This window comes from Sebastes umbrosus, chromosome 15, assembly GCF_015220745.1.
Source record: "Sebastes umbrosus isolate fSebUmb1 chromosome 15, fSebUmb1.pri, whole genome shotgun sequence".
Taxonomy (NCBI): Eukaryota; Metazoa; Chordata; class Actinopteri; order Perciformes; family Sebastidae; genus Sebastes; species Sebastes umbrosus.
This window is the reverse complement of record NC_051283.1, coordinates 31,095,337-31,165,464: the sequence shown is the minus strand read 5'-3', so window position 1 is coordinate 31,165,464 and position 70,128 is coordinate 31,095,337. Positions and strand designations below refer to the sequence as shown.

Here is a 70,128-nt window from a genome sequence, read left to right as displayed (position 1 = left end):
AACTAAAAATCCTCATGAATCCGTCGGTCCCAACCATGCCAGGCTAGCTTCTCAGGAAGGAGGTTAAATAACACTTCAAAGTTACTCTAAATTTTGGCGTGGAAAAACTGTCATGGCCATTTTCAAAGTGGTCCCTTGACCTCTGACCTCTAGATATGTGAATGTGTGAGGGTTTTTTACGAAAAAATGTCCGAAAAATGTCCGAAAAAAAAGTCTGAAAAAAGTTTAAAAAAAAGTTTAAAAAATGTCCAAAAAAAAAAAAAGTCTGAAAAATGTCTGAAAAATGTCCGAAATAATTTGAAATAAAAAATCACAAAACGTAAAAAAAAAAAAAAAAAAAAGTCGGAAAACAGTTTAAAGTAAAAGTCTGAAAAATGTCCGAAAAAAGGCGGAAAGATGTTTAAAAAAAAGTTTTAAAAAAGTTTAAAAAAAGTCCAAAAAAAGTCCCAAAAAATGTCTGAAAAATTTCTGAAAAATGTCCGAAAAAAAGTCGAAAAAAAGTTTAAAAAAAGTTTAAAAAAAGTCCAAAAAAAGTCCCAAAAAATGTCTGAAAAAAGTCTGAAAAATGTCTGAAAAAAAGTCGGATTTTTTTTTTAAAAAAGTTTTTAAAAAAGTCTAGAAAGATGTCCAAAAAATGTTAAAAAAAAATGTCTGAAAAATGTCCAAAATAATTTGAAATAAAAAATAAAAAAACATAAAGAAAAAAAGTCGGAAAAATGTTCAAAAGAAGTCGAAAAAAAAATCGAAAAATCGAAAAATGTCTGAAAAAAGTCGGAAAAATGTCCAAAAATAATTCAGAAAAAAACCTGATTAATCCATCGGTACCAACTAGGTCATACGAGCTGGTCATGAAGGAGGTTAAATAACGCTCCAAAGTTACTCTAAATATTGGCGAGGAAAAACTGTCATGTCCATTTTCAAAGGGGTCCCTTGACCTCTGACCTCCAGATATGTGAATGTAAATGGGTTCTATGGCTACCCACGAGTCTCCCCTTTACAGACATGTGTACGTTTTTTGAAACAAAAAAGTGATGTTGGAGACAAACCTGCTCCAGTGGAAGCTCCAAAGCGTGCGGTGAGGAAATATGACCCTGAATAGTTTGGATTCATAACGGCAGGCAGTGATGGGAGAGGGTAAACTGAATACACCTGACAGTGTCAGAACACATCTTTATCTATCTTTATCTATAGCCCAGTTTGTCATTTATTTGGGAGAATTATTTTAACAATCAGACGTGAAGTTACAAAAGGTTGAGAAGCCGACTGAAGCAACCCTCCGACTGTCGTCACATCATCAGTCACGTGTTGCTGAACTGGGCCTGAGCCACGCCGACATCACGCCAGCCAGAAGAGAAACCTCTCATATCAAATAAAAAACCCAAACTGTTGTATCTCAGTTCATCGCTCTAGAGGAGGAGGTTATTTAGAGCCTTTTCATCGCTCTGAGACGGATCACACTTTGATGACGTGTTATTCTTTCTCTCACCAACAGTATGAAACCACGGACAAGAATCTCTCTCCCGATGGACAGTACGTTCCCAGGATCATTTTTGTCGGTAAGAGCTTTCTCTTATAACACAACTCTCCCTGTTAGCCTTTCATCTGAGCTGTGTGAGCGAGACGTTGTGACCTTTGACCTCTGTTATCGGTTTAATTCAGTCTTACTTTCCAATGGAGGAAGAAATATTCACATCCTTTACTTAGTCCAGGGGTCAGAGGTCAGAGGTCAGAGGTCAGCAACCTGCGTCTCTTCAGCTCCTCTCCAGTGGCTCCCTGTGGATTATTAAACATGGAAATTAATAACTGTTTTTTGTTTACATTTTCATTTTTATTTATCATTGTATCACGGAGTATTAGGGCCACATTGAGGAAACAAAATAAATCTGAGATTTAGAGAATAAAGTCATAATATTAATATTATAAAGTAGTATTTTTACATGTTATTTTCTTTTTTTCTTGTAAAGTTATGACTTTATTCTCATAATATTACGACTTTATTGTGTAAATCTCAGATGTGTTTTCCCTCAATGTGGCCCTAATACTCCGTAGTACATTGTCTCTTTGGCCCTCACTGCATTAGACTTATATACTATATACTTAGACTATAAACTGAGTTACCTTCATCACAATGATCACATGTTTTGTGGCTCCAGACAGATTATTATTTTTTTCTTTGCCTAAAATGTCTCTTTTGATAGTAAAGGTTTCTGAGTCCTGACTTAAGTAAAGGTAGCAATTAAAGAATACTACATTACAAGTAAAAGTCCTGCTTACCCTGACCCGATGTGTCTTCACAGACCCCACGATGACGGTGAGAGCCGACATCATCGGTCGCTACTCGAACCGCATGTACGCCTACGAACCTGCTGACACCAAACTGTGTAAGTGCTCCAGCTGACCGACACGCTGAGGCGTGTTTGTGCCCGTTAACAACTCCGACTGACTCGGTGTGAATGTTTCTCTCTCACAGTGAAGAGCAACATGGAGAAGGCCAAGAAGCTCCTGAAGTCCGAGCTGTGAGCGCGAGGAACGAGACGCACGCTCCACATAGTGACCCCCGATGACCCCGATGACCTCCGAGACTCCACCGCCACCGCCGGAGGCCGATAACACGCCGTCACTACAGTTTATATGGAGAATTATACGCACTGGGAAGCTCCTCGTCTTCACCTTCATTCATTGTTATTATTACTGTACATCCAGAATGTCTTTTGAATAAATATGGAAGTGTTCATACATACCACATGGACAGTGTGCCTTTTCATTTATACGTGTAAAACTCTAAAGAACATGAATAATACACTACAATAAGTACTTCCTGTCGGTACTACAGCTACTAAATACTTCTACTAGCTAATCTGAATATTGAAGGACAGGTTTTAGCCTCCGTATAGTTTTATATATGTAGTATTATGTATAGTATAGTAGGCCTGTTTTACAGTAATCTGTGTTAGAGAGCTCAGAGTATAAACTACGGTTTGGGAGGATTACTGATAATGAACATACTTGTACATTGTAGTGTCAATGTCAGTGAACATGAGATATGATCTGGAACGTAGCCACTATCAGCTTCTAACTGCTTTAATACAAACGCCTTGATTAGTGCAGCTTTAGAGGCATTTCTAAATTATTACAATGACTTAAGCAAAGTCTGATTTTCCATCGGTGGCACAGTGAGCTCACCACTTAGTGACCTAGGGAGGTGTGCAGGTGAAACAGCGAAAAAGCCAGAAACCTGACAGACCACACTGAGGGCAGCAAAGTGCCAGATAGCAACAATCCGTCTCTTGTTCACCTGTCCTCCAGTCTGATCACCTCAGGTATGAATAGTCATAGTGTCATAACGATTCACAGCTCAGAGGCTGAGTTTCATTCAGATTCGGCAGGTATGTGCGTGTGTGTCTGTGTGTGTGTCTGTGTGTGTGTGTGTGTGTGTGTGTGTGTGTGTGTGTGTGTGTGTGTGTGTGTGTGTGTGAGTGTGTGTATGCGTGCGTGCGTGTGTGTGTGTGTGTGTGTGTGTTCAACATCCTGGATGGGCGGGATTACGCTGCCAGCACTGAAAGCTTTTTCCTGTTGCCAGGATACGGAGGCCCAGAGGAGACTATTGTTCCGTGTAATGAGCTCCACTCAGCAGAGAGAGAGCGTGGTGATGGTCGGTTGGCTGGTCAGAAACATCCTCCTCCCTGAGACCAACAGAGTGAGACTATAGAAAAGCATTCACCTTTAACCTGAAGGGAGGAGAACCAAAGACAAGTCAGCGTTTGTTGCTTGTAGCTGTACAGTAACGTGTAGAATAGTTTACAGTCTGGGTCTTTAAACTGTTCCAAAGACCAGGTTAAAGGGGCGATCGAGTTTCTTTATTTACCCATTCTATTGTTCTTTATTTCATTATTTATGTTTCATTGTATTCTGCTGTTTATGATGTGAATTTCCCCGGAAAGCACAACTCCAACAACACAAGGCTTCCATCCAGGAGACGTTCATGTTACCATTCTGTTAGTTTTGGTTTATTGGCTTTCTGTGTTTGCTCTCTCTCTCTCTCTCTCTCTCTCTCTCTCCCGTCTCTTTTTCTCCTGCAGGTCAGGTGTGTGGAGGAGGTGTGAATGGCTCCTCGCAGGGCAGCAACGAGGCTCACCAGGTTTTCATCAGATGATCAACCTCTCCATAGAAGCCTACTCCTACTCTGCCAGATAACTCCGTCTGGTTTGGTAGTGCTTCGCGTAGCTTCTCTAGTGTTTTTGCATCTTGCTATTTTCCTAGTGTTTCTCGTGACATCTTGACTTACCTGTTTTTTTTGCCTGTGCTCTGGTTTCCTGGTGGCTTGTTGCTGCTCAGCTTCCTTGTTCTCCGGTGGCTGAGATATTCCATGTGCTCAGTCCTCGTGTTCATTCTCTCCTCGCCACGAGCCGGCCAGCTTCCTGCTCTCCTGCCTGCCATTTTTCCCTCTCGGTTGGAAAATAAACTCTGTTTTAATTTCTGACTTACCTGAGTCTGTCTCTGCTTCAAACTAAACTAAAACCAGCAGTTCATGTCCCGTGTTTCACAACGTTCAGTAGTTTTCAGCCCGACCATGCAGTTCTTCCCTAAACCTAACTAAGTGGTTTTGTTGACTAAACCTTAGCAGGAGTTTTTGTTTAATTCACAACATTAATCACGTCTTTACTGCGATCATAAAGTGACGCTGAGGGGTCTGACAGAGCGTCAGTGAGTGACGTGTTGGGATGATGGACTCAAATCTATTTTTTGCAGTGTTGAATTTGAACATTTTACACTCCTAAAAAACAGAATGATTTTATGCAGGAATAGAAGACGTAAAGCCGGAGAAACATTTCTTCTTTTCTTCCTTCAGTGTTTTATTTATTGCGGTTTACAGTACAAAGACTCAGGCAGGTCAGACAGATCATCACTGCAGCTCTCATACAGCAGCTCATATTGGTAGAAGAGTCATGCAAAAGGCCAAATACACCACACGCAGCCAGGAGCAACACACACACACACACACACACACACACACACACAGTATTCATACTTTCACACATGGTCATAATAACGCGGTCATATATCACTATGCAGAGTAACATTATTGCGTTCATTGAGGCGGACGAACAGGCAACAACAGGAGGAGTGACGGTGTCGAGGGTCGACGTCAGGCAGGCTGCATAAATACTTGTGGGATACACAGCAGACTGCTGGAGACCACATCGCCTCTTCTCACAGCCACAGAGCGCTCAGTGAGCTGACGGTGCACGTTCAGACACCGAGCCGTCACACTGGAGGCAATGTGTGTGTGTGTGCCGTTCCACTCGTTTTCAGAACACACTTCACTCTTTAAAAACCAAACACATCACATGGTTATAACAGCAGTCGGTGGGGACACACAGGTCAGTGTTGTATTTACAGGTAAAGCCCAGAGAAGGTCCACGGAGGTGGTGAAGTGACGGTGCAGAGGGGGCCGGAGCTGGTGGTGCCGACTCACAGGAAAGCACTGGGGTTGGCTCGGGGGTCCTTCTGGTTCCTGTAGCGATACGTGAGCCACACGCCCAGAATCTGACAAGAGGACACACTGACGGTCAGACAGGGAGAGCAACACAATCAACAAATCCTACGAGAAGACCCAAACCCACTGTGTCACCGGCTGACAGCTTCCTTCATCACCATCAACACACACACACTGGAGTTTATTCTGACTGACGTCTTCTAACGTCTGATTAAAAACGACAGCGAGCAGCTGTTTGAGGAAATCACTGAGCCTTTCTTCAAAAATGAAACTAAACATTTGTGAGGTGTTTTTTTAAAGACGATGTCTTCAGTAGGACTCAGACGGACAGAGGAGGGACGTCTGGTGAGATGCACACTGAGTCCAAACATGGGACTCACTGACAAACAGACTATAGCTTCATGTTCCACGACTCAGCGTTCTCTAAGCCATTTGATCTCTGCTGAAGTCCTCATCATGTTTACTGGATAATGTTGTCTCAGCCAAATCAATTCAATACATCATACTGTAGATGTATGAGATCCTATCTATGTCTACGATGACCAGCTAATTATAAAATGGAAACATTTAGAAAGCCGACCCAATTTACAACGTTATATTAAACTAGAAAAGTGTGAATGCTAGATGCTGAAGAGCTTTAATCTGTATGAAGAAATCAGAATCAAAAGATTATGAATCAGTAAATAAAAGTTGTAATTGCATGAAAAGCAGCTGAAGCCTTGTAAATAGTTAGTTCTGAGTTCCCTGTTAAGAAAGTTACCTTCTGGGGCTTTTATTTTGAAAAACTAGGTGAATCCCTAGTTTCCTGTTAACATACAAAAAGGAGAATTTTACCAAGCTCCAAACAAAGTTAAATATTCCAAAAAGTACAATTGGGATGAATGAAAGTTGAATAATAGCCAGAATCTATGGAAGATGTGGAACATTTTACAGTTTGAATGGAGTTTCTAGGTGAAAGTATGAATGAGCAGTGAAGAGTTGAAAATGCTTGAAAATGTTTAAATTCTGAACATTTCTTCCATTTATTTCAATGGAGAATTTCTGATGAATTATGGTTAATAATTCTGAAAATATGAAAGTTATGTATGAGAAAAGTAATAGCCATCACGTCCTAATTGAGCTGCACGTTTTGATGTTTGAATGGAGTTTCTATGTTGAAACATGTGGGAGGAGTAGCAATGCAAAAAAAGTGGTCCGATGAAAAATAAAAATAAAGAATGTAGAAGAACATATGTTGTGCATCACCTCTTTCCTTTCACTTTTTGTTACTCACAATCTCTCAACGGTTCAGGTCAAAGTAGGACTGTGCAGCTTTTTTCGCATTGAGGGCGTTTTCCCACCTGTAGATCGTTTGCTTTGGTCTGAATCAGGGACCAGATTGTTACCGTGCTGCGTGTGGCCTCTAATTTGGTTTGTGCTCACACGGCAGAATTTACAAGAAACTGCTCTCTGATTGGTCAGAACTTCCATGCTGGAAAACTCCCGGAAGTAAACAAAGAAGAGCAGACTTCCAGAACGCAACAACGGAGGGACGACTACGCCGCTTCATTCACAATTTTTCACTCAAGGCAACGATCCAGTTTGAAAATGAGGCGACTGGAAAACAACGTGTTGATGCACTGAAGGAGCATAGCAAGACAGTTCAGGAGGAGGCGTGCATCAACCCTCCTAAACTGTGACAGGAACATACATCAGGTCTGCCCGTCTTCAACACAGCCTGACGTTACTCCTGTTTATTACTGATGTGAATAGCGAGGACGAGCGTAGGCTCTTTAGTACTATTGGTGTCTGGTGTCTGGTGTTGACGTGCACAGCGCAGCTCGCTACCGGAGCTTATTTAATCCAAAAAGGCTCAATGCTTCCTCCAGTTAGGCCGGATCGAGGTCGGATCACGTTCTCACCACAAACAAAGCGTACCAAGAGGGTAAACATTCCAGCGTTCGATTCAAACTAAACAAGACTGGTGTGAATACGCCCCTTACTCTCCTTCTGTAGAGTTGGTTGCGATGTAACCAGTGTGTGTGTGTGTGTGTGTGTACCAGTGCACAGCTCGGTCGGCTGAGCGAGGCTCAATGCTGTACTAAATAATAGATTGATTAGTTTCATAGTTAAACTGTGCACAGCATCTAGCAGCAGCAGCAGCAGTGTTGTAGTTGTGATGTCTCACTTCAGTGAAGCTGAAAAAAAGTCCGATCCCTCCGACGAAGCGCAGAACCTCTCCGGCGTGTTCCTGGATCTTATCAGCGCAGGGCAAACAGGAGTGGTTGGGGAAACAGGCCTGCGGGACGACAAGAGACACAACAAGAGACACAACACCTGTTTCAGACAAATGTAACGCAGACAGCAGAGGAACTATCAATCTATATCTATACTATATCTATATCTATATACCATCTATATCAACACGCTGAGACGTAACAGAGGCCAGGAAACATTTCATGAATCTGAACTCACAGCGTCACAGGGGAGGTCGGGGTCCACCTGCCTGAAGCCGCAGCAGTTGAGGCTCTTCTCCACGTCCCTCTGAGTGCTCTGAGAGTTGTTCCAGCCCACCTCCAGCAGCTGATCCTGCAGCACAGTTCATGTGTTATGTGAGCATGTAAACCCGACTTCAGAACCCCGGATAAGCCCTCATCCCGTTCATGAGGAACCCAGATATGCTAGCTGGAGTAATCCTAAAGAAACCAGGATACTGCTGCATGTTTACACCTTATCCCGGTTATTGGGCGCCACCGACTATCAGCCAAGTGAAACACAAACAACGGAGGTAGCGAGAGAGCGACTGACGTCTGGAGCGATGAATAAACAGAGGTACTTTACACACAGCCAGATCAGTTCTAGACATTACATACTGTATGTGTGATGCATCAGAGAGGTGTTGCTCTCTGGGTTTAACGGTGCCCACACATCACTTCCACTTCGTTGCTGCAGGTGAAGACGTTAGTCTCTCTAGTACAAACCGTTGTTCAAGTTGGCCAGCTATCAAAACACACAGGACAATAGGATGGATATTCATCTTACCTGTTGCTCTCTGTTGATGGCCAAACAGGCACTGGAAACAGAGAACTGCACGATAAACACCATGAACAGGACGATCATGTACTGAGCTTCACCGTCAAGGAACAACAACTAATACACAAATCATACGTAGTCCAAATAATCCTGCTCACAGCCGGTGTTACTCTATTTAAAGCTGACGCTGTACATCAGTAGACTAGTTAGTGAGGCTGGAGACGAAGCCGCCATCTGCAGGACCGACCACGGTGTGAAATACGATGCTCGGTGCTGAACATGCAAACATGAATGGACATGAATTTTCCAAAACACTGAGGTGAAGAGAGCAAACTGTGGCAGATTAAAACAACCTGAGGGTCATAAACATGACATGCAAACTCATTACCAAGACTGCTCACAGATCAATGTAATACATCTTTAGTGTTCATGAACATACTCGACACTCACAACTCCAGATATTCAAATATGTGTCTTAAAGCCGCTCTGTAGTGCTGCAAGGATACAAAGAAGAGCAGGACCTGGTGATGCTTCATGGCCCCGATGAGGCCGGCCAGCGCCACAAAGAAGAGGAAGACGCCCACACCGATGACGCCGCCCACCACCTGGAAACTGGAGACCAGACCGAACCACTTCCCCCACGCTGCGATGCCGATCATCAGCAGGCTCACCATCTGCAGGACGGACACACAGCCTGAGTCTCAATGATGTCATTAAATAACTAAATAACAGTTTGGTTGAATTATATCAAATGAAAGTATTTGCTGCAATTAAGAAAATGTAACCCGTCTGGAAGACAAGCGTCATGTCCTCTAGGAACTCTGTCCTGGGTTCAAAAGAAGCATACAGTATACAGTATATACATAATATACATAATTAAACATCAATAAGTTGCAAATCCAAAATTCTAAATCGAACTATAAAGGAAGGAAACTCTGTTTGTCCGTCCCTCTGCGGGTTATCTGCAGATCTCGAGAACTGTTCATCCGATCAACTTAAAAGGACTGTTTGTAACTTCTTCCACGTATAAATCCTTGCTGGTCGGTGTCTCATGGTCTCTCGTGTGTCTCCGCTGTTCAGACTCAGACTCCAACACAAACTCCAGTGAAGCACCAAAACCTCTTGGTTGTATCTAGTGAAGCTGTTAAACAGTGTTGGCCGCGGTCGGAGGACGCGGGGGAGACCGTAGCTTTGGTCTCCAGGACCGGAGTCTCTGCTCCTCTGCTCCTCTGCCTGCCTTCACTCACACACCACGCTCCTTCTCTCTCTCTCTCTCCACCTCTCACGTGCATGCTGCTCACTCCACACTGCAGAAGAGTTAGTTTAGCTCTGAGAATATCTAGTGAATGTTCAGTGGACGTTTGTGCAGAAATAACTGCTGCAGCTCCTCCAGACCAACAGAGGTTTCCCGTGTCTTGTGAAGTGACGGGGCTCCACAGAGAGAAACGTTATCGTCTCCGACCAAAACTCCGGCGTCTCCTGTTCCCTCCGGCCGCGGTCGGGAGGCTGAGGCAGGAAAAGCCAACACTAGGATCAGCATTGATTCATGGAGAGACCTTGGTCTGGTCAGCTAACATTACTGTATTTACACGTTAGGTGTATTTTTCCAACGTGAGTAAGACTGTAAGACTTACTATCTTAGAACACTAACTGTGATGATGACCAGAATGCATTGCACGGCTGCTCACATAGACAATGAATGGGAAGCGTGGAAAGGACGGAGCCTGTGGACACGTACCAATACAAGCATGATGTAACTATTGATTTAAGAAACACATTAACTTACCGTTTAGTATTGCTTTAGTATGAAACTTTCATGAAGTTGGTACAGATAGATTAAAAAAAGAAGGGTCATGACATCATTATGACATCATCACCAGGCTCAGTAGGCCTCTGGTGATTAACATCATATATTCTACTATATGAGATAAAGCCTGTAGGAACCTGTAGGGGTCATAGACACACACCTACAGGTCAGGTTGAGAACGCAGCGATGATGATCAGCGCTATCAGCAGAGACAGGACGTCCTGTGTAACGCCGTAAAATGAAATAACATTTAAAGACTTAAAACCTGAACTTTGTAAATATATAAAAAATAAACCAGGCTGCTTTTTTCTTTTTTTAAACGGGTTAAAATAGTTTTCTGTGCTGATCCAGTGAGCATCTGATCCTGGTAGTGAATAATTGATTAAACAGAGTCAGTGTGTTGATTACAGCAGGTCGGTGCCTCCATATTTACAGGATAAAACAACTCCGTCTATTATATTATATTATATAAAAACCGGCTCTACAATGATCCATATGGTAACCTCCATCCTGCTGCTCTATAATGATCCATATGGTAACCTCCATCCTGCTGCTCTATAATGATCCATATGGTAGCCTCCATCCTGTGATCCATATGGTAACCTCCATTCTGCTGAGGATGCTCTACAATGATCCATATGGTAACCTCCATCCTGTGATCCATATGGTAACCTCCATTCTGCTGAGGATGCTCTACAATGATCCATATGGTAGCCTCCATCCTGCTCTATAATGATCCATATGGTAACCTCCATCCTGCTGAGGATGCTCTATATTGATCCATATGGTAACCTCCATCCTGCTCTATAATGATCCATATGGTAACCTCCATCCTGCTGAGGATGCTCTATATTGATCCATATGGTAACCTCCATCCTGCTCTATAATGATCCATATGGTAGCCTCCATCCTGCTCTATAATGATCCATATGGTAGCCTCCATCCTGCTCTATAATGATCCATATGGTAGCCTCCATCCTGCTCTATAATGATCCATATGGTAGCCTCCATCCTGCTCTATAATGATCCATATGGTAACCTCCATCCTGCTCTATAATGATCCATATGGTAACCTCCATCCTGCTCTATAATGATCCATATGGTAGCCTCCATCCTGCTCTATAATGATCCATATGGTAACCTCCATCCTGCTCTATAATGATCCATATGGTAGCCTCCATCCTGCTCTATAATGATCCATATGGTAACCTCCATCCTGCTCTATAATGATCCATATGGTAGCCTCCATCCTGCTCTATAATGATCCATATGGTAGCCTCCATCCTGCTCTATAATGATCCATATGGTAGCCTCCATCCTGCTCTATAATGATCCATATGGTAACCTCCATCCTGCTCTATAATGATCCATATGGTAACCTCCATCCTGCTCTATAATGATCCATATGGTAACCTCCATCCTGCTCTATAATGATCCATATGGTAACCTCCATCCTGCTCTATAATGATCCATATGGTAACCTCCATCCTGCTCTATAATGATCCATATGGTAGCCTCCATCCTGCTCTATAATGATCCATATGGTAGCCTCCATCCTGCTGATACTCACCACATAGAGGATGTTGAGGATGCACAGGGAGTGCTTGGAGCAGGTGAATCCGGCGCAGCCCATCTCGGTCAGTAAATGAAGACAATAAATACCATAAAACAATAAAGTATAATTAATATTTCGGCTCCAGAGATGAAATCCGGACAAAGAGAAAACCCCCCGCAGGAATAACCGGTCGCTGAGCAGCAGGTCGGACCTGAAGAACGGAGCTGGATGAGTCAAATACCGACAACACACAACACACTGTACAGGAAGTCACATAGCAGGCCTTAGAAATAAAATACATCCATTTGTCATCGTGTAGGTGAGACGGCTTCTATCTTAGCTTGACCACAGAAAATAAACAAATAAATAAATAAATAAATAAATAAATAAATAAATAGATAAATAGATAAATAGATAAATAGATAAATAAATAAATAAGTAAATGAGTAAATAAATAAATGCATAAATTAATAAATAAATAAATACATAAATAAGTAAATGAGTAATTGAGTAAGTAAATAAATAAATATATAAATACGTAAATAAATAAATATGTAAATAAATACATAAATAAGTAAATAAATAAATAAATAAGTAAATAAATACATAAATAAGTAAATATATAGATAAATACATAAATACATAAATAAGTAAATAAATACGTTAGAATAATAAATGAGTTAGTATCGTCTTGTATTACTGGTTGCATGGAGACGGCTTTGAAACAGCATTTAGACCTTCAGCGTGGGGTTCATTATTTTATTATTTTATAAGTTTCCTGGAAACTTAAGCGTGTGTCTGACACAGAGTTTTAGAGTTTAAAAGTGGTTGATGATTCCCAAAGGAAGTTCTCCATTTAGATTAGAACACTTGCAGAAACTATAAATGTGAAGTTAACACAATAAGATAAAATAAATAAAACATGTCCAGAGGGATATAATAACTTGTGTCTTTACAAAGGAAAGTGTGTTTTTTTGTTGTTGTTTTTTGTTATTATGGAACATCATTGATCTGACTACAGAAAATATGTCACTATAAAAGATAAAACAACGAGACAATTTATCATTATTTTATTTATTTATCTTTTCTTTTTTTTCTTTTTTTTTTTTACTATGACTATTTAATTTTATTTGTATATGTGTGTGTATTTATTTATTTATATTTATTTTGTACACTTGTTTTTTTTGAGTGCCCTCTGGGTATTGTCATGGGTGGGGGTTGGGTGGGATATCTATCAGTCCAAACATGTTTGTGCAGTGGATTGTCAGCGTTGTATTAACACAATTCAGAAATAAACTCTGTTTAAAATAAAATAAAAAGATAAAATGGAACTTTAATCAGCTGTTTTAGCAGGAAAATGATCCAAAGCCTGATGATCAAGTCTTTGGATGGACACTCAGTCAGTGCATGCTCCACCTTTATACACCTCAGTCACTGTGAGCTGAAACATTTATAAATATATTATTGTATTGCTGTATGACATTGGTTGGTTGACATCTTTCATAAAGTGAAGTCGTGTTAGAAATTCAGTTCACTCCACTCAGCTGATGATTAAGTTGCAGTCGCTTATGTTTAGTGAATTATAATAATAATATTGTAATGTCTGAGAGTCTCTCTACGACTGAAACCTAAACATTCTTATTACACAGACATACCGACTTATGGTATTACAAGAGTTATTTTGTAAGGTGCTAAGTTGGTACGTTGTTTTAATGAGAATCCGCTGTGTCACAGTCACAAGAAAAATATCACTATAACCTGAAAGATTTCATTATGAAGTCAACATTTATAAAGAGACATTAATATCCTCATGGTGGCAGAAACACGGTGGCCTTTACCATCAACAGCTTTCTGAGGGGATAATCAGAGAACCTCTACAGATACTGATGTCACTCAATACGACTGAATCACAGTCAATGCCGGGTGTTTGAATGTGTTTAGTGAACTCATGTCAACTGAAAGTCCATGCTCTTATTTTGAAGACACATTTAGATGAGCTTCCGGTGTCAGTGTGGTCACCTGATTTAACTTGACACCTGCTCGGCATGTGACTCAATGAGGCTCCAGAGCATCCGGCTGCTGATTGGCTGCAGAGGAAGTGCTGCTATTTCCTCTGAAAGTCTTCCAGAAAGGATGTGGATCAGTAGAATCAGCATGGAGAGGCTTCGATACTGACTCTGTCAGTTACTGACTGTAGAGTCAGTAACGGACTCTACGCCGACCTGCAGTCAGTTACTGACTCTACGCCGACCTGCAGTCAGTTACTGACTCTACGCCGACCTGCAGTCAGTTACTGACCTGCAGTCAGTTACTGACCTGCAGTCAGTTACTGACTCTACGCCGACCTGCAGTCAGTTACTGACTCTACGCCGACCTGCAGTCAGTTACTGACCTGCAGTCAGTTACTGACCTGCAGTCAGTTACTGACTCTACGCCGACCTGCAGTCAGTCACTGACTCTAGACTGACCTCCAGTCAGTTACTGACTCTACGCCGACCTGTAGTCAGTTACTGACCTGCAGTCAGTTACTGACCTGCAGTCAGTTACTGACCTGTAGTCAGTTACTGACCTGCAGTCAGTCACTGACTCTAGACTGACCTGCAGTCAGTTACTGACCTGCAGTCAGTCAGGTGGAGTTAGTCAGTCAGTATCGGCTGCAGTCTGTGAGGTGATGCTGCTTCTGATTCCTCCTGTCTCATGTTACTCTCACACTTCATTTATGATTCATCAGCGACCCCGTTGGCTTGAAGAGAACACACATCGTTTCTGGGTCACACACACACACATACACACACACACACACACACACACACACACACACACACACACACACACACACACACACGCACACACACACACACACACACACACACACACACATTGAATGGAGGTGGTGCTGATGCCATACAGGAGAGAGTTGCAGTAGTCGAGGCGGGAGGAGATGAAGGCGTGGATGAGCCTCTCGGCAGCAGGGCGTGAGAGAGAGGGTCTGATCTCAGCAATATTGTGCAGGTGGTAGAAGGAGAAGAAGAATCGGAGCGTACACATACATATATATAAAACCAGTTTATTCATAAAAACATGAGAGCGTAGCCAAGTTACTCAAAACTCACATACGTACATCTACATCTACTGCAGAGGACATGTTTCTATTCCTGGACAGAGTCATATATAGATGGAGTCTGTACAGAGGTGGATGGACACCAGTAAGGCCGTCTCCATCCGTGGGACAGACTCCTGGTCCAGTGTCCAGAGACTCGTGGGGTTATCTGACGGTGTTGAGCTGCCACAGGAGGGGAGTGGGTCTGTGGTGGTGCCGGTTGGAGCACCTCCTCTACACATGTTAACTAGCTGCTGGCTGTCGTTCAGGGCCACATGCAGACTACAGGAACTAGGCCTCCTCCCCCTCGGACTCGGACTCTGTGGACAAGAAGAAGAGAAGGCATAACATGACGGCTCCATCTGCTGGTTATTCTGACAACTACACGGCTGACTGTCAAAGCAAGAACCTGCTGTATGGGTACTGAAGCCGTCATCATTTAAAGTTATCCTATTTATGAGTTATTATGTCATTATGTTTTACCAAAAACAAATCATGATGTCATATGAAGTCATAAATGATAATACTGAATATAATTACGGAATACTTTTTGAGTCCTGTTATTATGATATACTATCTTCTACTAAGTCATACAGTTAATGCATGCAGATAGCAGACACACATCTGATTCAAAGTCATTTCACAGAACAGAATATCCCCACAGATATGCTTTAAAGGTTCTGTTTGTAACTTGTTACACGTATAAATCATTACGGCTCGTGTGTAGCTACGCTGTTCAGACTGCACGGGGGCACCAGAACCGCGGGGTTGTGTCTGGTGAGGCCCGTCTTGCAAAACAGTGTTAACTCTTCCTGCTTCAGCCTCCCGACCGCGGTCGGAGGACGCGGGGGAGACCGTAGCTTTGGTCTCCAGGACCGGAGTCTCTGCTCCTCTGCTCCTCTGCCTGCCTTCACTCACACACCGTGCTCCTTCTCTCTCTCTCTCTCTCCACCTCTCACGTGCATGCTGCTCACCCCACACTGCAGAAGAGTTAGTTTAGCTCTGAGAATATCTAGTGAATGTTCAGTGGACGTTTGTGCAGAAATAACTGCTGCAGCTCCTCCAGACCAACAGAGGTTTCCCGTGTCTTGTGACGTGACGGGGCTCCGCAGAGAGAAACGTTATCGTCTCCGACCAAAACTCCGGCGTCTCCCCCGTTCCCTCCGGCCGCGGTCGGGAGGCTGAGGCGGGAAAAGCCAACACTAGGATCAGCATTGATTCATGGAGAGAGCTTGGTCTGGTCAGCTAACATTACTGCCAAGCAGCTGGAATATAGAGTGATATTGTGCTTTTAGCTGACGTGTGTCTCCTCACTGTGTTGAGCGATGCTCCTTCATGTCTATGTAGAGCGAGCACAAGCGCGAGCAACAGGACGCTGACTTTAGTTGACTTAACGGCCACAGGTGAAGTTGTTAACAAGACATTTAGGATTCTTACAAACAGTCCCTTTAAGACAAAAAGAGCAGCATGTCGTGTTAACAAAAAATACAGTTTTGTAGTCATGAAATATATTCCAATTCGTATTTCTCATTTAATTAATAAAGCTTGTTAAACATTTCTTTTCCAAATCAAAAATAAATATTTTTACGGTCAATTTAGTATAAAACGATGCAAATGACATCCCATTCTGATTTAATATGTTCCACGAGGGCACGCTTGGTGGCAGTAATAACAAATACTCCTGACAGAGTCTGGGGACATGATTATAATTGATTATTATTAATATAGTTTTTGCCTTCTTCAGCATTCTGGAGCCACTCAACAAACTTCTTCATCTGTTCCAGGAAGACACTCTTCCCTTTGGCGGCGTGGGCGTCTTTGTACCACTTTAAGATGGCCTCCTCACTCAGGACGTCGGCTGAGTTAAAGAGAGAAGAACATTTAGTACGAGGAGCTTAAAACCCGGACGCCAAACAAAGACAACAAACACATCTGGAGGATAATGACCAGATGCAAAAGGATAGCATGTAGATGCAGATTGATACGTGTGAGATACTGACCTTTGTAGAAGAGCATCACTATCTTAGAGAAGGACTTCATGAAGTGGATGTTGTCGTAGCAGTAATCCTGGATCTTCAGCAGTAGCACCAGCTCAGACTGACCCTGAGTGCTGAACACGGCCAGCAGAGGAGCATAGTACTGACAGACACACACACACGCACACACACACACACACACACACACAGTGAACATCTGACCCTCCTATACCTACCTATACATAAAGTATTCCTAATGATACCAATATTCATGTTACTGTGCCTGAACGCATCCTGTACTAGTTTACATTGGAGAACTTTGGCTTCTTCTGTTCAGTAAAAAAAGGGGTCTCATCTCATCTTCAGCCTCTTATCCGGGATCGGGTCGTGGGGGCAACAGCTCCAGCAGGGGACCCCAAACTTCCCTTTCCCGGGCCACATTAACCAGCTCTGACTGGCGGATCCCGAGGCGTTCCCAGGCCAGTGTGGAGATATAATCTCTCCACCTAGTCCTGGGTCTTCCCCGTGGTCTCCTCCCAGCTGGTCGTGCCTGGAACACCACCCAAGGGAGGCGCCCAGTGGGGGGGGGCATCCTAACCAGATGCCCGAACCACCTCAGCTGGCTCCTTTCGACCCAAAGGAGCAGCGGCTCTACTCCGAGCCCCTCACGGATGACTGAGCTTCTCACCCTATCTCTAAGGGAGACACCAGCCACCCTCCTGAGGAAACCCATTCTCGGCCGCTTGTACCCGCGATCTAGTTCTTTGGGTCTTCACCCATCAGCCCTCAGGACCATAGGTGAGAGTAGGAACGAAGATTGACCGGTAGATCGAGAGCTTTGCCTTCCGGCTCAGCTCTCTTTTCGTTATAGCGGTGCGGTAAAGCGAATGCAATACCGCCCCCCAGCTGCTCCGATTCTCCGACCAATCTCACGTTCCATCGTCCCCTCACTCACCAACAAGACCCCGAGGTACTTGAACTCCTTCACTTGGGGTAAGGACTCATTCCCTACCCGGAGTAGGCAATCCACCGGTTTCCTGCTGAGAACCATGGCCTCAGATTTAGAGGTGCTGATCCTCATCCCGGCCGCTCCAGTGAGTGCTGGAGGTCACAGACCGATGATGCCAACAGGACCACATCATCTGCAAAAAGCAGCGATGAGATCCTCAGCGCACCAAACTGCAAACCCCCCTCCCCGACTACGCATCGATTGGTGACAAAGTGCAGCCCTGGCGGAGGCCAACCCCCGACCGGAAACGAGTCCGACTTACTGCCGAGAACGTTGTAGGAAAATGTTGTAAAAAACCTTTTTGTTCTAGCTGACGAGGGACTCTGTGTTGTGCCGTGATCAGCTGTGTGTGTGACCTACTTTGAGGTGTTTGAGTGCCTGCTCTGTGACCAGCTCCTCCTTCTTGTTCCACTCCACAGCGTTCATCAGGCACATCCACAACAGGCCAATCACAGCCTGCTCCTGCAGATTGCTCCTCTTCATCTCCTCCTTCACATACACCACCATCTGAACACACATGAGCATACAGTAAGGCCTGGCCCCAGATCTGATTACACTACGGTATGATCGCTACGCCGGTAGAACCCCGGTACCTCTCTGATGGGGCACTCCTGGGACAGGCGCTCCTGCAGTTCTTTCTGCAGCTCTTTGCGGGTTCCCAGACTCTGCTGCAGACGCAGGAAGTCAGACAGCTCTTTGAGCCCGGCGTCATTGAAGTACTTAGAGAAATGCTCCACATTCTGCTTGTTAGCAGGAAACAGCTCCTGAAGTCAACATGGGCGGGAAACAAAGAACAAAATACAATACATTGCTTTAGAAATGATAACAGCTTATCCTCCTATAGAGAGGTCCAACAGAACTCAGACTGATGGTCTGGTGACTTTAACTACGGTATCATACCGAGAGATCAGAATCTGCTGCCACAAAGCTTCATTGGGTCCAGTCAGACGTCTGAGAGAACTACTCTCCATGTTTAAATGCTCTTTGGTTCTAGAAAGTGCTCTATAAAGAGATGAATGATTGTTTTGTACCTGGAGAACAAAACGCTGTACAATGGTTCAACCAGACAAAGAGACAAAGATCTCTCTGAGCAACAATTGAATGTGAATAGAAAAAATCATTAACTCCACCGAAGAGGTTATGTTTTCGGTTGGGTTCGTTGGTTTGTTTATTTCTCAGCAGAATCACAAAAAAGAACTACTGGCCCAGTTTTCATGAATCTTGGTGGAAGGGCGTAGCATGAGTATCAAGGAAGAAGAACCTATTACATATTGGAGCAGATCCGAATCACGGGGCGGATACACACATTATTTTCCACTTACACACAGTGTCCATAGCAAAGTGAACTGAATTTGTGGCACATGCGCGAACTCATTGTAATTAAAGTAAAATAATACAGCAGTTTTGGAAACATATCCAGACATAAGAGTGGTTGTGCTTTCTAGATTTGCATATCATGGAAGACTGGGCTGCCTTGGCGGAGGTCTGTATCTCTGAGTGTCCGTCTAGTTGGTAAAAGAAACTGGAAGCTTGACATCAACATGTGTGCAGATTTAAATAGGAACAAGTTCCTGCTTCAGTATCAGGTGCACAATAATGCAGCCGGAATTAACAGTGTTGCTTTTGCAAAGGTCTTCTTCAAACTTCACAACAGAAATGGAAGATTAGTGTAGATGTTAGAGACAATTTAGTATATTCAGTTTGCATTGTTGCCCTCTGCTTGCCCTCGGGTTGACAGATGAACACGATCAGTGGAAACTCTCCTGATATTAATGCTTTGCATTCAGTCCTACTGATAAGGGACCAGTACGTTACTCTCTGACTCTCTGAAATGTGTCACACTCTCCGGTAAACCTCCTGTTGATCCTTGTTTTTATTCTTACCAGAAGTCTTTTATCCAGGTTTGCCTTCCTCAAAGACGAGGTCACTGAATTGGCATCTTTCTCTGCAATCCATGCTTTGAACATTATCACAGCAAAGGCTGCAGAGATCCCTGAAAAAGTGATGTCCAGAAACAAAGAAGTCAGTTAGGAAAGAAATATCTTCTTTGTCATTTGACATAATACTTACTGGTGGTCCTTGATGCCCAATTTCACATCTTCACACATCTTAATCAATATCTTTAAGTATAGCAATTTATAAAGTGAACAGTCCTTTATGGTTTTAGTCTGTATTTTATTCACTGTATTTCCAACAGTTCCTGCAGATGTTTCACAATAAAAGCTTACCAGGAAAGGGATTTGTTTTCCCAACTGAGCTACTTTTAACGTGAAATACTTCTGCAGGACATGTTGACTTTAATAGGCAGCAGCTTGAAAATGAACTGCAAAGTAGAAGAGACTGATAATAATTAGTGAAAGTAAATAGTATTCTTGTGTAAAGGGAACATGAGAGCAGCAGAATGGAGCGTGCTCCGTTGGGATCTGTTGTTGTGCTGTCGAAAACAACGTTAAACTGACTTCCAGACAGGTAAACATGGAGACAATCTTTAAAAGTGCATTAACTGGGTAAAAGGAGAAATTAGAATTAAAGGTCCTATATCGTGCTCATTTTCAGGTTCACACTTGTATTTTGTGTTTCTACTAGAACATGTTTACATCCTGTAATGTTAAGAAAAACCTTTATTTTCCTCTTACTGTCTGCCTGAATATTCCTGTATTTACCCTCTGTCTTAAACACTCTGTTTTAGTGCATTTCAATGGAATTGCTACAAAATTGCAAAACAGAATTGCGTTGCTAGGCAACAGTTTGGGTCCATGTGTACTTCCTGTCAGCTGATGACACACATCCACTGCAACCAGGAATAAACTGGAACACATTTAGAATGTTTACTTTTAAATCTGTGTCAAGGGTCTAAATATTGTATATTTGTGACATCACGAATGTGCAGAAATCCTCACAGCTTGTTTCAAATGCAGAGTTTCTGAATACGGCTGTGTGTATTTCCCTGTGGATTGAGTGTTTCGATACTTTCACAGTATTTCTATAGAACTTAAGCCTGCTTTATAATAAAAAAAAAAAATGAAAATCACACTTTTTTATGATATGGGACCTTTAAAGACCTGTTTTGTCTCTCTCTGCAGTTTAGGTAAATTTAGGCCCCAGTCACAGTCTGATAATTTATGGCATGTTTTCCTGATTATTAGTTTAATTTTATGAAGTCTTGTGAACTTCACTGCTGAACATCAAATCTATTATCTACTATAACCACCTCCACTACTCCCAGTTAGACCGGCTGCTATTAGGCAGTAATCTATAGCAGAATACAGCAGAGTTGTGTCCTCTCACCATCTTTGACCACGTTATCGGTGTACAGGCTGTTGATGATGGCAGCTGGGAGTGTGCTGTTGGCCAGCAGGATGCCCGTCAGCATGGCTAGCTTGGTCTGTTCCGACTCACTGAAGCCCTTCAGGAAGAGCAGAAGCTACACAGCAACAGAAAGCCCGCTGTGAGGACAGTCACAGTCAGATGTTACGACCGTAACAAACCAACACAATACTGAACATGTGAAGATTAACCTTTTTGATTTCATCCTCAAAGGCCTTCTCCAGATATTTGTATCTTCTGATGAGCTTATTGAAAACCTGCAATCACAAAGTGGACCGTGACATAATTAGCCAAACGACAGTCAGTAAGTCTGTATGATGTTAATCTGATTGGCCAGTGAGTCCATTGAACCCAGATGTTAAAGGGGCGGCTGTGGCGCAGGAGGTCGTCCACTAATTGGAAGATTGGCGGTTTGATCCCCGGCTCCTCCGGTCTGCATGTCGAAGAGTCCTTGAGCAAGATACTGAACCCCAAAATACTTTATTATTAAAGCGCTTTGAGTGGTCAGAAGACGAGAAAGGATCTATATCATTTAACAGAAGCCCGCCGTCTTTCCTGTTTGTCACAGTCAGTACAAAGGTGAGCGTGGACGTACCTGAGCATGTAGGCGTAGTGAGGCATGGCTTTCTTCAGTGGTGAACACGCAAAATGCCGTCACCTTGTTCTTGTCTCCTTCATCGATACGAGTCCCACCAGGAGCTGAGGAAGGGACCAGGAGGTTTAAAGTTAGAGCTCTTGGACCTGTTGTTGAGAGCGTTTCCTGTCCCAAGCTGGACAGCCGTGTGATGGTTCAGATCGCTTTAAGCATATTCAACTGCCTGCTTGATGTTGTATCATGTGTTATATCCGTCAGGCGTAAGCCTGGGAGAAGATTATGTGTGTGTGTGTGTACATCTGTCTGTCCACGGCTAATCCTGCACAGGCTACTACTGGACCCATCAGCCCAATACTCATTTATGACTGTATGCTCTGCACTGCACTGCCACTAACGATTACCTCAGCTGTGTAGACGGCCACAGTGACAACACTCACCAAGCATGCTTCCTGCGATGAGGATGTCAAACAGAGTGTCAGCATAGCGTCTGTAGTCCAGTCGCGACCCCGTGACATCTAGAAACTTGGCTACAGCATCCAAGTCGCCACCGGCTTCGTTGAGGCCCGCAACAATCGTGTCTCGAAAAACTGTTGGCTCAAACTTCTCTTTTTCATCTAGAGCAGAGAATCACAAGATCAATGCAAAAAAAGATAGAACATGCGTACACATGTCATTGTAGGCTACTTTCTAAGTTATTTACTACATAAACTTTACATTACTTCTGCAAGTGACATCACACTATCAGACACGGCCCTTCGGGCTCTGAGCGGCAGGTGTTCGTCTGTCCGTGCATATCCAAATTTTTCTAACTACGTTGACGCAGATGGGCGGAGAAAACGGAGAGCTTTGAGCTGCTTTGAGAATGTCAGTTTGCCGCCAGGAGAAACCCGTACAGAGTATAAAAGATCCAAACGTTTCCTTGTCAGGATTCCACATCAGTTCATGTCAGTGCGGCCGTCCTTGTGGGAATAATAACAACAGCTTTAAAGCTGCAGTAGGCAGAATATTTTTGGCATCATTGGGCAAAAATCCCAAAATAACCTTTCAGCATATTGTACTTCAGGTGTTCTGAGAGAAACTAGACTTCTGCTCCTCCTCATGGCTCTGTTTTCAGGCTTTAGAACATCTAGCCTGTGACGGGAGACTTTGACCAATCACAGGTCATTTCAGAGAGAGAGAGCGTTCCTTTAAGAACAGATTCAACCCAAATAACTTAAATTAAATGTCCATGTCAATATTGCGGTTTAGTCTCTGATTAATTTAATATAATATAAATACTATTTTTTGCATAATATAAATTTGCGAAGGTTTGAAACGTGCAGAGAACCAGACCGATTTTTGTCGCTTTGGTAAAGGAGGACATCGCCGCTGCCGAGCTCATACGAAGCCCTCTTTGGTACTCACCCCTTTTCCTGGTCTTAAACCTCTGGCCTGTGAGCACTGGCTTCTGCTGCTTACCGGTAGTCATACAAGTCCTGAAGCAGCAACACAGACAGACACTCAGTCAGTCCGACATGTTTCACTGAGACTGACAGATATAGGTACATCGGCCATTTGCATTAGGTTTTGCCTACAATCATTAATTTGGAATATGCCTTTACTATGCCTGCATGCAGTGGTGGAAAGTAACTAAGTACATTTACTTAAATACAATATTAACGTACTTATACTTTACTTGGATATTTCCATTTACTGCTACATTATACTTCTCCTCCGCTACATCTCAGAGGCAAATATTGCACTTTTTACTCCACTGCATTTATTTATAACTTTAGTTACTTTACAGATGCAGAGTAATACAAAATATTATCAACAAATGAATTATGATGTGTTAAATTGGATAACGTTTATTGACTTTATTGATCCCTTGATGAAATTCACAAGCTGCCTGGCAGTGTATATATTCTGCATAATGAGTACTTTTGGTACTTTAAGTATATTTTGATGTTAATACTTTTGTACTTGATGAAGAAGCAGTTGGCGTCTTCATCAGAGTGCTCCAGTGTGCTTTGGACCTGCTCTCTGAAGTCTCTCCTGTCACAAGACTGCCCTACTCAGTGAGCACCGGACAGTCCTACTATTCCTTGTGAGGCGGCTGAAGCGCGTTTAACCTTCCTTCTTCACTCAACACATTAACGTTTCTTTATTTATTTTTTTTTATTGGAAGAACATTGCAAGGCATATAAATTACAGAGCAAATAAGTAGTCCCCCCCCTCCCCACACCCCTGACAATAAAGGAAATAACCAATATAACTCTAAAAGCTATAAGACTTAAAGGGACTATTTGTAACTTTCAGAAATGCTTGTTAACAGTGACACCTGTGGCCGTGAAGTCAACTAAAGTCAGCGTCGGGCTCGCGCTTGCTTGCTCTAAATATACCTGAACGAGCATCGCTCAAAACAGAGAGGCGACACATGTCAGCTAAAACCACAATATCACTCTATATTTCAGCTGCTTGGCAGTAATGTTAGCTGACCAGACGAAGGTCTCTCCATGAACATGATTTAGATCTGATCTTAGTGTTGGCTTTTAGTGCCTCAGCGCAGGCTGATGCAGCGAGGCTCTGCAGCGTGTCTCCCTGCTCTCTCCACCCGCAGCCGGAGAGAGCAGAGGAGACACCGGCACCCGGTCGGTAACGAGACGATAACGTTTCTCTCTGCGGAGCCCCGTCACTTCACAAGACACGGGAAACCTCTGTTGGTCTGGAGGAGCTGCAGCAGTTATTTCTGCAGAAACGTCCACTGAACATTCACTAGATATTCTCAGAGTTAAACTAACTCTTCTGCAGTGTGGAGTGAGCGCGCGTTCACGTCTAGAGGTGGAGCGAGTTGAGAACGCGCGCTCTGTCTGAGTGAAGGCAGGCAGGCAGAGTTGGAGAGGCAGCGGCCACACGTAAACGCGCATATGTGAGCGCGCATGTGTGGCGACCCGCTACATTTATACGCTTAAAAAGTTACAAATAGTCCCTTTAAGGCAGCAATGACGCCAAAATTAGAAACACACTAGACACATGAAATAATAAAACACATACAACATTCACATATTCAAAAAAAAACATAGATAAAATTAAATTAAAAAAAAGAATTGAGATAAAAATAAATAAATAATTATAACAACACCAATCCAACAAAACAAATAAGGAGGCTCAGAGGTCACAGCCAGGCGAGGGGGTCAGAGATTCAAAATGGTTTAGAAGAGGTTTCCAAGTCTTTTCAAAAGAATTTAGGGAACCCTTAAGTTAAGGGAAAATCGACATTTAGACAGTAACGTATCTATCCCCCACCTGTTGTGAGTCGGAGGTAGAAAATGTTTCCATTTAAACAGAATAAGTTGCCTTGCCAACAAGGTGGTGAAGGAGAGAACATGTTGCATGTCTGTAGAAATGTTGGGCTGAAGGACTCCGAACAAAGCCAAGAGAGGGCCGGGGGGGATAACAGCAGCATTATCTGCTACGTTAAGTGTGTTAAAGATCTCTGACCAAAATGTATTGAGCTTCGGACAGGACCAGAACATGTGAGTGTGGTCGGCTGGAGATTGCCGGCACCTGTTACACACCAAAGTGGGACACAAGACACTGAACCCTAGTGATTATAATAAAAATGTACATAACACTTGTCAAATTTAAGCAGACTCCCCCCAAATGATATATAAAGATAATTGTAAAAATCCCGCGCTTACCAGCAGTGAGTTCCTTGTGCTTCAGGTTGGACTGCGTTGAGTGTCTGAGTGTTGTTCTGCCTGATAACTGTGTGCTCGGCTCTATAAACTCTATAGTGGGCTCATCCCTCTTACTGAGACACGTGTCATCCAGCTCATACTCATTACCCCCCCCCCCCCTCTCTTTTTCACTCATTCATTCATTCATTCATGATGCATGCATACCATGTGTGTGTTTGTGTGCGTGGATGCATGCATATACACACACACACATGGTATGTTAGTTGATATTATTTTGAAAGACACAACCTACTACAAGTTGCCAGAAAAGCTCCCATGTCTGTGGCAGGGATTGGATTGGCTGGGTCACGGATTACAGCACTTTCTAATCCACAGCATCAATCCCTGTTGTTGTCTGGATCTCGGTCAGCTCAGGAGCCGACAGTCCGTTCACTGCCATCACTCACTTGCTCACACACACAGAACATATTCAGTTTATTTCTGATTGCTTAGGTGCTTTGTTTGAAACAGTAGGCTAGTTTTGCAAAAATCTACACACTAACCACAAAAGCTTACACCAAACCAGTAAAACACACATCTCTCGCAAAAACAAACAGTTTGTTCTGTTGGGCAGATCCTCCTCAGGTGAACCTGCCGGGGACGGCGGAAGCTGCAGTTGCTTCTGGGTTCCGCTTCATCAGTCGCTCAAGTAAACCTTTTTAAACCGGTTGTTACTCTTCAGCTTTTGTTTACACCTGAGCACAGCCTGGATGATGTCACTAACAGGATCATGGACATGTAAGATGCTGTCCGTAACGGTCCCTGGGACTGGAGCCTATCCCAGCATGCATTGAGGCACAAGGCTATCAGCACCCAGAATATTACAGGATTAACACCCACGTTAATAACGTGAAGAATCTAGTAAGATTCTTCCATCCAAATTCTCTCCATACTCGTGAACTAGTAGTGGTACACTGTGAAGAACCATATTGTACTCTACAGATGAAACAAACAAAAAAATGGAATCCCATATGTTGACTATTGTTGTCATCCATCATTTTAACAATCTATGTTACAACTAGATAATGCATTTCCTGATGAAAACGTGTGGGAATGCGGACAGCTGACATGAACTGTGTGTAGCTGTAGTTTCCCTCCTGACCTCCAGGTGGAGACGTTCTCTCACTTTAAACTGAAAAACCAGACCGGAAGTACTTGTAACCGGAAGTGCGGTTGTCTGGTTGTGACGTCAGGCTGTTGGCGGGATAGTTGTTTTGTTAGCTGACGAGCATCTTTGATCCGTTTGAACAGGTGAGACCTCAGGTAAACACTCACTTAACACGGTTCCTTTGAGCTGAAGTCAACGCAGACGCGAAGAGAAGAATATTAACCGAGTTAGACCCGAATACAGCCAGTTAGCCTGCTAGCTGCTAGCGTTAGCCTCTCAGCTCTCTAATGCAGCTCCTGTTCTCTGATTGAAGCTCCAGACCAGGACCAGGACCAGGACCAGGACAAGGACCAGGAAAAGTCCGACAAATGTCCCATACAATCGGAAAAAACACCGGAAAATGTCAGAAAAATGTCTAAAAAAATCGGGAAAAAATTTAGAAAAATTTCCAAAAAAGGTCCAAACAAATCTGAAAAATGTCTGAAATAAAAGTCCGAAAAATGTCCGGAAAAAAATCTGTAAAATGTCCCAAAAAGTCAGAAAAATGTCTAAAAGAACTTCCGAAAAAATGTCTGAAAAAAACTCCGAAAAATGTCCAAGAAAGTCAGAAAAAAATCTGAAAAAACTTCCAAAGAAGTCTGAAAAATGTCCAAAAAATGTTGTAAAAAAAGTCTGAAAATTGTCCTGAAAAATTTAAAAAAAAAAAAAAAAAAAAACTCCGAAAAATGTCCAAAAAATGTCCAAAAAAAACAGGAAAAAGTACAAAAAAATTCAGAAAATGTCCAAAAAAGTCAGAGAGAAATCGGAAAAACTTCCGAAAAATTTCTGAAAAAATTATTAAGTCTAAAAAATGTTTGAAAAAACCCCACCAAAAATGTCCGAAAAAAATTCTGTAAAATGTCCCAAATATTCTGAAAAATGTCCAAAAAAAGTAAAAAAAAAAAAAGTCAGAAAAAAATCTGAAAAAACTTCCGAAAAATTTCTGAAAAAAACTGAAAAATGTCCAAAAAAAAAAAAAAAATTCAGAAAAAAATTCAGAAAATGTCCAAAAAAAGTAAAAAAAAAAAAAAAGTCGGAAAAAAAATCTGAAAAAGCTTCCGAAGAAGTCTGAAAAATGTTTAAAAAAAACCTCCAAAAATGTCTGAAAAAAATGCGAAAAATATCTGAAAAAAATTATGAAAAATGTCAGAAAAAAATTTCTGAAAGAAATTATGAAAAAGTCAGAAAAATTTCTGAAAGAAATTCAGAAAATGTCCAAAAAAAGTTTTAAAAAAGTCAGAAAAAAATCTGAAAAAACTTCCGAAGAAGTCTGAAAAATTGTCAAAAAATTTCCAAAAAAAAGTGTGAGAAAAACTGAAAAATGCTTGAAAGAAATTCAGAAAATTTCCAAAAAAGTACAAAAACAAAAGTCTGAAAAAACTATCGAAAAATCTCTGAAAAAATTATGAAAATTCAGAAAATGTCCAAAAAAAGTAAAAAAAGTCTGAAAAAAATCTGAAAAAGCTTCCGAAGAAGTCTGAAAAATGTTCAAAAACAAGTCTGAAAAAAGTACAAAAAAATTCAGAAAAATGCCTGAAAAAAATGTCAGAAAAGAATTCAGAAAAATGTCCAAAAAAAGTAAAAAAAAAAAAAAAAAGAAAGTCAGAAAAAATTGGAAAAAACTTCCGAAAAATGTATGAAAAAATTATGAAAAGTACACAGAGACAGAGAGAGTCTGATAAGTTTTAGTAGATGTGTGATGATTTGCTGCTCAGTGTGAACTGATGTGGTGAGTGCACTTAATTGTTGTTTTAAATGCAGATAAGACCTTATATTATATATATAAGACTTATGTTGTTTTCCAAAGCAAAGTGTAGGTCACAAGATGTTCCTGTGCTTACTGTGGATGGAAAGGAGATTGAGGCTGTCAAGGCCTACAAATACCTTGGCATCTTGATCGATGACTCCCTTACTTTTAAACCACATGTACTGTACCTTGTTAAAAAAACTGAGGCTAAAACTGGGTTTTTGTTTTCGAAACAAGTTGTGTTTTTCTTTTAATGTAAAAAAGCGTCTTGTTTCTACAATATTTTTACCGGTTTTAGATTATGGAGATGTTTTGTAGATGCATGCCTCTGCTCAGTGCCTTCATATGGTTGATGTAGCTCACCGTGCATCCTCGAGGTTCACTACAGATAGTAAAGCTCTGACTCACCACTGTGAGTTGGACTCTCGGGTGGGATGGCCTGCACTGGCAACCCATAGGGTCTCTCCATTGGTACATCCTTATATATAAAGTGATTCTGGGTCTGCTCCCACAATACTTAAGTGTTTTTACTACGCAAAAAAATTGTGGACGGTATTCACTGCGTTCACAGGACTTCTTTGTGCTCTCTGTCCCAAAAGCTTGGACAAAAATTGTGGAAAGGGCTTTTGCATATTCTGCACCCTCAGCCACCAGTTATTTGCTCAGTGTTTCAGCAGACGTGTTGAAGTGATTGAGGAACAGAATAAGATGGATGGTGACATATTTACTCTTCTTTATGTGGAACATATCATGATGTGTGCACAGTATAATACAACATACTAATTCACGTGATCAGGTTTTGTCTGATATAATTCTACATTAGTTTGATACGTGACGACATTTGTGTGAGTTACAAAGAACATGTTGATTTTAAAACGGTGAACATGGTTTCATCTGGTCCTGTTAACTGTTTAATAACTGTTTAAAACGCTTAACATTTTCTCAGATTTTGCACTGTACTATAGAAATATTATATTTGGTTGCTATGGTTACAGTGACAAAGACAGTAATGCATTTTTTCTTATTAATTTCATTTTAATTCTCGTGAAGTTCCACATTCACAAGTGTAAATTTACCCAAAAAAAGCCTAATTTCTTCGTATTTATGAAAGAAATGGAATTATATCTGTAAACAATTTATTCCTCACAAAACCAAAAAGCAAAAAAAAAAAAAAATGTATGCAATATCGTTAATGTTTTTAAGTGAAATTATTGTCATACTCTCGCGTGGTCTTTTTTTATTATTATTTATTTTTTTATGGTGTTTTTTTTTATTTTATGTTGGTTTTGTTTCATTTCTGTTGTCCTTTTATGTTTGTCACAGCTCTTTGTTTATGTTTTCGCTATGCTTCTTTTGTATGTAAATGTTTTTAATGTTTTCTGCTGTTACTATGGATACTGTCATTTTGAAATAAAAAAAAAAAATAAATAACTGTTTAAAACGCCAATGCAGCAATTTAAAGATATATAGAGGACATGGGGGAAGCAGCCAAAGTTCCCACTTGTCCTGAACGCAGCACGATGACGTCATTGTGTGTGTGGGCGGGGCTAAAATGGATAAGTGACCGCGAGAACACGGAGGCATCGCGAGATTTGCACAGAATCCAGAGTGAATCCAGGACAGCAGAGAGGAGACCTGCTGGATCTCAGAGACCAGGACCAGAACCAGAACCAGAACCAGGACCAGGACCAGGACCAGAACCAGAACCAGAACCAGAACCAGGACCAGGACCACTACAAGAGCGGAATGGAGGAGGACCAGCAGAACCCAGACCAGCAGAGCAACAAGGTCCCCAGTAGACCAGCAGCAGGCACGTCCTCTGATCCCACCGATGTTCAGGTCAGTGTTCATGACTTCATGACGTCATAATGACACTAAAGACACGAGGCAGAGTCTTGAGGGTCCCGGTCTCATCCTGTTTTTATCATCAGGTTTAATGTGGAACAATAATAGTGTGTAGTGCCAAATATTTCAGAGTCGTGGTCGGGGCCGTAGATTCTAACTTACTGATATTTCAGAGCCATGGTCGGGGCCATAGATTCTAACTTACTGATATTTCAGAGTCGTGGTCGGGGCCGTAGATTCTAACTTACTGATATTTCAGAGCCGTGGTCGGGGCCATAGATTCTAACTTACTGATATTTCAGAGTCGTGGTCAGGGCCATAGATTCTAACTTACTGATATTTCAGAGCCATGGTCGGGGCCGTAGATTCTAACTTACTGATATTTCAGAGCCGTGGTCGGGGCCATAGATTCTAACTTACTGATATTTCAGAGTCGTGGTCGGGGCCGTAGATTCTAACTTACTGATATTTCAGAGTCATGGTCGGGGCCATAGATTCTAACTTACTGATATTTCAGAGTCGTGGTCGGGGCCGTAGATTCTAACTTACTGATATTTCAGAGTCGTGGTCGGGGCCGTAGATTCTAACTTACTGATATTTCAGAGTCGTGGTCGGGGCCGTAGATTCTAACTTACTGATATTTCAGAGTCATGGTCGGGGCCATAGATTCTAACTTACTGATATTTCAGAGTCGTGGTCGGGGCCGTAGATTCTAACTTACTGATATTTCAGAGTCGTGGTCGGGGCCGTAGATTCTAACTTACTGATATTTCAGAGTCATGGTCGGGGCCATAGATTCTAACTTACTGATATTTCAGAGTCGTGGTCGGGGCCGTAGATTCTAACTTACTGATATTTCAGAGTCGTGGTCGGGGCCGTAGATTCTAACTTACTGATATTTCAGAGTCGTGGTCGGGGCCGTAGATTCTAACTTACTGATATTTCAGAGCCATGGTCGGGGCCGTAGATTCTAACTTACTGATATTTCAGAGCCATGGTCGGGGCCGTAGATTTTAACCTGTACAAACCTCAGTCAGATAAAGGATCAATGAGTCTGGCAGACTAGATTAACATATTCTGTCCCTGCCCTCTCTCGACTACGAAGGGATTGATGGAAAAATACTGACCATTGGAGTGCAAATTAGTTTCTACATCTCATTCTTTGTCTCATCATGCAAACGAAAGAGCTGACTCACCTCATCTTTACAGGTCTGAGTGTGTGGGGGTGGGGGGGGGGGTGTGAATGTGATCTTATCAAGCCTGCAGTAAAACACATTCAGGTGTTAGCCAGTTGATGAGTCTCCACAGTGGGGGGGCTGCTGACGTCCTGCAGGCTCCTCCACACTGATGCCAGGTCGTTTTCAGTGTAGCTCCTGCTGCAGCATCAAAAACACTCCAATCAGTGCAGTCAAAGCAGGGGAGTCGCTCAGCTCCATAAAGGATGCTCTCTCTCTCTGTATGAAGGCAATAACATCAGAGGCTTTAAGCAGTGAAGTACTATGAGGTGTCCATAATCAGGAATTAATGGCCTTCGAGGAGGCTCATCAGACGGTCGTCAGGCATTATCCCTTAGATGTGCACGTGTAGCTGTATGGGATAGGGGTGAATACTTGATTCTGATTGGCTGCAGGGTGTCCATTAATTCCTGATAATGGACACCTACTAAGTATTTCCAGCGAAACTGTCTGTTCACCGTTCTAAATTAATGCGCTGGCTGCAAAACAATCTGAATATCTTATTAACAACACTGAGTATAACATTAGTCCTTCAGTGCCTCATCTTCTGAACACCACATGGTGGCGACTGGAACACACAAAACTTTAGTTTTGTTTTTGAAAAACGCATGAAAATATAAATTAATGGTCTTCATTTGTTTTCTTTGGTGAGTGACCATGGTATAAGTGAGATAACGTCCTTCGAGGTGTCCATAATCAGGAGTTAATGGCCTTCGAGGAGGCTCATCAGACGGTCGTCAGGCATTATCCCTTAGATTAAATTTGTGGGCTAAAGAAATACTATTGGTCCATTGATCCCAATTAAGACTATAAAAACCCTTGGATGATATTGAGTGTGTTCAGCTGCAGAATATTTACACACGGCTCAACTCCTGCCCTTATATAGTGATTAGAGGGACCTATGCTAATAATAAACAATCAGCCACACCCTCCAATTTATCATCAAGTGGGATTCATCATTCAGCACACCTGGTGCATCTGGAGTTGACTTCTCTTATTTTTTCTCTTAACAGAAAATTAAGAGAAAACCTAAAAGAGAGTTAAGGGAATGTTGCTGCATGAGGCCCATTGTGGGTTATGTTGTAAATGTTATTTATGGTTTTAGATAGCTCGCTCCACCATGGCATCTCACTGACTCTCTCTCTCTTTATGTCTGTCTGTTGCTATAGAAACGAAGAGAAGGAGGGGGACTCAAACGTCACAGCTGTCAGCTCTGTGGCAAATCCTTCACAACATCTGGAAGTTTAAAGATTCATCAGCGTGTTCACACTGGAGAGAAACCGTACAGCTGCGACCAATGTGGTACAACTTTTTCTTGGAGTACTCACCTTAAAGGACACCAACGCATTCACACGGGAGAGAAACCGTACAGCTGCAACGAATGTGGTACAACTTTTTCTCGGAGTACTCACCTTAAAAGCCACCAACGCATTCACACTGGAGAGAAACCGTACAGCTGTGACCAATGTGGGGCAGCTTTCACCAGTCAAGGTGGTCTAGAAATGCATCGATGTGTTCACACTGGAGAGAAACCGTACTGGTGTGACCAATGTGGGAAAACTTTTTCTCAGGATATTTCCCTTAAAGTCCATCAACGCATTCACAGTGGAGAGAAACCGTACTGGTGTGACCAATGCGGTAAAACTTTTTCTCAGGTTAATGCCCTTAACAGACACCGACTCATTCACACTGGAGAGAAACCGTACTGGTGTGACCAATGTGGTAAAACTTTTTCTCAGGATAGTTCCCTTAAAAGACACCAACGCATTCACACTGGAGAGAAACCGTACCGGTGTGACCAATGTGGTAAAACCTTTACTCAGAGTAGTCACCTTAAATCCCACCAGTGCATTCACACTGCATCGTTGTGAACATGTTTCAGAGGCCAGCTAGCTGTTTCCTCCTGCCTCTTCCCCATGCCCTGATAGCTATGTTGTTATATTCTGAGCTTCTCTCCACATTGAAGTTTGACCAACAGTAACTTTACAAAACAATTCATCAAGAAAATAATCAGCAGATTAATGGATGGTAAAGAAAAAAATGTATTACATGAATAAAGGTCAGTATGTAGCCGTAGCCACAAGAACATACATGCTGTTTAGAACATAAAGACCAGAAACTGTTGACTGTAGTCGAACCCCTGGGCCTGTGCCCCGTAGACCCGTTCAATAATTCATCCACGAGTCAACAGCTGGAGAAAGATCAAGGAGGACATTCACATCCGACACCAGAGACCATCTTTGAACAGAGACAGGGGTTACCATCTCCCCCCGAATACAACCACCTGTTATCATGTGACTGTGCTGGACTAGCGTCATGTGATGACAACTGAGGAAGGTTAAGTGCTGAAGAAGGCCATGGAAGGTGGTCAAAAGCTCCAAAAAGAGAGTATGTGAGCCTTGAGTTTAGAATGATTTATTCCAGATGTGTTCCCATTATTGTTTTTATCAGCTTCATGCATATTCTTTTGTTCTTATTGTTTTATAGTTCAACATTATATTTTCCTCCTCTGTGTAATTTTCATTGAATAATCTTTATTTTACATTTATATTCTTGTTTTTATTTTCTATGACTGAATGTGGTTTTGAATCTGTCGATGTTCTCATTAAATTAGTCGACACAAAGAGATGCTTTGACTCCTCGTTTGAAACTGTTTCCATCAATCAATATTTGTTGAGCTGTTGTAATTGTCAGCATTAACATTGTTTTAGGACTAAGTCGTGAGCTAATTGGACTCATAATCATTAATCATCTGACACCAGTCAGATAATTAATGAACTCAGTAGTTAAAGCCCACACAGCAGCTGTGACTGACATTTGTGGATGTGTGTGTGTGTGTGTATATGTATGTGTGTGTGTGTGTGTGTGTGTGTGTGTGTGTGTATATGTGTGTGTGTGTGTGGATGTGTTTGTGTGTGTGGCTGCTGTCTGTCCGCGGTGAGAGAGAACAAAGCGGTAGCTGACTTGATGAGAGATAACGTAGTGTAACGTTCTACAGACACAACAAGGCTGCTGGATGAGAGAGACATCCGCCGATACGTCACACTGGTTTTCCCTGAGTGTTACCTTAGCAACAGTAACTAGGAGCGCGGCTGAGAGAGCAGCGAGACTCTGCGGCATCGCGAGAACACGGAGGCTCCGCGAGATCTGTAGCGGAGAGAGAATCCAGAGAGAATCCAGCAGTCAGAGAGGAGACCTGCTGGATCTCACAGACCAGGACCAGGACCAGGAAAAGGAACAGGACCAGGACCAGGACCAGCACCAGCACCAGGACCAGGACCAGCACCAGCACCAGGAACAGGACCAGGACCAGCACCAGGAACAGGACCAGGACCAGCACCAGCACCAGGACCAGGACCAGCACCAGCACCAGGAACAGGACCAGCACCAGCACCAGGAACAGGACCAGGACCAGCACCAGCACCAGGAACAGGACCAGGACCAGCAGCAGCAGCAGCACCAGCAGAGCAACAGGGTCTCCAGTAGACCAGCAGCAGACTCTCTGATCTCTCTGATGTTCAGGTCAGTGTTCATCACTTCATGTCGCCATTTTTGAGACACTGATCAACAACAACAACAACAACAACAACAACAACAACAACAACAACAGCTGCAGCTGCTGTTACATGATGGAAAGAGCTGCATATAAAGCTGTACGTGATCCAAACAAAGCAAACAGGCGGCTGAGAAACAGTGACGTCATTAGGCTCATCATTACTTTTCATTTTGCTGCTGCAGATGACCGGAAGTCACCACAAAACACCTCAAACTCACATCTCAACATGTTCACACTAAAGCTGCAGTCCTAGTTGACTGCTGGACTTGCTTCTTCTCTCTCTTCCGGTAAGAACATCCAGTAATCCACCTTGTTTTGTACATAGTGTTTATTAATGTCTCACCTATGTATTTACCTATATGCTGTTTTTAGCTGTGTTCTCATGTGTTGTCATGGCATGCTGTATGTTAGTCATACTGGACTGTATCTGTGTTTTTATACTCTTGCTGCTGCCTCTTGGCCAGGTCTTCATTGTAAATGAGAATTGGTTCTCAATTGATTTTACCTGGTTAAATAAAGGTCCAGAAATAAATAAAAGAAACAGCCCTCTGGAGAGACATGCAGTTGAGCAGTGGAGGCTGGTGTTCATGTTTCTAGGTAGGTCTGTGGTGCCTCATCACATGGTGCGTCAGTTTCAGCAAACATCCAATTATTAACACAATTGTATAATAAAATAGAAAAAAAAATGAAATAAAAAATAACTTCAACTGGAATTTAAAATCGCATTTGGCTGCTCTCTGGCACAAAAAAGAGGAACTGCAGTTATTTCATGATGGTTACGGCTGTCAGTTATGCCAACAACACAACATTAGACTTAAAAATAAAACATACTAAAAAATGTTAAAATAAAAAATAAAAAATAAATATGAAGAATAAATAAAAAGTAAAAAAATAAAAGTAAAAAAATGGAAAATAGAAAAAAAAACTATTTTTAATATGATTTAATGCAAAAAAAAGTGAAGGTATCAAAAACACATTACTACTTTTTAGTTAAATAATTATTTTATTCCAATAGGAGCAGTTAAGAATGCTTTTAAAAAACAGAACAGTATAACATGTAATCAGTGGTGGAAAGTAACTAAGTTACTTAAGTACAATTTTGAGATACTTGTACTTTACTTGAGTATTTCCATGATCTGATACTTTCTACTTCTACTCCACTACATTGATTTAATAACTTTAGTTACTTTACAGATTCAGATTATTAATACGAAATATAATCAAGGAATAAATTATGTATTATAATAGATTAAACTACCCAGCAGGATATAAAGTCATTAAAATGAGCTCCACCTTTACCAGCTGCAACATTAAAGTGGTGAACACATTAATGCATCAATAATTATAATCCAATAATATACATTATTCTGCATAATGTGTACTTTTATGTTTGGTACTTTAAAGCTGCAGTCGGCGAGATTGGAGCAAATATGATTAAAAAAAGTTATTTTTATAAAATGGTCACTATATCGTTACAGTAGTACATGAGACAGGTCCTAACTGCTCCTAATGGCATCTGCAAGATTTCACAGACCGGAGGAAAACAAGCAGTAAGAGCTGATCTGAGGTCTGCTGTCCAGCTGCCGTCTATGAGAGCCGGCTGTCAATCACTCTGAACTCCAACCAAACGGTCAAACTAGGCAGCGCTGATCAAATATGAATCAATATTCTGTTACGTTAATGTCTATTTCTCTCCTCACATGTTCTCACAATCATCTTGTAGTGCACGGTTTAGCTGGAAAATGAGAACGTTTGTGACGCCACCGCCATTGTGAAATCTGGTGAAGGAATGCCAAGTGCCGGTCACATGACCGGAGCACAGCCAATAGGAACGCTCTCTCTCTCTCTCTGAAATGACCTGTGATTGGTTAAAGTCTCCCATGACAGGAAGAGAAGACGTACCTGTCCTCGTGAATGCGTCTTTGTTTAATATCAGCGCTTGAAGTTGGAAATAATGTAAATAACCAAAATCAAAAATAAATAAATAAATAAAACAAAAATAAAATATAAATAAATAAATAAAGAATTAAAAGAAGCCAGCAAACACATAATTAATAAAATAAAACATACATACAGATTAATTAATTTAACATTTTGCATAGGAAAAGATATAAATAAATGATATTTAGAGAATAATTAGACAACACAGAAAAACACACATAATCAATAACAACCTACTGAACATTCATATCATCATCTATTTATTGTCTTCAGTGATATAATATTTCATATAGTATATTATTCTATCTAATAATGCTTTAACGTAGTACCTCCATACTGAGTTGTGTTGGTTGGGTCAGATGACATCACACTGATAGTTCCATTGACTGTACTATATCATGCTGTTTAGTAGAGCTACACTGATAAATCACACCTCCATATTATTTGCTGATATCAGCTTATTGCAGATATATGGTATCGGTGTATATATCGGCTGATAAGTAACAAGAAACTGAAGTGCAGAAATGCCAAACTGAGTTTGAGCTCATTCATAAACAGTGTCTCCATCACATAGTTTGTCCTCCAGAGAGCACCAGTTCATTTGTAAACTGTGAAATGTCCCACTGAGTTCTACTGGTCACAAAACAACAACAACTAAGGAATCTGTATCAAGTTTGTCTGTTTATGTTCTGTGTCTCTATTCAAAATACTGTCGGCCCATATGTTGAATATTGATATCAGTGTCGGCCTCAAAAATCCAGCATCGGTCGGGCGATGCTGTTTAAGGATTTGATGTATTAACAGAATCACATTTATTCTTGGACAGATTTGTTAAACATCTTTCAGTGCAGAATATTTAAAGTTCAGCTGAACACAGAAATATGAGCTAGATGCATTCAGACAGGAGAGGACAGCAGAGGACAGTAGAGGACAGTAGAGGACAGCAGAGGACAGCAGAGGACAGTAGAGGACAGAAGAGGACAGTAGAGGACAGTAGAGGACAGCAGAGGACAGCAGAGGACAGCAGAGGACAGTAGAGGACAGTAGAGGACAGCAGAGGACAGCGGAGGACAGCAGAGTAGAGGACAGCAGAGGACAGACTTCAAACTAATGTGATAATGAGGAGTGTGAACTACTAATGATGCATCCTGAAGAATAAATGACTCCACTAACTGGAAACTAAACTGGACTTTCTCTTCACATTGAGATATCCAGCACTAGATACAAATAAATCAATAAATGATGTCTGTTTTTACAAACTGCTTTCTATCAATGAATGTCAGCTACACAACTGTATGACCTAAATATGAGACTCCTTTTATATTTTATTTCAGAATTAAAACAGTTTTCAAGACTAAATCATCAGAAATATTAAAGAGTGTCTGGAACTAAATATATTTATATATTTATTGACTACACAGAGATTATTAGGATGTCTTGTAGTTCTTTTTGATTCTGTGTGCAGAGAAATAACGTTGTTCAGTGATTTATAAAAGTATGATATAAAAACTGAAATCATGACGTTAACTTTCTCTTCCAGTGATTCACTCTCTGAAGTATTTCTACACTGCGTCTACTGGAGTCCCAAACTTCCCAGAGTTTGTGTCTGTTGGGTTTGTTGATGAAGTTGTGATAGATCACTATGACAGTAACACCAGGAGAACAGAACCCAAACAGGACTGGATGAACAAAGTCACAGATGATGATCCTCAGTACTGGGAGAGAGAGACTGAGATCTTTAAAGATTCCCAGCAGACCTTCAAATCCAACCTTGAAGTTGTAAAGCAGCGCTTCAACCAAACTGGAGGTTTGTTCATGTTTCACTTTCTACTGATAAAATGTTGTTTATATTTTCATCCTGTATTTTAGTGAACAGATGTTACCACACACACAGTGTTTCTGTCCATCCCATAATAACCAGCAGAGATGATGAACCCTTTGTCTCCACTAGATTAGATCAGAATCAGTCTACTGAACTGCCCACAGTGAGTTGGTCCATAAGAACTCTGCTGCAGGAACCTGTTTATCACAACAGTTTTACAACCCACAGCTGATAGAGGAACATTACTGCCTGCTGGTTTCTTAAAGTACGGAGCAGGACTGTAAACGGGCCGCAGGCTGCTTCTGCTGGGTCCTCATATGAGAGGAGTAGCAGGAGGTTTTAATAATACTTTTATCAGTTAATAATATTTTTAATTTAATTATAATTCTTGACATTTTACAGTGTAAACAATTTATTGATTAATTCATAGTCATGACATAATCAATAATCACAACAATAATACTTGTATCCTTAAATATATGTTAAAACTACAGATTAGATTAGATTACCTTTACATGACCACAGTGTGTCTATGATACAGTATTTAATTTTTAATTTATCAAACATGTTCCTGATCAGGTTTTGCACCTTTTCTCTGTTTAATATCATTAATATTAAATCCTGTTCAGTGTTGTTCAGACAAAAGAATCAATTTGAAGATTTCACTTTAGACTCTGAGAACTTGTGACGGGCATCTTCACTATTTTCTGACATTTTAAAATAAGTAAATGTTTAATCTATTAATCCAATAATAATTGATGATGAAAAGAATAATGCGTTTCAGCCCTAACTATACAGTAGAACTCCAGATTAGATTAGATTAACTCTACTGTACTGACCACAGTGTGTTGGTCCATCCCAGCAGGCAGCATCAAGCCAACATCTGCAGCTGGAAACAGCTGTTGGTTGTCTTGAATGACTGACTGATGGATGGACCAATCAGGACACACAGACTGCCTCCCAGTCTCCATAATGGTCCTGATGGTCTGTGCCTTATTGTGACCAGTTGTAGTAACACAGTGCTGTCCTGGCTGAGCAGCTGGAGTCTAGTGACTCATCCTGGACTGAAAGTGTCCTTCAGTGGAAGCTTCTAGAGCAGCCTCAGGACAGTCTGGTCTGGAGTTTCTCACAGGAAGAGGATGTTGTTGGACTGATCCACTGGCTGCAGGGTCTCAGTGGGTGTAAGGTTCAGTCCAGGATCAGGTTTAATGTGAGTCTGCTAGTCAGGACTCTGTTCCTGCAGCTCACATGAAGCCACAGCACCTTCAGCAGTGGAGAGAAACTGTTGGTCTCAGTGGAGGCACTGTGTCTCTGTGGTAAAAAGAGGATCTGAACTGTGTTAGGATGTCACTCTGTTTCCCAGCAGTCTCTGCCTCTCTGTCTCTCTCCAAGACGTCCACACTGTCCACATGATGATTGGCTGTAAGTGTCTTTCATGGAGCCAATAACAGCAGGAGGTATAGATCCTCTGTCTTGGTGTCTGTGGATCAGTGTGTCTCTGTGGTAAAGATGTGATATCAACTGATAATAGATGACTGGGCTGTGATCTCACTCTGGTTTAATGCCGTCTCTGTCTCTCTCTCTCAGATGTCCACATTTACCAGTGGATGTATGGCTGTGAATGGGACGATGAGACTGAGGAGGTTAAAGGTTATGAACAGTTTGGTTATGATGGAGAAGACTTCATATCATTGGACCTGAAGACAGAGACATGGGTCGCTCCAAAACCACAGGCTGTCATCACCAAACACAAGTGGGATAATAACAAAGCTTGGATAGCACAGACTAAACACTACCTCACCAAGATTTGTCCTGAGTGGCTGAAGAAGTATGTGAACTATGGGAGGAGCGTTCTGCTGAGAACAGGTAGAATCACATGACCTGAACAATCTTCATATGTCTCCTCTGTTTCTAAGCAACAGTAACATTACAGTACATGTCACCAACATACAGAGACCCACTGCGTCTCTCTTTACACACATTTCTCTTTCTTTCATTTCCTCTCACCTCTCTCACACTTTGGTATCGACACCAAATAACGTCCCATTGCTCACAGACTACTTGACCAGTAATGAGAATAGTTTGATCCCTGAACAGATACAGGTGTCTGCTAACAATTTATATCAAGTTTTTTTTAGATCTAAACCCGAACGTGAAAGACACAATTTAGATAAATGTACAAGGAGGGCATTTTCACAAAATTCTGCCTCCCCGGGACGGTTGGGATATCTTGTTCTGGACTAAACAAATATCATTTAAATTGAATAAATGCAGTCTAAATATTAACACCTTATATTTAAAAAGTCTCTGTCCCTACTGTCCCCCTGTCCCAACCGACCCCGCTCTCCCCTATGTGTTACGAAGGCATTTAAAACCCATCAAACAGGAATGCTAATATTAATATTCAGTAAATAATAATACTGTTGTCTTTACTCTCCAGAGCTTCCCTCAGTGTCTCTCCTCCAGAAGACTCCCTCCTCTCCAGTCAGCTGCCACGCTACAGGTTTCTACCCTGACAGAGCCACACTGTTCTGGAGGAAAGATGGAGAGGACCTTCATGAGGACGTGGACCTCGGAGAGATCCTCCCCAACCACGATGGAACCTTCCAGATGAGTGCTGACCTGAAACTTTCATCAGTCCCACCTGAAGACTGGACGAGGTACGACTGTGTGTTTCAGCTCTCTGGTGTGAAGGACGACCTCGTCACCAGACTGGACAAAGCAGTGATCAGGACCAACAGAGGTGAGACTGAGATCAGGAGTGATGGAGATGGCAAACACACATTTAGTTCACTGTCACTGTCCTGCAGTTCATGTAGTTTTATGTGTTTCATGTGTTCAGGTTGTGACTATTTGTTGTTGTTTTGTGCTCAACAGAGAAGCCCACTGACATGACCGTCCTCATCATCGCTGCAGTGGTTGTTCTTGTTCTCGTCCTCATCGCTGTGATTGGAGTCGTCATTTATAAAAAGAAGAACGGTGAGAAACCCAAACAGAAACATCGTCTCATGTCTTTTCCTCTCTGTTTTGATTTTAGACTTTTAAGTTGATGCTTTTATCCAAACTAATTTCCCTTCCCAGCACATCTAAATGTGTTTGAACCAGCAGTCAGTGCTGTAAGGCTCAGAGCCACAGTTTGATGATAATATGACTATAGCATGATGATGTAAGGGAGAGGTGATGGAAGATAAATGATGTCAAACAAAAGGTAGAAGGGATTTATTTATGAGTTTGAGTGAGTAGAAGAGCGGGTCATCACTGGAAACATTAAAGGAGACAAAGTCTGACATCTTCAACTGTGACAACATCAATAATTAGTCTTGTCTTTTTATTTCAGCCAAACGCCCTCCATCTCGTAAGTACAACTTGTTTTTATTCTATTTCCTCTGAGCTGAATCTCTGTAGATTAAAAAGAGTTAGTGTATTTTGTGCTGAAGGACTTCTTCCTGCAGTGTTTGCTGAGGGCTAACAATGTGTTTCTGACCTTACAGCTGTAAACAACGCTGAGGTCTTGGAGGAACTGAATCCAGGATCCTAAATGATGAACACACCAGCCTGCACACAGTGAGTTGCTTCATATGGGACATGAAGCATTCACACCTGTTGTTAAACAAAGCTGCCTTAAACTATGTGCAGAAGGAGCTTCTGTGATTGTTTCTTTATCCGCTGTAAAACTTCTGTGACACGTTGTAGCTGGAAAGAACATCTTTGAGTTTTTCCACAACGAAGGTGAAACTGTTTAATATGACGTGAAGTGAGATTATTAAGAGAAAGACGGAGATGCTTTCAGAAAGCTTCACATCAGCAGCTCAGATAAACTGTCTGTAGATTAAAAACTCAAATATTAACCTTTAGAAAAACAGAGACACCAATTTATTAAAATGGTGTCGAACCAAATTAAAATAAACGATTTATACTAACAACATGTTAACACTTCAATGACTGAATCATGGATATCTGAGGTCTAAATGATGATGTAAATATGTGCTTTTGTTGAATTGAACTCTCCAAACATTTATGGTCAATAGTTTTGTTTTCTATTTTACATATTTTTATTTTCTTTCTGCCTCTTTAGGTTTATGGATACATTCTGCACTGGATCAAGGAGCGGTGCCACATTCTCCTCCCTAAACTGGGAATTCATTGGTTATTCTTCATTCATATCATAAACTGGTAGAATCAGGTTTGGGAATTTATTTGTAGTTGATTGGAATACAAAGAAATTAGAAAAAATTACAAATATTATCAAACATAAATGGTGACATTAAATTATTTGGATTATTTAGTTTCATTAAAAAAAAAAGTGTCATTTCCTCTGATCAAATATTTGTTTAAATGTTGGTAAATCAAATGAGGATGATTATTTTTGGAGAGAAGTAAAACAATGAAAGCATCACAGAACTCTTCATACATAATAAAGACTAAACAATAAATCCACCATAGTTACAGTTTGATGCTTCTGCTGTTGGGGTTTTCTGCTTAGTGGTAACACAAACGTTAATTTACAGATATAGACACCATAGAAATATTTCTATGATAGACACACACACACATCCACGTACACTCAGGTCTGTCAATATGATGATATATACCTTGAGATAACAGATAGTCAATACTGCTAATCAATCAGCAGCATCCAGTGATGATCCCCTTTGCACACACACACACACACACACGCACGCACGCACGCACGCACGCACGCACTCACACACACACACACACACACACACACACACACACACACACACACACACACACACAATAGAAACATCAGTTCAACATTTATTATCCAGTTGTGTAAATAGTTTGTTTGATTATTTTTTTAAAGGGACTGTTTGTAAGAATCAGAAATACTTGTTAACAGCGACACCTGTGGCCGTTAAGTCAACGAAAGTCCGCGCCCTGTTGCGCTTGTGCTCGCTCTACATAGACATGAAGGAGCATCGCTCAACATGTGTCAATACGTGTAAGAAGTTACAAACAGTCCCTTTAAAACTGGTACATTTTGAAGATCTTGTTTTTCCAAAGCAAATAATAATCCATGTATTTGAGTTTTTTCTTAATTAATCAGGAGTGTGTTGTTGTTTCATAATATCTGTTGATCTGTTTTGACACATTAATATATTTTAATGTTAGCTGAGCTTCTAAAGGGTTGTGGGATGTTTGGAGCTTCTCAGCACACTGATAGAAATGTTCTTGTAAATATAAACAGCGATGCTCAAAATCACGTCTTGTGTTGGGTTAAGTCAGCGGTCAGCAACCTGCGTCTCTTTAGCCCCTCTCCAGTGGCTTTGACAACAAAAATATATATGGAAATGAATAACAGTTATTTTTTAAACATCATTGTTGTAGACCTAAAGTGTGTTTTACATTCTCTTATTGTAAAAATAAAAAAATATGTAGCCTATACACTGAATAAAAATTGTCACCACTTCAATCAACTAAAACGTGCGTCATGTCCTATGTATGTATGTCTTTGGCCCGGCGCCTTATCCTCTAATTTTGCTGAACCTTAATAGCTCAATAGGCTCGCTGTCCATTCCAAATCCCAAAGAAGAAAAGTCTCTGAGTAATTTAATAGTGCGCGGACAGATTCAACAATAAAACAGTAATATTGAAAGACATTTTCAGAAGAAGCTCACTGCATCTGCTGAATATATTCCAGCAGGAGCTTCCAGCCAAATGGCCTGCGTCTCTTTTGGACTTGTGTCCTCACTGCATTAGACTTAACAGTCTGTGTTTCCTTCATCATGAGGCTCAAATGTGTTTTGCTGCTCCAGATAGAGTTCTTTAATTTTTAAAAAGGAATGTTGATAGTAAAGGTTGCTGACCCCTGGGTGAACTAGATGAACGTGAATGAAGTTGCTCTGCTGTTTTACTCCTTTTGTACTGTTTTGCTTTTCAATAAATTGGCCAAAATTACAAATGTGTGTGTCTTTGTGTGATTCCAGTGGCTGACTACAACCGTCTGAATGTTGCCTGAGTATTCACTATATAGTCACAGAGACTAAATGAACGTGTCTCTGACCTGTAGATGTTAAACTAAAGAGCAGGAAGAGCCTAATTATTTGGGCAAACCTGGGATTCTTCACAGATAACTGAAGGCAAGGCAGCTTTATCTGTAGAGCACATTTCAGCAACAGGGCAATTCAAAGTGCTTTACACAAACATTCAAGAACATTGTGACAAAGTGCAAAAGAACATTAAGACATAATTAAAACAGTCATAAAAACATAAAAATGTTTAAGATTAGAAAATAAAAACAAGCATATAATGCTAATAAAAGATAGGATAGAAGCTAAAATAGAATATAACACACAAGAGTAAAAGTTATAGTGCAGTATAAGATCATTATCTGGTTTAATAAAAGGCAGCAGCAAACAGGAATGTTTGAAGCTGTGATTTTAAAGAACTCAGAGTTGGAGGTCCTGCAGGTTTCTGGGAGCTTGTTCCAGATATTTGGTGCATAAAAACTGAACGCTGCTTCTGCATGTTTAGTTGTGACTCTGGGGACACTAAGCAGACCTGATCCAGATGACCTGAGAGGTCTGGATGGTTCAGAACACAGCAGAAGATCAGACATGTATTTTGGCCCTGAACCATTTAGTGCTTTGTAAACCAGCAGGAGTGTTTTGAAATCAGTTCTCAGAGACAGGGAGCCGGTGTAGAGACCTCAGAACTGGACTGATGTGATCCACTTTCTTGGTCTTAGTGGGGACTCTAGCAGCAGCGTTCTGAATCAGCTGCAGCCGTCTGATGGATATTTTAGGAAGACCAGTAAAGACTCCGTTACAGTCGTCAAGTCGACTGAAGATAAATGCATGGACTAGTTTTTCTAAATCCTGCTGAGACATCAGTCCTCTAGTTCTTGCTCTATTCTTCAGGTGATAGAAGGCTGTCTTTGTAATTGTCTTAATGTGGCTGTTAAAACTCAGGTCAGAGTCCATGACTACACCAAGAGTTCTGGCTTGGTCCGAGCATTTTAACATTAACTGAAGGCAGAACTGAAACTTTTGAACTGAAGGGAGAATTTTACTTTTCACATGACAAGAAAACAAATGAGATGATTTAGTTTGACCACCTTTTACATTCTCTCTCTCTCTCTTGTGTGGTTTTCTGCTTTCTCTAATAAGAAAGGTCTTAACATGTTATTTGTATGTATATATATAAATACAGTATAGACTGTATATATACGGTATATATTCTTTTATTGATAGACTTGGCAGATCCACTCCACTCAGCTATTCTTCCGGCTGCACGCTGCGCTGGTATTCCCCTGTTATAACCTGTTGCACTGAAATCTACCCGGCAACTGATGACATTACAACAGTCAGGAAATTCTGTGGCTCCTCAGTATCTTTCTAACTAGATGCAATGTGCTGTAGGTTATACTGTACCTATAGTAATAAATACCCCAATTACATACTTTATGTCATTAAAATAGCTGTGATAAGAACATTTTGTGCAGCCTTTGGTTTTTAATATATATATTTTTTAAATCATATCATTAACTGCTAGCCCTCTGTGACCTCCAAAAGTTAACTTCACAAACAGATCCTCATAGATGATTTACCTATTTTCATTAACACCTATATACCTCCACGGGTAAAACCTGTGTGTCTGAGTTCTGCACGGAAACAGATGAGCTATTTTGTCAAAATGTATATTTGTTCGTGTTGCATTACCTACCTGTATTATACTTTAAACTATAATAAACCATATTTAAATATACTAAAGTGATATTAAGTGATATAACAGTTCAGTGTACATATGGATATGTTAGTAGGATACTGTAACATCTGTTGATCTGTTTTGACACATTAATATATTGTAATGTTTAGCTGATCTTCTAAAGGGTTGTGGGATGTTTGAAGCTTCTCAGCACACTGATAGAAATGTTCTTGTAAATATTTCCTGCTAGTATTTTTGGGACAAGAGACGATTTCTCTCTTAGTTTTATAAACGTAAAGAAATTGAACAGCGATGCTCAAAATCCCGTCTTGTGTTGGGTTAAGTAGATGAACGTTGAATGAAGTTGCTCTGCTGTTTCACTCCTTTTGTACTGTTTTGCTTTTCAATAAAATCCCCAATATTACAAAGTTCTGTCTTTTTGTGATTCCATATATATGCTCACACATCTGTGACTGTAGCTACAATAATATGAATATTGTAGCTGTGGGCGTCAATATTTGATTTCTATCACAGAGACATAATTATTTCAACCAAAGGAAATGTAAAATAGATCAAGAATAGAAGATATGACAATATGTTTTGATTTGTTTTATAAACACAGACATGAAACTCTCCAGATAACACTAATGATCTGGAACAGGCAGAAGCAGTGAGTCCCAATGAACCTACCCACAATGCAACTTGATTAACTCCTTTTTCATGTCTCTCTGCTGAACCCTGCTGTTTTTTATTTCTGGTAGGCTATGAGGCCTTTTCAGGACTCAGTAACGGGGTTAGAGCTCCTCCACTGGCCAGAAACAGCACAACCCTCTGGAGCATTTCTCGTAAATCCCCTGATGAGTCTGTTAGGTTTCGTTTCTGTGTTGTGTGACAGAGATCCAGCATGATCTGCATATTGTGGCATACACAGTAACATGGTTGTTATTTTGGTCCCTGCCAGGCCATCGCAGCTTCTTGTCTTCTTCGTTTTGCCACATTCCTCTGGTGTTGAAGAAACAACATCAAACATGATCATCAGTAAAACTTCAATGATGTGAGACTGAAAAGTCATACATAAAGTGTGAACAATTGGCTTTAAATCTACAAGAAACTGCACCTAAAGGAAAATAACCCTTGTATCTGGTGAATATATCAAAAGGAAATGAGTTGTATTTATCTTTTTCTTTAAAAAGTTGCATGTTAAAAGCACATAAAAACACCCAAGCATTGCTCTCTGGATATGAGGGCCATGACCTTGATGTGTTGTATTAAATAGAGTGATGGTCGGTAAAACACAGTTTGTATGTGTAGACTGTATGTGTGAGTGTTCTGGTCCATTCATTGTTTCTGTTTTACTTGTCCTCATCTGACCTCTGTTCTCACAGAGGGGATTCTACTCCTGAAAGGTTGTAGCCTCACATTAAACTGTTTGTCATATCTCACAGGTGCTTCATTCTATCATTCTATGGGTTTTTATGGGTCCAAACACCTGTCCCACAACTGTCATATTATATTATATGATATGATATTGCGTCAAATTATTGATGGTTTTCTGAAGACAATGAATAATTGAAACAGAATTGTGTTACAATATGTTATTATTATTATTATATAATGACAAAAACCTAAATATTGAACAGGATGACGTTAAATAACAACAAAACATATTGTAACATAATTGTTACCATTATACATTGTCTTTAGAAAACCAACAATAACTTGATGAAGTCATATTTCTGACTTTATATACATTATGTGCTGCTGTTTGTCTCCTGTTCTGTAGTTTTTCTGTCAATCTATAGTGTCACTTCCCACTGAAAACCTGTGTTGTTCAATCTCACCTAGTAACTCATGATGAGTCATGACGCACAGCCAATGTGGAGTTTTCTAATGGTCAGAATGAAGCTGCTGCGCATGTTGGAAGGAACCAGAAGCAGACGGAGAAGGAGAGGAGTAACATCGTGGTGAATTTCTCTTCTCGGTGTTTCTTTATGTGAACAAAATGAGGAAAGTTATTTTCCTGCTGTGCCTCTGCCACGCTGCATCCGCAGGTAAGATTTACTAAACACGATTAGTAGTTATAATAACTTTACTGTAAGTCACTTTGAAGAGCTTCATTAACACCACTTTAAGGCAGAAATGAAAACACCATCAGGCTTTTTTTATTAACGAGTTTATTTATAATAATTGAGATACATTCATTCATAATTTTTCATCAGGTAATAATAATATATTGTAGTCATATATTTAACCTAGATCTTATTTTACACGTTGTTTAACCCCATGTTCTAGATACTTACATTTTATTGTCTTTTTACATGTTTATTTATTTTATGATGGTATATTATCTGTAGTGGGTGGTGTATTTGTATTGTCTGTTATATTGTGTTTTATGGTATTGTGAAGTACATTTTTGTAGGAGCCATGTATTTCTTTGTGGTATTGTATTTGTGTAATATGCCTCCAGGCACTAGGGGGTGTAAGAGAGTCGCTTTTTAAGTTGTTAGAGCTCACAGTAATAATGAAACAAGGTGCTTTGGAGCTTTGCATATTGTATGTCTAAACAACATTTACCAATTAGCAGCCAGTAGCAGCTAAAAGTGTTGGACTTTGGTCACCATAGTTTTCTTAAAAATTAGCTTCTTGTCCTCTGGGAATTGGTACTAATGTAAAAAAAAAAATTAGAAAAAGATTTGAAAAATTCCATTTAAAAAACCTGATAGAATTTGATTAACTTATATATATATATATATATATATATATATATATATATATATATATATATATTATTTTTAATTATTTTTAATTATTTAATTATTTAATTATTTTTTTTATTTAAGAAAAATAATATTATTCACAGATATTTAACACAGAGCATTTTCACTTTTCTTCACCCCCCCACTGCCTAGACAAAATAATGTATAATAATATATCTACACAGGGAATGATGGTTCAAAATTAAGATTTAAAATAAATAAATAAATACATAAAATAATTTAAATAACCAAAAGCTAAAATAAATAAATAAAGAATAAAAAAAAGCCAGCAAACACATAATTAATAAAATAAAACATACATACAGATTAATTAATTTAACATTTTGCATAGGAAAAGATATAAATAAATGATATTTAGAGAATAATTAGACAACACAGAAAAACACACATAATCAATAACAACCTACTGAACATTCATATCATCATGTATTTATTTTCTTCAGTGATATAATATTTCATATAGTATATTATTCTATCTAATAATGCTTTAACGTAGTACCTCCATACTGAGTTGTGTTGGTTGGGTCAGATGACATCACACTGATAGTTCCATTGACTGTACTATATCATGCTGTTTAGTAGAGCTACACTGATAAATCACACCTCCATATTATTTGCTGATATCAGCTTATTGCAGATATATGGTATCGGTGTATATATCGGCTGATAAGTAACAAGAAACTGAAGTGCAGAAATGCCAAACTGAGTTTGAGCTCATTCATAAACAGTGTCTCCATCACATAGTTTGTCCTCCAGAGAGCACCAGTTCATTTGTAAACTGTGAAATGTCCCACTGAGTTCTACTGGTCACAAAACAACAACAACTAAGGAATCTGTATCAAGTTTGTCTGTTTATGTTCTGTGTCTCTATTCAAAATACTGTCGGCCCATATGTTGAATATTGATATCAGTGTCGGCCTCAAAAATCCAGCATCGGTCGGGCGATGCTGTTTAAGGATTTGATGTATTAACAGAATCACATTTATTCTTGGACAGATTTGTTAAACATCTTTCAGTGCAGAATATTTAAAGTTCAGCTGAACACAGAAATATGAGCTAGATGCATTCAGACAGGAGAGGACAGTAGAGGACAGCAGAGGACAGTAGAGGACAGTAGAGGACAGCAGAGGACAGCAGAGGAAAGTAGAGGACAGTAGAGGACAGTAGAGGACAGCAGAGGACAGCAGAGGACAGGAGAGGACAGTAGAGGACAGCAGAGGACAGTAGAGGACAGCAGAGGACAGTAGAGGACAGTAGAGGACAGCAGAGGACAGTAGAAGACAGTAGAGGACAGCAGAGGACAGTAGAGGACAGCAGAGGACAGCGGAGGACAGCAGAGGACAGAAGAGGACAGCAGAGGACAGTAGAGGACAGTAGAGGACAGTAGAGGACAGCAGAGGACAGTAGAGGAGAGCAGAGGACAGTAGAGGACAGCAGAGGACAGCAGAGGACAGTAGGGGACAGTAGAGGACAGTAGAGGACAGTAGAGTAGAGGACAGTAGAGACAGACTTCAAACTAATGTGATAATGAGGAGTGTGAACTACTAATGATGCATCCTGAAGAATAAATGACTCCACTAACTGGAAACTAAACTGGACTTTCTCTTCACATTGAGATATCCAGCACTAGATACAAATAAATCAATAAATGATGTCTGCTTTTACAAACTGCTTTCTATCAATGAATGTCAGCTACACAACTGTATGACCTAAATATGAGACTCCTTTATATTTTATTTCAGAATTAAAACAGTTTTCAAGACTAAATCATCAGAAATATTAAAGAGTGTCTGGAACTAAATATATTTATATATTTATTGACTACACAGAGATTATTAGGATGTCTTGTAGTTCTTTTTGATTCTGTGTTCAGAGAAATAACGTTGTTCAGTGATTTATAAAAGTATGATATAAAAACTGAAATCATGACGTTAACTTTCTCTTCCAGTGACTCACTCTCTGAAGTATTTCGACACTGGATCTACTGGAGTCCCAAACTTCCCAGAGTTTGTGTCTGTTGGGTTGGTTGATGAAGTTGTGATAAGTCACTATGACAGTAACACCAGGAGAGAAGAACCAAAACAGGACTGGATGAGAGATGCTGTAGATCCTCAGCACTGGGAGGGACAGACTGAGATCTCTAAGGGTTCCCAGCAGATCTCCAAATCCAACATTGAAGTTGCAAAGCAGCGCTTCAACCAAACTGGAGGTTTGTTCATGTTTCACTTTCTACTGATAAAATGTTGTTTATATTTTCATCCTGTATTTTAGTGAACAGATGTTACCACACACACAGTGTTTCTGTCCATCCCATAATAACCAGCAGAGATGATGAACCCTTTGTCTCCACTAGATTAGATCAGAATCAGTCTACTGAACTGCCCACAGTGAGTTGGTCCATAAGAACTCTGCTGCAGGAACCTGTTTATCACAACAGTTTTACAACCCACAGCTGATAGAGGAACATTACTGCCTGCTGGTTTCTTAAAGTACGGAGCAGGACTGTAAACGGGCCGCAGGCTGCTTCTGCTGGGTCCTCATATGAGAGGAGTAGCAGGAGGTTTTAATAATACTTTTATCAGTTAATAATATTTTTTATTTAATAATAATTCTTGACATTTTACAGTGTAAACAATTTATTGATTAATTTATAGTCATGACATAATCAATAATCACAACAATAATAACTTTTATTCAAATATATGTTAAAACTACAGATTAGATTAGATTACCTTTACATGACCACAGTGTGTCTATGATACAGTATTTAAGTTTTAATTTATCAAACATGTTCTAGATCAGATTTCTCAATATGAGAATTTTCTTCTTTTCTCTGTTTAGTATAATTTAATATTAAATCCTGTTCAGTGTTGTTCAGACAAAAGAATCAATTTGAAGATTTCACTTTAGACTCTGAGAACTTGTGACGGGCATCTTCACTATTTTCTGACATTTTAAAATAAGTAAATGTTTAATCTATTAATCCAATAATAATTGATGATGAAAAGAATAATGAGTTTCAGCCCTAACTATACAGTAGAACTCCAGATTAGATTAGATTAACTCTACTGTACTGACCACAGTGTGTTGGTCCATCCCAGCAGGCAGCATCAAGCCAACATCTGCAGCTGGAAACAGCTGTTGGTTGTCTTGAATGACTGACTGATGGATGGACCAATGAGGACACACAGACTGCCTCCCAGTCTCCATAATGGTCCTGATGGTCTCTGCCTTATTGTGACCAGTTGTAGTAACACAGTGCTGTCCTGGCTGAGCAGCTGGAGTCTAGTGACTCATCCTGGACTGAAAGTGTCCTTCAGTGGAAGCTTCTAGAGCAGCCTCAGGACAGTCTGGTCTGGAGTTTCTCACAGGAAGAGGATGTTGTTGGACTGATCCACTGGCTGCAGGGTCTCAGTGGGTGTAAGGTTCAGTCCAGGATCAGGTTTAATGTGAGTCTGCTAGTCAGGACTCTGTTCCTGCAGCTCACATGAAGCCACAGCACCTTCAGCAGTGGAGAGAAACTGTTGGTCTCAGTGGAGGCACTGTGTCTCTGTGGTAAAAAGAGGATCTGAACTGTGTTAGGATGTCACTCTGTTTCCCAGCAGTCTCTGCCTCTCTGTCTCTCTCCAAGACGTCCACACTGTCCACATGATGATTGGCTGTAAGTGTCTTTCATGGAGCCAATAACAGCAGGAGGTGTAGATCCTCTGTCTTGGTGTCTGTGGATCAGTGTGTCTCTGTGGTAAAGATGTGATATCAACTGATAATAGATGACTGGGCTGTGATCTCACTCTGGTTTAATGCCGTCTCTGTCTCTCTCTCTCAGATGTCCACATTTTCCAGAGGATGATTGGCTGTGAATGGGACGATGAGACTAATGAGGTTAAAGGTTATTTTCAGTATGGTTATGATGGAGAAGACTTCATATCATTTGACCTGAAGACAGAGACATGGGTCGCTCCAAAACAACAGGCTGTCTTCACCAAACACAAGTGGGATAATGACAAAGCTTTGATAGCAGGGTATAAACACTACCTCACCCAGACTTGTCCTGAGTATCTGAAGAAGTATGTGAACTATGGGAGGAGCGTTCTGCTGAGAACAGGTAGAATCACATGACCTGAACAATCTTCATATGTCTCCTCTGTTTCTAAGCAACAGTAACATTACAGTACATGTCACCAACATACAGAGACCCACTGCGTCTCTCTTTACACACATTTCTCTTTCTTTCATTTCCTCTCACCTCTCTCACACTTTGGTATCGACACCAAATAACGTCCCATTGCTCACAGACTACTTGACCAGTAATGAGAATAGTTTGATCCCTGAACAGATACAGGTGTCTGCTAACAATTTATATCTAGTTTTTTTAAGAGCTAAACCTGAACGTGAAAGACACAATTTAGATAAATGTACAAGGAATGCATTTTCCCAAAATTCTGCCTCCCCGGGACGGTTGGGACATCTTGTTCTGGACTAAACAAATATCATTTAAACTGAATAAATGCAGTCTAAATATTAACACCTTATATTTAAAAAGTCTCTGTCCCTACTGTCCCCCTGTCCCTACTGTCCCCGCTCTCCCCTGTGTGTTACGAAGGCATTTAAAACACATCAAACAGGAATGCTAATATTAATATGCAGTAAATAATAATACTGTTGTCTTTACTCTCCAGAGCTTCCCTCAGTGTCTCTCCTCCAGAAGACTCCCTCCTCTCCAGTCAGCTGCCACGCTACAGGTTTCTACCCTGACAGAGCCACACTGTTCTGGAGGAAAGATGGAGAGGACCTTCATGAGGACGTGGACCTCGGAGAGATCCTCCCCAACCACGATGGAACCTTCCAGATGAGTGCTGACCTGAAACTTTCATCAGCTGAAGATCGGACGAGGTACGACTGTGTGTTTCAGCTCTCTGGTGTGGAAGACCTCGTCACCAAACTGGACAAAGCAGTGATCAGGACCAACAGAGGTGAGACTGAGATCAGGAGTGATGGAGATGGCAAACACACATTTAGTTCACTGTCACCTTTGTGAATTAATTTTAGATTTTAGATGCTATAAAGCCTTGTGTAACTGTTTTAATGTGTAGCCACAGTTCAGAGATTCGAGGCGCCTGCTTCATGTGTTCAGGTTGTGACTATTTGTTGTTGTTTTGTGCTCAACAGAGAAAGAGAAGCCCACTGACATGACCGTCCCCATCATCGCTGCAGTGGTTGTTCTTGCTCTCGTCCTCATCGCTGTGATTGGAGTCGTCATTTATAAAAAGAAGAACGGTGAGAAACCCAAACAGAAACATCGTCTCATGTCTTTTCCTCTCTGTTTTGATTTTAGACTTTTAAGTTGATGCTTTTATCCAAACTAATTTCACTTCCCAGCACATCTAAATGTGTTTGAACCAGCAGTCAGTGCTGTAAGGCTCAGAGCCACAGTTTGATGATAATATGACTATAGCATGATGATGGAAGGGAGAGGTGATGGAAGATAAATGATGTCAAACAAAAGGTAGAAGGGATTTATTGATGAGTTTGAGTGAGTAGAAGAGCGGGTCATCACTGGAAACATTAAAGGTGACAAAGTCTGACATCTTCAACTGTGACAACATCAATAATTAGTCTTGTCTTTTTATTTCAGCCAAACGCCCTCCATCTCGTAAGTACAACTTGTTTTTATTCTATTTCCTCTGAGCTGAATCTCTGTAGATTAAAAAGAGTTAGTGGATTTTGTGCTGAAGGACTTCTTCCTGCAGTGTTTGCTGAGGGCTAACAATGTGTTTCTGACCTTACAGCTGTAAACAACGCTGAGGTCTTGGAGGAACTGAATCCAGGATCCTAAATGATGAACACACCAGCCTGCACACAGTGAGTTGCTTCATATGGGACATGAAGCATTCACACCTGTTGTTAAACAAAGCTGCCTTAAACTATGTGCAGAAGGAGCTTCTGTGATTGTTTCTTTATCCGCTGTTAAACTTCTGTGACACGTTGTAGCTGGAAAGAACATCTTTGAGTTTTTCCACAACGAAGGTGAAACTGTTTAATATGACGTGAAGTGAGATTATTAAGAGAAAGACGGAGATGCTTTCAGAAAGCTTCACATCAGCAGCTCAGATAAACTGTCTGTATATTAAAAACTCAAATATGAACCTTTAGAAAAACAGAGACACCAATTTATTAAAATGGTGTTGAACCAAATTAGAATAAACGATTTATACTAACAACATGTTAACACTTCAATGACTGAATCATGGATATCTGAGGTCTACATGAGGCTGTAAATATGTGCTTTTGTTGAACTGAACTCTCCAAACATTTATGGTCAATAGTTTGTTTTCTATTTTATGTATTTTTATTTTCTTTCTGCCTCTTTAGGTTTATGGATACATTCTGCACTGGATCAAGGAGCGGTGCCACATTCTCCTCCCTAAACTGGGAATTCATTGGTTATTCTTCATTCATATCATAAACTGGTGGAATCAGGGTTGGGAATTTATTTGTAGTTGATTGGAATACAAAGAAAACTAATTAGAAAAAAATACAAATATTATCAAACATAAATGGAGACATTAAATTATTTGGATTATTTAGTTTCATTAAAAAAAAAAGTGTCATTTCCTCTGATAAAATATTTGTTTAAATGTTGGTAAATCAAATGAGGATGATTATTTTTGGAGAGAAGTAAAACAATGAAAGCATCACAGAACTCTTCATACATAATAAAGACTAAACAATAAATCCACCATAGTTACAGTTTGATGCTTCTGCTGTTGGGGTTTTCTGCTTAGTGGTAACACAAACGTTAATTTACAGATATAGACACCATAGAAATATTTCTATGATAGACACACACACACATCCACGTACACTCAGGTCTGTCAATATGATGATATATATACCTAGAGATAACAGATAGTCAATACTGCTAATCAATCAGCAGCATCCAGTGATGATCCCCTATGCACACACACACACACACACACACACACACACACACACACACACACACAATAGAAACATCAGTGCAACATTTATTATCCAGTTGTGTAAATAGTTTGTTTGATTATTTCTGAATTTTGAAGATCTTGTTTTTCCAAAGCAAATAATAATCCATGTCTTTGAGGTTTTTCTTAATTAATCAGGAGTGTGTTGTTGTTTCATAATATCTGTTGATCTGTTTTGACACATTAATATATTTTAATGTTAGCTGAGCTTCTAAAGGGTTGTGGGATGTTTGAAGTTTCTCAGCACACTGATAGAAATGTTGTTGTAAATGTAAACAGCGATGCTCAAAATCACGTCTTGTGTTGGGTTAAGTCAGCGGTCAGCAACCTGCGTCTCTTTAGCCCCTCTCCAGTGGCTTTGACAACAAAAATATATATGGAAATGAATAACAGTTATTTTTTAAACATCATTGTTGTAGACCTAAAGTGTGTCTTACATTCTCTAATTTAAAAAAAAATATATATATATGTAGCCTATACACTGAATAAAAATGTCATCACTTCAATCAACTAAAACGTGCATCATAGCCTATGTATGTTTGTCTTCAGCCCGGCGCCTTATCCTCTAATTTTGCTGAACCTTAATAGCTCAATAGGCTCGCTGTCGATTCCAAATCCCAAAGAACAAAAGTCTCTGAGTAATTTAATAGTGCGCGGACAGATTCAACAATAAAACAGTAATATTGAAAGACATCTTCAGAAGAAGCTCACTGCATCTGCTGAATATATTCCAGCAGGAGCTTCCAGCCAAATGTCCTGCGTCTCTTTTGGACTTGTGTCCTCACTGCATTAGACTTAACAGTCTGTGTTTCCTTTGATAGTAAAGGTTGCTGACCCCTGGGTGAACTAGATGAACGTGAATGAAGTTGCTCTGCTGTTTTACTCCTTTTGTACTGTTTTGCTTTTCAATAAATTGGCCAAAATTACAAATGCATGTGTCTTTGTGTGATTCCAGTGGCTGATTGTAGCTACAACTATCTGAATAGTATTCACTATATAGTCACAGAGACTAAATGAACGTGTCTCTGACCTGTAGATGTTAAACTAAAGAGCAGGAAGAGACTAATTATTTGGGCAAACCTGGGATTCTTCACAGATAACTGAAGGCAAGGCAGCTTTATCTGTAGAGCACATTTCAGCAACAGAGCAATTCAAAGTGCTTTACACAAACATTCAAGAACATTGTGACAAAGTGCAAAAGAACATTAAGACATAATTAAAACAGTTATAAAAACATAAAAATGTTTAAGATTAGAAAATAAAAACAAGCATATAATGCTAATAAAAGCTAAAATAGAGAATAACACTTTAGAGTAAAAATTATAATACAGTATAAGATCATTATCTGGTTTAATAAAAGGCAGCAGCAAACAGGAGAGTTTAAAGCTGTGATTTAAAAGAACTCAGAGTTGGAGGTCCTGCAGGTTTCTGGGAGCTTGTTCCAGATATTTGGTGCATAAAAACTGAACGCTGCTTCTGCATGTTTAGTTGTGACTCTGGGGACACTAAGCAGACCTGATCCAGATGACCTGAGAGGTCTGGATGGTTCAGAACACAGCAGAAGATCAGACATGTATTTTGGCCCTGAACCATTTAGTGCTTTGTAAACCAGCAGCAGTATTTTGAAATCAGTTCTCTGAGAGACAGGGAGCCGGTGTAGAGACCTCAGAACTGGACTGATGTGATCCACTTTCTTGGTCTTAGTGAGGACTCTAGCAGCAGCGTTCTGAATCAGCTGCAGCTGTCTGATGGATATTTTAGGAAGACCAGTAAAGACGCCGTTACAGTCGTCAAGTCGGCTGAAGATAAATGCATGGACTAGTTTTTCTAAATCCTGCTGAGACATCAGTCATCTAGTTCTTGCTCTATTCTTCCGGTGATAGAAGGCTGTCTTTGTAATTGTCTTAATGTGGCTGTTAAAACTCAGGTCAGAGTCCATGACTACACCAAGAGTTCTGGCTTGGTCCGAGCATTTTAACATTAACTGAAGGCAGAACTGAAACTTTTGAACTGAAGGGAGAATTTTACTTTTCACATGACAAGAAAACAAATGAGATGATTTAGTTTGACCACCTTTTACATTCTCTCTCTCTCTCTTGTGTGGTTTTCTGCTTTCTCTAATAAGAAAGGTCTTAACATGTTATTTGTATGTATATATATAAATACAGTATATACTGTGTATATACAGTATATATTCTTTTATTGATAGACTTGGCAGATCCACTCCACTCAGCTATTCTTCCGGCTGCACGCTGCACTGGTTTTCCCCTGTTAAAACCTGTTGCACTGAAATCTACCCGGCAACTGATGACATTACAACAGTCAGGAAATTCTGTGGCTCCTCAGTATCTTTCTAACTAGATGCAATGTGCTGTAGGTTATACTGTACCTACTGTAATAAATACCCCAAATACATACTTTATGTCATTAAAATAGCTGAGATAACAACATTTTGTGCAGCCTTTGCTTTTTAATATTTTTTTTTTAAATCATATCATTAACTGCTAGCCCTCTGTGACCTCCAAAGGTTAACTTCACAAACAGATCCTCATAGATGATTGGCCTTTTTTCATTAACACTTATATACCTCCACGGGTAAAACCTGTGTGGCTGAGTTCTGCACGGAAACAGATGAGCTATTTCGTGTTGCATTACTTACCTGTATTATACTTTAAACTATAATAAACCATATTTAAATATACTAAAGTACTATTAAGTGATATAACACAGTTCAGTGTACATATGGATATGTTAGTAGGATACTGTAACATCTGTTGATCTGTTTTGACACATTAATATATTGTAATTTTTAGCTGATCTTCTAAAGGGTTGTGGGATGTTTGAAGCTTCTCAGCACACTGATAGAAATGTTCTTGTAAATATTTCCTGTTTGTATTTTTGGGACAAGAGACAATTTCTCTCTTAGTTTTATAAACGTAAAGAAATTGAACAGCGATGCTCAAAATCCCGTCTTGTGTTGGGTTAAGTAGATGAACGTTGAATGAAGTTGCTCTGCTGTTTCACTCCTTTTGTACTGTTTTGCTTTTCAATAAAATCCCCAATATTCCAAAGTTCTGTCTTTTTGTGATTCCATATATATGCTCACACATCTGTGACTGTAGCTACAATAATATGAATATTGTAGCTGTGGGCGTCAATATTTGATTTCTATCACAGAGACATAATTATTTTAATCAAAGGAAATGTAAAATAGATCAAGAATAGAAGATATGACAATATGTTTTGATTTGTTTTATAAACACAGACATGAAACTCTCCAGATAACACTAATGATCTGGAACAGGCAGAAGCAGTGAGTCCCAATGAACCTACCCACAATGCAACTTGATTAACTCCTTTTTAATGTCTCTCTGCTGAACCCTGCTGTTTTTTATTTCTGGTCGGCTATGAGGCCTTTTCAGGACTCAGTAACGGGGTTAGAGCTCCTCCACTGGCCAGAAACAGCACAACCCTCTGGAGCATTTCTCGTAAATCCCCTGATGAGTCTGTTAGGTTTCGTTTCTGTGTTGTTTGACAGAGATCCAGCATGATCTGCATATTGTGGCATACACAGTAACATGGTTGTTATTTTGGTCCCTGCCAGGCCATCGCAGCTTCTTGTCTTCTTCGTTTTGCCACATTCCTCTGGTGTTGAAGAAACAACATCAAACATGATCATCAGTAAAACTTCAATGATGTGAGACTGAAAAGTCATACATAAAGGGTGAACAATTGGCTTTAAATCTACAAGAAACTGCACCTAAAGGAAAATAACCCTTGTATCTGGTGAATATATCAAAAGGAAATGAGTTGTATTTATCTTTTTCTTTAAAAAGTTGCATGTTAAAAGCACATAAAAACACCCAAGTATTGCTCTCTGGATATGAGGGCCATGACCTTGATGTGTTGTATTAAATAGAGTGATGGTCGGTAAAACACAGTTTGTATGTGTAGACTGTATGTGTGAGTGTTCTGGTCCATTCATTGTTTCTGTTTTACTTGTCCTCATCTGACCTCTGTTCTCACAGACGGGATTCTACTCCTGAAAGGTTGTAGCCTCACATTAAACTGTTTGTCATATCTCAAAGGTGCTTCATTTTATCATTCCAATTTTTCACGACTTTATAAATCAATTTCCCCCAATGCCTTCATATCATTGTTTTAATTAGTGCTTTTTAAAAAAAATACCACTATTCCACCTGCAGTTTTAAGAGATTGAACTAAATTATTTATTGAGTTCTAAAATAAAAATTATATATATATATAAAATAATGTTTTTTTTTTCTTCAGATGACATTAATTACATAATTTTTAATAAAATGTATGAAGCATTTTATGGGTCCAAACACAGGAGTAACATCGTGGTGAATTTCTCTTCTCGGTGTTTCTTTATGTGAACAAAATGAGGAAAGTTATTTTCCTGCTGTGCCTCTGCCACGCTGCATCCGCAGGTAAAATTTACTAAACACGATTAGTAGTTATAATAACTTTACTGTAAGTCACTTTGAAGAGCTTCATTAACACCACTTTAAGGCAGAAATGAAAACACCATCAGTCTTTTTTTATTAACGAGTTTATTTATAATAATTGAGATACATTCATTCATAATTTTTCATCAGGTAATAATAATATATTGTAGTCATATATTTAACCTAGATCTTATTTTACACGTTGTTTAACCCCATGTTCTAGATACTTACATTTTATTGTCTTTTTACATGTTTATTTATTTTATGATTGTATATTATCTGTAGTGGGTGGTGTATTTGTATTGTTTGTTATATTGTGTTTTATGGTATTGTGAAGTACATTTTTGTAGGAGCCATGTATTTCTTTGTGGTATTGTATTTGTGTAATATGCCTCCAGGCACTAGGGGGTGTAAGAGAGTCGCTTTTTAAGTTGTTAGAGCTCACAGTAATAATGAAACAAGGTGCTTTGGAGCTTTGCATATTGTATGTCTAAACAACATTTACCAATTAGCAGCCAGTAGCAGCTAAAAGTGTTGGACTTTTGTCACCATAGTTTTCTTAAAAATTAGCTTCTTGTCCTCTGGGAATTGGTACTAATGTAAAAAAAATAAGAAAAAGATTTGGAAAATTCCATTTAAAAAACCTGATATAATTTGATTAACTTAATTATTTAAAAAAAAAAATATTTAAGAAAAATAATATTATTCACAGATATTTACCACAGAGCATTTTGACTTTTCTTCACCCCCCACTGCCTAGATAAAGGCGTATAATAATATATATACACAGGGAATGATGGTTCAAAATTAAGATTTAAAATAAATGAATAAATACATAAAATAATGTAAATAACCAAAAGCTAAAATAAATAAATAAAGAATTAAAAGAAGCCAGCAAACACATAATTAATAAAATAAAACATACATACAGATTAATTAATTTAACATTTTGCATAGGAAAAGATATAAATAAATGATATTTAGAGAATAATTAGACAACACAGAAAAACACACATAATCAATAACAACCTACTGAACATTCATATCATCATGTATTTATTGTCTTCAGTGATATAATATTTCATATAGTATATTATTCTATCTAATAATGCTTTAACGTAGTACCTCCATACTGAGTTGTGTTGGTTGGGTCAGATTACATCACACTGATAGTTCCATTGACTGTACTATATCATGCTGTTTAGTAGAGCTACACTGATAAATCACACCTCCATATTATTTGCTGATATCAGCTTATTGCAGATATATGGTATCGGTGTATATATCGGCTGATAAGTAACAAGAAACTGAAGTGCAGAAATGCCAAACTGAGTTTGAGCTCATTCATAAACAGTGTCTCCATCACATAGTTTGTCCTCCAGAGAGCACCAGTTCATTTGTAAACTGTGAAATGTCCCACTGAGTTCTACTGGTCACAAAACAACAACAACTAAGGAATCTGTATCAAGTTTGTCTGTTTATGTTCTGTGTCTCTATTCAAAATACTGTCGGCCCATATGTTGAATATTGATAACAGTGTCGGCCTCAAAAATCCAGCATCGGTCGGGCGATGCTGTTTAAGGATTTGATGTATTAACAGAATCACATTTATTCTTGGACAGATTTGTTAAACATCTTTCAGTGCAGAATATTTAAAGTTCAGCTGAACACAGAAATATGAGCTAGATGCATTCAGACAGCAGAGGACAGTAGAGGACAGTAGAGGACAGCAGAGGACAGCAGAGGACAGCAGAGTAGAGGACAGTAGAGGACAGCAGAGGACAGCAGAGGACAGAAGAGGACAGCAGAGGACAGTAGAGGACAGAAGAGGACAGCAGAGGACAGTAGAGGACAGTAGAGGACAGCAGAGGACAGTGGAGGACAGTAGAGGACAGTAGAGGACAGTAGAGGACAGCAGAGGACAGTAGAGGACAGTAGAGGACAGCAGAGGACAGCAGAGGACAGCAGAGGACAGTAGAGACAGACTTCAAACTAATGTGATAATGAGGAGTGTGAACTACTAATGATGCATCCTGAAGAATAAATGACTCCACTAACTGGAAACTAAACTGGACTTTCTCTTCACATTGAGATATCCAGCACTAGATACAAATAAATCAATAAATGATGTCTGTTTTTACAAACTGCTTTCTATCAATGAATGTCAGCTACACAACTGTATGACCTAAATATGAGACTCCTTTTATATTTTATTTCAGAATTAAAACAGTTTTCAAGACTAAATCATCAGAAATATTAAAGAGTGTCTGGAACTAAATATATTTATATATTTATTGACTACACAGAGATTATTAGGATGTCTTGTAGTTCTTTTTGATTCTGTGTTCAGAGAAATAACGTTGTTCAGTGATTTATAAAAGTATGATATAAAAACTGAAATCATGACGTTAACTTTCTCTTCCAGTGACTCACTCTCTGAAGTATTTCCTCACTGGATCTACTGGAGTCCCAAACTTCCCAGAGTTTGTGGCTGTTGGGTTGGTTGATGAACTTGAGATTAGTCACTATGACAGTAACACCAGGAGAGCAGAACCCAAACAGGACTGGATGAACAACTTCACAGAAGATGATCCTCAGTACTTGGAGACACAGACTGGGTACTGTAAGGGTGCCCAGCAGCTCTTCAAAGTCAACCTTGAAGTTGCAAAGCAGCGCTTCAACCAAACTGGAGGTTTGTTCATGTTTCACTTTCTACTGATAAAATGTTGTTTATATTTTCATCCTGTATTTTAGTGAACAGATGTTACCACACACACAGTGTTTCTGTCCATCCCATAATAACCAGCAGAGATGATGAACCCTTTGTCTCCACTAGATTAGATCAGAATCAGTCTACTGAACTGCCCACAGTGAGTTGGTCCATAAGAACTCTGCTGCAGGAACCTGTTTATCACAACAGTTTTACAACCCACAGCTGATAGAGGAACATTACTGCCTGCTGGTTTCTTAAAGTACGGAGCAGGACTGTAAACGGGCCGCAGGCTGCTTCTGCTGGGTCCTCATATGAGAGGAGTAGCAGGAGGTTTTAATAATACTTTTATCATTTAATAATATTTTTAATTTAATTATAATTCTTGACATTTTACAGTGTAAACGATTTATTGATTAATTTATAGTCATGACATAATCAATAATCACAACAATAATAACTTTTATTCAAATGTATGTTAAAACTAAAGATTAGATTAGATTACCTTTACATGACCACAGTGTGTCTATGATACAGTATTTAGTGTTTAATTTATCAAACATGTTCTAGTTCAGGTTTCTCAATATGAGAATTTTCTTCTTTTCTCTGTTTAATATCATTTTATATTAAATCCTGTTCAGTGTTGTTCAGACAAAAGAATCAATTTGAAGATTTCACTTTAGACTCTGAGAACTTGTGACGGGCATCTTCTCTATTTTCTGACATTTTAAAATAAGTAAATGTTTAATCTATTAATCCAATAATAATTGATGATGAAAAGAATAATGCGTTTCAGCCCTAACTATACAGTAGAACTCCAGATTAGATTAGATTAACTCTACTGTACTGACCACAGTGTGTTGGTCCATCCCAGCAGGCAGCATCAAGCCAACATCTGCAGCTGGAAACAGCTGTTGGTTGTCTTGAATGACTGACTGATGGATGGACCAATCAGGACACACAGACTGCCTCCCAGTCTCCATAATGGTCCTGATGGTCTGTGCCTTATTGTGACCAGTTGTAGTAACACAGTGCTGTCCTGGCTGAGCAGCTGGAGTCTAGTGACTCATCCTTGACTGAAAGTGTCCTTCAGTGGAAGCTTCTAGAGCAGCCTCAGGACAGTCTGGTCTGGAGTTTGTCACAGGAAGAGGATGTTGTTGGACTGATCCACTGGCTGCAGGGTCTCAGTGGGTGTAAGGTTCAGTCCAGGATCAGGTTTAATGTGAGTCTGCTAGTCAGGACTCTGTTCCTGCAGCTCACATGAAGCCACAGCACCTTCAGCAGTGGAGAGAAACTGTTGGTCTCAGTGGAGGCACTGTGTCTCTGTGGTAAAAAGAGGATCTGAACTGTGTTAGGATGTCACTCTGTTTCCCAGCAGTCTCTGCCTCTCTGTCTCTCTCCAAGACGTCCACACTGTCCACATGATGATTGGCTGTAAGTGTCTTTCATGGAGCCAATAACAGCAGGAGGTGTAGATCCTCTGTCTTGGTGTCTGTGGATCAGTGTGTCTCTGTGGTAAAGATGTGATATCAACTGATAATAGATGACTGGGCTGTGATCTCACTCTGGTTTAATGCCGTCTCTGTCTCTCTCTCTCAGATGTCCACATTGTCCAGAGGATGTACGGCTGTGAATGGGACGATGTGACTGAGGAGGTTAAAGGTTATAATCAGTATGGTTATAATGGAGAAGACTTCATATCATTGGACCTGGAGACAGAGACATGGGTCGCTCCAAAACAACAGGCTGTCATCACCAAACACAAGTGGGATAATGACAAAGCTTGGATGGCACAGACTAAACACTACCTCACCAAGATTTGTCCTGAGTGGCTGAAGAAGTATGTGAACTATGGGAGGAGCGTTCTGCTGAGAACAGGTAGAATCACATGACCTGAACAATCTTCATATGTCTCCTCTGTTTCTAAGCAACAGTAACATTACAGTACATGTCACCAACATACAGAGACCCACTGCGTCTCTCTTTACACACATTTCTCTTTCTTTCATTTCCTCTCACCTCTCTCACACTTTGGTATCGACACCAAATAACGTCCCATTGCTCACAGACTACTTGACCAGTAATGAGAATAGTTTGATCCCTGAACAGATACAGGTGTCTGCTAACAATTCATATCAAGTTTCTTTTAGATCTAAACCCGAACGTGAAAGACACAATTTAGATAAATGTACAAGGAGTGCATTTTCACAAAATTCTGCCTCCCCGGGACGGTTGGGATATCTTGTTCTGGACTAAACAAATATCATTTAAATTGAATAAATGCAGTCTAAATATTAACACCTTATATTTAAAAAGTCTCTGTCCCTACTGTCCCCCTGTCCCAACCGACCCCGCTCTCCCCTATGTGTTACGAAGGCATTTAAAACACATCAAACAGGAATGCTAATATTAATATGCAGTAAATAATAATACTGTTGTCTTTACTCTCCAGAGCTTCCCTCAGTGTCTCTCCTCCAGAAGACTCCCTCCTCTCCAGTCAGCTGCCACGCTACAGGTTTCTACCCTGACAGAGCCACACTGTTCTGGAGGAAAGATGGAGAGGACCTTCATGAGGACGTGGACCTCGGAGAGATCCTCCCCAACCACGATGGAACCTTCCAGATGAGTGCTGACCTGAAACTTTCATCAGTCCCACCTGAAGACTGGAGGAGGTACGACTGTGTGTTTCAGCTCTCTGGTGTGACGGACGACCTCGTCACCAGACTGGACAAAGTCAGGACCAACAGAGGTGAGACTGAGATCAGGAGTGATGGAGATGGCAAACACACATTTAGTTCACTGTCACTGTCCTGCAGTTCATGTAGTTTTATGTGGATGGGAAGTTGTGTTGTTGTCACTTTCTATCATCTAGTTTTTATATATCATTTGAAGGTTTAGATCAGTATTAAACCAATGCACGTGCTCCTCTGGACCCGGAGTTATTACCACCATTTCTGTTGTGCTGCCTGTCCACTGTTTACTTAGCTTTGATTAATATAGAAACATATCAATAATCAAACAGACAAAACACAATTTCGTTGTCTTATGGATGTTCTTCTCTTCTAACCTGCTTCATGTGTTCAGGTTGTGACTATTTGTTGTTGTTTTGTGCTCAACAGAGAAGCCCACTGACATGACCGTCCTCATCATCGCTGCAGTGGTTGTTCTTGCTCTCGTCCTCATCGCTGTGATTATTTATAGAGTCTTCTTTTATAAGAAGAAGGACGGTGAGAAACCCAAACAGAAACATCGTCTCTTGTCTTTTCCTCTCTGTTTTGATTTTAGACTTTTAAGTTGATGCTTTTATCCAAACTAATTTCACTTCCCAGCACATCTAAATGTGTTTGAACCAGCAGTCAGTGCTGTAAGGCTCAGAGCCACAGTTTGATGATAATATGACTATAGCATGATGATGGAAGGGAGAGGTGATGGAAGATAAATGATGTCAAACAAAAGGTAGAAAGGATTTATTTATGAGTTTGAGTGAGTAGAAGAGCGGGTCATCACTGGAAACATTAAAGGAGACAAAGTCTGACATCTTCAACTGTGACAACATCAATAATTAGTCTTGTCTTTTTATTTCAGCCAAACGCCCTCCATCTCGTAAGTACAACTTGTTTTTATTCTATTTCCTCTGAGCTGAATCTCTGTAGATTAAAACGAGTTAGTGTATTTTGTGCTGAAGGACTTCTTCCTGCAGTGTTTGCTGAGGGCTAACAATGTGTTTCTGACCTTACAGCTGTAAACAACGCTGAGGTCTTGGAGGAACTGAATCCAGGATCCTAAATGATGAACACACCAGCCTGCACACAGTGAGTTGCTTCATATGGGACATGAAGCATTCACACCTGTTGTTAAACAAAGCTGCCTTAAACTATGTGCAGAAGGAGCTTCTGTGATTGTTTCTTTATCCGCTGTAAAACTTCTGTGACACGTTGTAGCTGGAAAGAACATCTTTGAGTTTCTCCACAACGAAGGTGAAACTGTTTAATATGACGTGAAGTGAGATTATTAAGAGAAAGACGGAGATGCTTTCAGAAAGCTTCACATCAGCAGCTCAGATAAACTGTCTGTAGATTAAAAACTCAAATATTAACCTTTAGAAAAACAGAGACACCAATTTATTAAAATGGTGTCGAACCAAATTAAAATAAATGATTTATACTAACAACATGTTAACACTTCAATGACTGAATCATGGATCTCTGAGGTCTACATGAGGCTGTAAATATGTGCTTTTGTTGAACTGAACTCTCCAAACATTTATGGTCAATAGTTTTGTTTTCTATTTTATATATTTTTATTTTCTTTTTGCCTCTTTAGGTTTATGGATACAATAAATAAGGGAATTAATAGAAAGATTAATAAATAAAGAAGCAAATTAAAACATAAATATCAACTTATTTCACATATCAATTCATTAAAGGGACTGTTTGTAACTTCTTACACGTATAAATCATCCAGATCGGTTCCCCATGCGCGCTCGCATATGCGCTGTTCAGACTCAGACTTCATCACAAACTACACGGAAGCACCAAAACTACAAAGTTCTTTCTAGTGAAGCCCGTCTGTTAAACAGTGTTGGCCGTGGTCGGAGGATGCGGGGGAGACCGTAGCTTTGGTCTCCAGGACCGGAGTCTCTGCTGTACTCTGCTCCTCTGCCTGCCTTCACTCACACACCGCGCGCGTTCTCGCTGTTTCGCTCCACTCTCACGTGCATGTGCTCACACTCCACACTGCAGAAGAGTTAGTTTAGCTCTGAGAATATCTAGTGAATGTACAGTGGACGTTTGTGCAGAAATAACTGCTGCAGCTCCTCCAGACCAACAGAGGTTTCCCGTGTCTTGTGAAGTGACGGGGCTCCGCAGAGAGAAACGTTATCGTCTCCGACCAAAACTCCGGCGTCTCCCCCGTTCCCTCCGGCCGCGGTCGGGAGGCTGAGGCGGGAAAAGCCAACACTAGGATCAGCATTGATTCATGGAAAGACCTTGGTCTGGTCAGCTAACATTACTGCCAAGCAGCTGAAATATAGAGTGATATTGTGCTTTTAGCTGACGTGTGTCGCCTCACTGTTTTGAGCGATGCTCGTTCAGGTATATTTAGAGCGAGCAAGCGCGAGCCCGACTGCTGACTTTCGTTGACTTAACGGCCACAGGTGTCGCTGTTAACAAGCATTTCTGATTCTTACAAACAGTCCCTTTTATGAAAAAAAAGTCATAGTATACTATGTCTAAAAAAATATTAAAAAGTCATAGTATAGTATGTTGAAAATATTCATAGTATAGTATGTCGATAAAAGTCATAGCATAACATGTTGTAAAAAGTCATACATGTCATAATATAACATGTCTAAAAAAAGTCATAGTCATAAATATAACATGTCGGAAGAATCATCAGAAAGGCATGGTATAGTATATAAAAATATTCATAGTATAACGTGGAAAAAATCATGAAACAATGTGTATAGTAAGACTGACCCAAATGTTCTGAAGCGTCGACATCCAAATCAGAATTTTTTAATTTTTTGCATGCATTAACCTAAAAATCCCAAATGACACAGACAGGTCTATTATTCTATATGATGGCATTACAGTCTATTCATGTATTCATTTGTTTATTAAGCTAACTGGCTGCAAGCTGTAATGTCATATGTAACAGACAGAGTGGTATCAACCTTCTCATCTAACTCTATTTCCTTAAATTAACAGCTGGATTACCGCGTGCCTCTAAACTCACCTGACACTGAGATACAGTCCAGCGCCGGAGTCCACGACACTCTGACGTCATCCAGGTTGCAGCGACGTGATTGGACGTCCAGCTGAGCCCGACTCACAGCTCCTCCTGGGTTTTCTCAGTCTGACAACGCTGCAGGTGGACGGAGCTGCCGAAGCGTCTGTCCACCAGAGGACAGATTCACATGAAGACGCTGGTGGAGGGGACAACTGAGGAGCAGCAGATGTCCGAGTGTTGGCGATGTGAACGTTCCCGTTACAGCAGCCGGCGAGGAAGACAGAGTCGCTCACACAGTGTAAAGACCTCAGACGACCTGCTGTGTCCGTCTGTGTTGGGACGAAAGGACAAGAACTGCTATGAAATAATATGACTATCTTTGACTTTATTATCATGTAACATAGATATTTTATATTACATATTTATTGATACATCTAAATATTTGTCTTCCATCAAGTGGTCTTTTTATTTCTGCAGTTTGGTATGATGGTCCCTTAAAGTCACTGAGCTTCAGTTAACCATGATTATGGATGTCGTCATCAACATCAATATAAGAAACCAATTAATAAAGGCTTTTATACAGTTCTTAGCTTTTTTCTGTTTATTTTCTCTATAAGAGCATCTTAAGTCAGTGCATGTCAATTTCTCAACATACTATATATACTATGACTTTTCATCATTACATTTTTCGATATACTATACTATGACTTTTCTTTTTACATTTTTTATGACATACTATACTATGAGTTTTTATGTCATTTTATTATTACATACTATACTATGACGTTTTCATGAAATTATTTGACATACATTAATATGACTTTTTTGACATTTTTTATGACATACTATATTATGAGTTTGTGAAATTGTATGATATACT

At 40.2% G+C, this 70,128-nt stretch overlaps 6 protein-coding genes and 1 long non-coding RNA gene across 15 annotated transcripts in view; 4 read left to right on the top strand and 3 right to left on the bottom strand.

Annotated features, from left to right (window-relative positions):
- Positions 1–2,743, top strand: part of agr2 (anterior gradient 2) — a 4,419-nt gene extending 1,676 nt beyond the window's left edge. The window contains exons 6-8 of the mRNA XM_037794770.1: positions 1,493–1,556; positions 2,298–2,381; positions 2,471–2,743. Coding sequence (XP_037650698.1) covers positions 1,493–1,556; positions 2,298–2,381; positions 2,471–2,520 — 198 coding nt within the window. The 3' untranslated portion in view covers positions 2,521–2,743. The remainder of the gene's footprint in view (positions 1–1,492; positions 1,557–2,297; positions 2,382–2,470) is intronic.
- Positions 2,744–4,824: 2,081 nt separating this feature from the next.
- tspan13b (tetraspanin 13b) lies at positions 4,825–12,100 on the bottom strand. The gene is made up of 6 exons (XM_037794766.1): positions 11,887–12,100; positions 9,016–9,183; positions 8,519–8,599; positions 7,952–8,065; positions 7,665–7,775; positions 4,825–5,547 (listed from the first exon to the last, which is right to left on the bottom strand). Exons 1-6 carry the CDS (start codon positions 11,947–11,949, stop codon positions 5,473–5,475), a joined length of 612 nt encoding a protein of 203 aa, XP_037650694.1. The 5' UTR covers positions 11,950–12,100; the 3' UTR covers positions 4,825–5,472.
- Positions 12,101–14,920: 2,820 nt separating this feature from the next.
- Positions 14,921–25,820, bottom strand: bzw2 (basic leucine zipper and W2 domains 2). Its single transcript, XM_037794686.1, has 12 exons — positions 25,559–25,820; positions 23,283–23,353; positions 22,316–22,492; positions 21,879–21,982; positions 21,475–21,540; positions 21,245–21,380; positions 19,840–19,949; positions 18,550–18,720; positions 18,317–18,463; positions 16,972–17,110; positions 16,707–16,829; positions 14,921–15,291 (listed from the first exon to the last, which is right to left on the bottom strand). The coding sequence occupies exons 2-12, from the start codon at positions 23,344–23,346 to the stop codon at positions 15,263–15,265; spliced, it is 1,266 nt and encodes a 421-aa protein (XP_037650614.1). The 5' UTR covers positions 23,347–23,353; positions 25,559–25,820; the 3' UTR covers positions 14,921–15,262.
- A 1,204-nt stretch (positions 25,821–27,024) lies between these two features.
- Positions 27,025–34,195, top strand: LOC119503138 (zinc finger protein 239-like). Of its 2 annotated transcripts, none has more exons than XM_037794739.1 (3): positions 27,025–27,064; positions 30,141–30,330; positions 32,741–34,195. In XM_037794739.1, the coding sequence occupies exons 2-3, from the start codon at positions 30,238–30,240 to the stop codon at positions 33,440–33,442; spliced, it is 795 nt and encodes a 264-aa protein (XP_037650667.1). In that variant the 5' UTR covers positions 27,025–27,064; positions 30,141–30,237; the 3' UTR covers positions 33,443–34,195. The 2 variants fall into 2 exon arrangements, with proteins under 2 accessions (XP_037650667.1, XP_037650668.1); XM_037794740.1 differs by lacking the exon at positions 27,025–27,064 and having other exon boundaries at positions 29,903–30,330; positions 32,741–33,086; positions 33,171–34,195.
- Positions 34,196–38,581: 4,386 nt separating this feature from the next.
- LOC119503111 (class I histocompatibility antigen, F10 alpha chain-like) lies at positions 38,582–65,052 on the top strand. Of its 8 annotated transcripts, none has more exons than XR_005210244.1 (8): positions 38,584–38,875; positions 40,478–40,756; positions 41,331–41,633; positions 54,018–54,311; positions 54,508–54,615; positions 54,955–54,991; positions 55,128–55,200; positions 55,711–57,269. XR_005210244.1 is itself a non-coding variant. In XM_037794690.1 (8 exons), exons 1-7 carry the CDS (start codon positions 38,752–38,754, stop codon positions 55,172–55,174), a joined length of 1,173 nt encoding a protein of 390 aa, XP_037650618.1. In that variant the 5' UTR covers positions 38,588–38,751; the 3' UTR covers positions 55,175–55,200; positions 55,711–57,269. The 8 variants fall into 8 exon arrangements, 6 of the variants coding, with proteins under 6 accessions (XP_037650623.1, XP_037650621.1, XP_037650624.1 ...); XR_005210245.1 differs by having other exon boundaries at positions 38,586–38,875; positions 54,514–54,615; XM_037794690.1 differs by having other exon boundaries at positions 38,588–38,875; positions 54,974–54,991.
- Positions 45,394–56,999, bottom strand: LOC119503168. Its single transcript, XR_005210255.1, has 3 exons — positions 56,746–56,999; positions 53,693–53,701; positions 45,394–45,882 (listed from the first exon to the last, which is right to left on the bottom strand). It is a non-coding gene; the product is annotated as an uncharacterized LOC119503168 (long non-coding RNA).
- On the top strand, positions 48,499–69,833 carry LOC119503123 (BOLA class I histocompatibility antigen, alpha chain BL3-7-like). The gene is made up of 9 exons (XM_037794720.1): positions 48,499–48,519; positions 60,698–60,790; positions 63,234–63,500; positions 65,118–65,396; positions 65,971–66,267; positions 66,638–66,745; positions 67,104–67,121; positions 67,258–67,330; positions 69,227–69,833. The coding sequence occupies exons 2-8, from the start codon at positions 60,742–60,744 to the stop codon at positions 67,302–67,304; spliced, it is 1,065 nt and encodes a 354-aa protein (XP_037650648.1). The 5' UTR covers positions 48,499–48,519; positions 60,698–60,741; the 3' UTR covers positions 67,305–67,330; positions 69,227–69,833.
- Positions 69,834–70,128: the final 295 nt, after the last annotated feature.

Excerpts from the sequence above, each read along its gene's own strand:
- LOC119503138 (XM_037794739.1), top strand. The coding sequence starts at position 30,238 with ATGGAGGAGGACCAGCAGAACCCAGACCAGCAGAGCAACAAGGTCCCC. Across the intron at positions 30,331-32,740 it reads CTGATCCCACCGATGTTCAG|AAACGAAGAGAAGGAGGGGG; the intron begins GTCAGTGTTCAT and ends CTGTTGCTATAG.
- LOC119503111 (XM_037794690.1), top strand. The coding sequence starts at position 38,752 with ATGAACAAAGTCACAGATGATGATCCTCAGTACTGGGAGAGAGAGACT. Across the intron at positions 41,634-54,017 it reads AGTGATCAGGACCAACAGAG|AGCTTCCCTCAGTGTCTCTC; the intron begins GTGAGACTGAGA and ends TTTACTCTCCAG. Across the intron at positions 54,312-54,507 it reads AGTGATCAGGACCAACAGAG|AGAAAGAGAAGCCCACTGAC; the intron begins GTGAGACTGAGA and ends TGTGCTCAACAG.
- tspan13b (XM_037794766.1), bottom strand. The coding sequence starts at position 11,949 with ATGGGCTGCGCCGGATTCACCTGCTCCAAGCACTCCCTGTGCATCCTC. Across the intron at positions 9,184-11,886 it reads TCCTCAACATCCTCTATGTG|ATGGTGAGCCTGCTGATGAT; the intron begins GTGAGTATCAGC and ends TCCGTCCTGCAG. Across the intron at positions 8,066-8,518 it reads CCATCAACAGAGAGCAACAG|GATCAGCTGCTGGAGGTGGG; the intron begins GTAAGATGAATA and ends ACTGTGCTGCAG.
- LOC119503123 (XM_037794720.1), top strand. The coding sequence starts at position 60,742 with ATGAGGAAAGTTATTTTCCTGCTGTGCCTCTGCCACGCTGCATCCGCA. Across the intron at positions 60,791-63,233 it reads CTGCCACGCTGCATCCGCAG|TGACTCACTCTCTGAAGTAT; the intron begins GTAAAATTTACT and ends TTTCTCTTCCAG. Across the intron at positions 65,397-65,970 it reads GAGCGTTCTGCTGAGAACAG|AGCTTCCCTCAGTGTCTCTC; the intron begins GTAGAATCACAT and ends TTTACTCTCCAG.
- bzw2 (XM_037794686.1), bottom strand. The coding sequence starts at position 23,346 with ATGACTACCGGTAAGCAGCAGAAGCCAGTGCTCACAGGCCAGAGGTTT. Across the intron at positions 21,541-21,878 it reads CACTACGCCTACATGCTCAG|GTTTTCAATAAGCTCATCAG; the intron begins GTACGTCCACGC and ends TTGTGATTGCAG. Across the intron at positions 18,464-18,549 it reads AGGAGTGCCCCATCAGAGAG|ATGGTGGTGTATGTGAAGGA; the intron begins GTACCGGGGTTC and ends ATGTGTGTTCAG.